General features: G+C 40.1%; 9 protein-coding genes, 1 non-coding gene and 1 pseudogene across 21 annotated transcripts; 5 read left to right on the forward strand and 6 right to left on the reverse strand.

Moving 5' to 3' along the window:
- Nucleotides 1-4,467: 4,467 nt before the first annotated feature.
- LOC116192823 (protein DNA-DAMAGE INDUCIBLE 1) lies at nucleotides 4,468-10,252 on the forward strand. The gene is made up of 16 exons (XM_031521488.1): nucleotides 4,468-4,651; nucleotides 4,752-4,784; nucleotides 4,883-5,016; nucleotides 5,848-5,956; nucleotides 6,316-6,432; nucleotides 6,640-6,705; nucleotides 6,809-6,871; nucleotides 6,954-6,998; nucleotides 7,100-7,161; nucleotides 7,833-7,926; nucleotides 8,079-8,171; nucleotides 8,387-8,456; nucleotides 8,578-8,648; nucleotides 8,889-8,946; nucleotides 9,488-9,513; nucleotides 9,821-10,252. Exons 1-16 carry the CDS (start codon nucleotides 4,586-4,588, stop codon nucleotides 9,947-9,949), a joined length of 1,236 nt encoding a protein of 411 aa, XP_031377348.1. The 5' UTR covers nucleotides 4,468-4,585; the 3' UTR covers nucleotides 9,950-10,252.
- An 805-nt stretch (nucleotides 10,253-11,057) lies between these two features.
- LOC116190447 (subtilisin-like protease SBT5.4) lies at nucleotides 11,058-16,715 on the reverse strand. Its single transcript, XM_031520157.1, has 11 exons — nucleotides 16,317-16,715; nucleotides 15,941-16,050; nucleotides 15,757-15,854; nucleotides 15,424-15,588; nucleotides 14,116-14,224; nucleotides 12,991-13,519; nucleotides 12,819-12,916; nucleotides 12,447-12,692; nucleotides 12,233-12,347; nucleotides 11,886-12,099; nucleotides 11,058-11,795 (listed from the first exon to the last, which is right to left on the reverse strand). The coding sequence occupies exons 1-11, from the start codon at nucleotides 16,404-16,406 to the stop codon at nucleotides 11,251-11,253; spliced, it is 2,319 nt and encodes a 772-aa protein (XP_031376017.1). The 5' UTR covers nucleotides 16,407-16,715; the 3' UTR covers nucleotides 11,058-11,250.
- A 3,101-nt stretch (nucleotides 16,716-19,816) lies between these two features.
- Nucleotides 19,817-19,977, reverse strand: LOC116193340. Its single transcript, XR_004154252.1, has one exon. It is a non-coding gene; the product is annotated as a U1 spliceosomal RNA (small nuclear RNA).
- A 622-nt stretch (nucleotides 19,978-20,599) lies between these two features.
- Nucleotides 20,600-20,752, reverse strand: LOC116193355 (annotated as a pseudogene).
- Nucleotides 20,753-21,741: 989 nt separating this feature from the next.
- Nucleotides 21,742-26,143, forward strand: LOC116211644 (translocase of chloroplast 90, chloroplastic). 8 transcript variants are annotated; one of them, XM_031546150.1, is made up of 5 exons: nucleotides 21,743-21,943; nucleotides 22,086-22,190; nucleotides 22,458-22,516; nucleotides 22,694-22,825; nucleotides 23,509-26,143. In XM_031546150.1, exons 4-5 carry the CDS (start codon nucleotides 22,699-22,701, stop codon nucleotides 25,779-25,781), a joined length of 2,400 nt encoding a protein of 799 aa, XP_031402010.1. In that variant the 5' UTR covers nucleotides 21,743-21,943; nucleotides 22,086-22,190; nucleotides 22,458-22,516; nucleotides 22,694-22,698; the 3' UTR covers nucleotides 25,782-26,143. The 8 variants fall into 8 exon arrangements, with proteins under 8 accessions (XP_031402025.1, XP_031402010.1, XP_031402018.1 ...); XM_031546158.1 differs by having other exon boundaries at nucleotides 22,139-22,190; XM_031546117.1 differs by having other exon boundaries at nucleotides 21,743-22,190.
- A 3,231-nt stretch (nucleotides 26,144-29,374) lies between these two features.
- LOC116198584 (NAC domain-containing protein 76-like) lies at nucleotides 29,375-31,921 on the forward strand. 2 transcript variants are annotated; one of them, XM_031528773.1, is made up of 4 exons: nucleotides 29,375-29,752; nucleotides 30,062-30,256; nucleotides 30,738-31,009; nucleotides 31,133-31,920. In XM_031528773.1, the coding sequence occupies exons 2-4, from the start codon at nucleotides 30,088-30,090 to the stop codon at nucleotides 31,769-31,771; spliced, it is 1,080 nt and encodes a 359-aa protein (XP_031384633.1). In that variant the 5' UTR covers nucleotides 29,375-29,752; nucleotides 30,062-30,087; the 3' UTR covers nucleotides 31,772-31,920. The 2 variants fall into 2 exon arrangements, with proteins under 2 accessions (XP_031384633.1, XP_031384639.1); XM_031528779.1 differs by lacking the exon at nucleotides 29,375-29,752 and adding an exon at nucleotides 29,803-29,968 and having other exon boundaries at nucleotides 31,133-31,921.
- Nucleotides 31,922-32,882: 961 nt separating this feature from the next.
- Nucleotides 32,883-39,546, reverse strand: LOC116187785 (zinc finger CCCH domain-containing protein 37). Of its 2 annotated transcripts, XM_031516716.1 has the most exons (12): nucleotides 39,224-39,546; nucleotides 37,789-38,036; nucleotides 36,360-36,419; nucleotides 36,194-36,271; nucleotides 36,020-36,082; nucleotides 35,708-35,929; nucleotides 35,243-35,280; nucleotides 35,112-35,158; nucleotides 34,859-34,983; nucleotides 34,249-34,302; nucleotides 33,673-33,813; nucleotides 32,883-33,350 (listed from the first exon to the last, which is right to left on the reverse strand). In XM_031516716.1, the coding sequence occupies exons 1-12, from the start codon at nucleotides 39,450-39,452 to the stop codon at nucleotides 33,222-33,224; spliced, it is 1,434 nt and encodes a 477-aa protein (XP_031372576.1). In that variant the 5' UTR covers nucleotides 39,453-39,546; the 3' UTR covers nucleotides 32,883-33,221. The 2 variants fall into 2 exon arrangements, with proteins under 2 accessions (XP_031372576.1, XP_031372587.1); XM_031516727.1 differs by lacking the exon at nucleotides 37,789-38,036 and having other exon boundaries at nucleotides 39,224-39,475.
- Nucleotides 39,547-42,516: 2,970 nt separating this feature from the next.
- LOC116195823 lies at nucleotides 42,517-43,080 on the reverse strand. Its single transcript, XM_031525200.1, has one exon. The coding sequence runs from the start codon at nucleotides 42,996-42,998 to the stop codon at nucleotides 42,759-42,761; it is 240 nt and encodes a 79-aa protein (XP_031381060.1). The 5' UTR covers nucleotides 42,999-43,080; the 3' UTR covers nucleotides 42,517-42,758.
- Nucleotides 43,081-45,484: 2,404 nt separating this feature from the next.
- Nucleotides 45,485-48,087, reverse strand: LOC116197569 (serine/threonine-protein kinase RHS3-like). Its single transcript, XM_031527748.1, has 3 exons — nucleotides 47,973-48,087; nucleotides 46,719-47,836; nucleotides 45,485-46,516 (listed from the first exon to the last, which is right to left on the reverse strand). The coding sequence occupies exons 2-3, from the start codon at nucleotides 47,480-47,482 to the stop codon at nucleotides 45,634-45,636; spliced, it is 1,647 nt and encodes a 548-aa protein (XP_031383608.1). The 5' UTR covers nucleotides 47,483-47,836; nucleotides 47,973-48,087; the 3' UTR covers nucleotides 45,485-45,633.
- A 1,016-nt stretch (nucleotides 48,088-49,103) lies between these two features.
- On the forward strand, nucleotides 49,104-51,469 carry LOC116192847 (UPF0678 fatty acid-binding protein-like protein At1g79260). 3 transcript variants are annotated; one of them, XM_031521524.1, is made up of 4 exons: nucleotides 49,107-49,540; nucleotides 49,735-49,803; nucleotides 49,907-50,051; nucleotides 50,935-51,469. In XM_031521524.1, the coding sequence occupies exons 1-3, from the start codon at nucleotides 49,217-49,219 to the stop codon at nucleotides 50,024-50,026; spliced, it is 513 nt and encodes a 170-aa protein (XP_031377384.1). In that variant the 5' UTR covers nucleotides 49,107-49,216; the 3' UTR covers nucleotides 50,027-50,051; nucleotides 50,935-51,469. The 3 variants fall into 3 exon arrangements, with proteins under 3 accessions (XP_031377385.1, XP_031377384.1, XP_031377383.1); XM_031521525.1 differs by lacking the exon at nucleotides 50,935-51,469 and having other exon boundaries at nucleotides 49,104-49,534; nucleotides 49,907-50,641; XM_031521523.1 differs by lacking the exon at nucleotides 50,935-51,469 and having other exon boundaries at nucleotides 49,907-50,641.
- A 1,665-nt stretch (nucleotides 51,470-53,134) lies between these two features.
- On the forward strand, nucleotides 53,135-55,375 carry LOC116211562 (aspartic proteinase NANA, chloroplast). The gene is made up of 2 exons (XM_031546045.1): nucleotides 53,135-54,054; nucleotides 54,394-55,375. The coding sequence occupies exons 1-2, from the start codon at nucleotides 53,441-53,443 to the stop codon at nucleotides 55,214-55,216; spliced, it is 1,437 nt and encodes a 478-aa protein (XP_031401905.1). The 5' UTR covers nucleotides 53,135-53,440; the 3' UTR covers nucleotides 55,217-55,375.
- Nucleotides 55,376-57,601: the final 2,226 nt, after the last annotated feature.

Genomic DNA, 57,601 nt, shown 5'->3' on the forward strand with positions numbered 1-57,601 from the left:
CCAATGGGAAAGGAAAGACAATTGAGAAAACATTTTTATCCCAAAAAGTCCATTACAAAATTCAAAAAAAGTGTAGCGCAATGATGATCATCCTCACATGATAACCAAAGAAGGCATTTGGTATATGTTATCCTAGGAGAATTGCCAGCAATCTTGTAATTACCTAGGCCCAATCATTACCTTGTTTGGTGACAATATCCAAGTGGCAATCTATCTTGCAAGGGTAATCTACATTGATACTAAGTGGTAATTCACATTAAGTAGGGGGTGTGTCCACGTGGATTGCCACCAAAATGGTAATCTCTTTCCTGAAAATGCCCCTAGCTTCTTCCTCCACATCAGACTTGCTCCCAACCACAATCACGCCACTACCGTCTCACCCATCACCGCAGCAGGCATATCTTAGCCACCACCGCATCCGTCCTAGTCATCGTCGTTGTCGTCCGCCTTATTCTTCTTCTTTCTTGCGTCCACAAAAACCTTATTGTCGAACATTAGAGGCATTGTGTTTGATAACTCAAATTGAGTACTGAAATTACTTAATTGAATTTAGCTTGTTTGATAACACAAAAAAAAATTGAATTAATTTAATGATTAAGTAAAACAAGTGTTTAATCATTAAGGAAATGGAAACCTACTTTTTTTTTAACTAGATCGCTCAACCATCCACGTAATTTTGAAAAATTGCAATGGTGCCCCTAAAGTTTTTGAAATTTTCAAAAGGGCCCATTTATGCTTAGACAAACATAAAGCTAGAGAGAGAGAGAGAGAGAGAGAGAGAGAGAGGGAGGAGGAGGAGGGGACTCGGGCAACCGGGGGAGAGGGGCAGTGGTGGCCCCCTATCTCGACCACAATCGCAAAGGCGAAATCATCGATGACATCAAAAGTAGCCGGCGACCTTGTTTAGAAGGTGGTGGCCGTGATTGAGGGCCACCACCGCTTGGGATCGAGCCAACTCTCTCTTCGATCTAAGAGAGAGAAAACTCGATCCTAAGAGAGATTGCCGGAGACTCCGCCTTGGGCGGTGGTGGTCGAGATTAGGGGCTACCATTGCTCCCTTCCTCTTCGATTAAAAATCCTCGATCCCTTTTTTATTGCAATTTATATATATATTTTTATTTTCTGAATTTTTTAAAAACTAAAATAAAATTTGGACAAAAGTTAAAAGAAGTTAAAGTATTAAGCATTTATCTAATTTCAGTCATTATAATTTACCTAATCAAACACTTTTCATTTAATCAATTAAACGCTTATTCTATTTAGATCTTAAATTTTCAGCACTTAAAATTAAATCCAAACAAACACAACCTATCTCTCCTTCTTCTTCTTCTTCTTTTTTTTCCCCCAAAATTCCTCATTCCAAATAATCCAGGTCAAGCATGGCGCGCATATTTTATCTAAAGCAGCAAATTCTAGATGATTTGACATCCACTATACGGCAATCTTAATTTGGCTATTCAAATCGATCCTCTAGCAGTAGTTGATCTTGTAAATTATATATATACATAAGATTTGATATGTGCTTGAAAGTTCATCTGTATTTCAAATCAAGGAAATGCCAACGCAAATATCCGACAAAATCGATATCTATGAACACTTAAATTTAAAAAATCAAGCCCATAAATTCGAGTTCGACCATCAAAATATAGCTCGGCTTTTATTAGCAACAACAACACATGATCCGAAACCAGTCTTAGTCGGACTGAAAAAGATAAGAACCTTTATTTGGTGCCCTTTTTGCGTCTCTCCTCCCAAAACCCTCACATCCACCCACTCCATTCTCTCTCTGCCCATTGCGCAGCAGAAAACTTCTGCGTCTCCATCGCCATCGCCATCCCCTCGTCTACGCACGCTTCCCTCTCAAGCAAACCCTTCAGCAAAGAGTCCACTTTTTCTCCCGATCTCAATTACGCGTCCGCCTGCAGCAACCCCCCTTACCTCCTGCTCCGTTCATTGATCGCCAACCAGATCGACTTCGAAGAAGAGAAGCAGAGCGCTCGTCATCTCATCATCCCAGGAGGAGGAGGAGGAGGAGGAAGAAGGAGAAGAAGATGTGCTGCGGGAGCAGGGTGTGCATGCTGTGCACGTGCCTGATACTGGTGGTGATACTCATCGGGCTGCTCTTCGGATTCGGCGTCTTCAAGAGCGGGTTCCACAAGCTGAAGGACACCGTCAATGTCTGCGACCCCGCCGCCGGCGGCATCTGCGGCCGGCCCTTCCTCGCCCCTCCTCCCCCTTTCTAGACAGTTCGTCCCGCTTTGAACTTGAAACTCGCTCATTCTTTTATTGATTAGTATAGTTTGATGATTAGCTCTTAATCTCGTCTTCCATTGTTAGCATTTTAGTACATACTCTGGTGTTTCAGCTATGGCGTGATTCTATCTATATACATATAACGTTGTGTTCATTAGTTTTGATTTTCAACTGTTTCATTGAGCTGAATCAATGAGATTTATGCACGATCTTGTTGAACTGATGACCGAATTCAAGTTCATATCCATGCTAGATTTCATGTACATTATCTCTCTCTTTATCATGGGGTGAAATTTGAGTAAATTCACTAACATTGGTTGGCTCAATCGGTTTGATGCCCGGACTTGAATTAGTCAAAGTCCATTAGCTTTCGGATATCGAGGATGACCGAACAAAGGAAGAAAAAAAATTAAAAAAGGGAAAGAGGAGATGGCAAAGTAGTAATTTTCGTATGTCTCGTAACTTCCATCATTCCATGCCCACGATTTCCTCCGTATATCCTCTGCCCAAATTTGTTGCGAAAAGCTAATTAATTAATTAATTAATTTTCCTATTAATTAATTATTATCAAATTTAGCTTAAAGATTAGATTAAGTTAGTCAAGTACAGAAGTCGGGTCTAAATGAATTATACCTAAGTACATTATCTTGCTTTGAACTAAATTAATTTTTTTTTCCGGTAGGTAAATTAACTTAATTTTTTAAACTTGAATATGTGTGTATGTATATATATATATATATATATAATACTGCACATCATGCGGACATGACCCACAGTTTAGGCCTATTTAGGCCCAAAACTCCGGCCCAGCCTAATAAGTCCGAATAACCAGTAAGTACATTTGGTAAATCACGTGGCCCGTATTTATTACCCAAAAAAAAAGAGAGAAAATTTTGCACCTTTTTTTTCCGATAATTTCCAATTAGCACTTAACCTGAGAATGGGATTTACTATTGCAGACAATTAAGGCTGCTTGAAAAACTCCGAAAACCAAAAAATGGGACCAAAATTGATTAGAAAATATGGTTCAATTACGGTGCGATTTTTTCTTGAAATTTCCGGATGTGATTTGACTTTTGGTATTTATAATTAAGAACCAAAAAAAAAAACTTAACCGAATCATAGATGCATATATGTTACGTTTTTCTTCCTATGAGTTTAGCAAAACCTATTCATTTTACTGAATAGTGTATATTTGAACCGTAGTTAATTTATATTCGATTCGGTTAACCATAGTTAATCAATTTGAAGATATCGAGTATAAATCAAATCGAATTTATTGGAAAAACCGAATTAGTATATGAATTCTTTTGAATTAAACTTCTTTTTTAAATTTTTCGCCGTGTACTTTGGTGTTCGAGAAGCCGTTCGCTTGGGAGTATGGTGGTGGTCGGATAAGTGCTTTTTGTGGGTTTTAAGTAAGTAGCATTTGATAAATTTTTACAAAATCATGGTTTGGTTAATTTTAGCAATCGGAGCCGTGATTTTTTCCAGCAGGTTAATAGCTGCTTATAAAAACTATTTTCGCTTATTCTCCATTTCAAGCATCAATTTTAGTTTTAGTAATTTTAAATTTGTCTCCCAAACATTTTAGCATGTTATAAAATCGGTAATTATTTTTCAACAAGAGTATTTCGGCAATTTTTTACATCAACAACACTACTCCCGAGCTAAGTCCGACTAATCTAGTCCGAGCCACCAGTTAGTCTATTAAGGAGTAAAATTCTTATATCGTAAATTTAATCGGTTTTATTGCGCCATTCTTATACAGGTCCGGTGCGGAACCGATTTTAGTTTTCTGTTGCGTTTGGTTTCAAAGTAGAATTTTAAAATCAGATTTTAATTTTGAAAAAGAGTGGTATAAATGGGACACACCGTTTGACTTTGTATAAGTTATTTTGTTTCGTTATTGAAAAAGAGTAGTATAAATGGGGCCTACTTGTTGACTTTGTATGAGTTATTTTATTTTATTGTGAGTAGAATTATGTTAAAGTTGTGATTTCAAAATAACATTGTGAAACCAAACAAGCCATTCTATACTCTGCCATGCGTGAGACACCGTTAACCTCAGCCGAACCGGGCCAAATTCCTCATTCTGAAAGCGGTCCGGTTCAACTTCCGGTTAATCAACGTCCGTAGATCCGACCCGAATAAATTGCCGGTTCTCTGACGGGTTTCTTGTCAGGTCGATGTCGTGTTCAGGGAGTCAAACCCAAAGCTCAATTTTCAGGTCACTTGCCAAATCCACACTATATTTATAGCCAGTAAACACTCAATCAATCAGCAAATCTAAGCTTGGGGAACAAGAAGAGACGGACAGAGGAGGAGGAAGATGAGGATCACTGTAATGACCGCCGACGAGCAGATCATCTCACTCGACGTCGACCCTCATGAATCCGTAACAACCCCCTTCTCCTCATGCAACTAACCCTAGATTTCCTGCATGACCCCGATTGTATCTGTTTGCTGATTGGATGAATCCATTCAATTCATTGCAGGTCGAGAACGTCAAGGCTCTGCTTGAGGTGGAGGTGGGGGTCTCGTCGATTTACTGCCCAATGCATGAATTTTTTTTGCTTCCGAGCAGCTTAATTGCCTGCATTTTTGTCTAAATCGTCGCATTTTGCAGACCCGCGTGCCGCTCCAGCAGCAGCAGTTGCTCTTCAATGGGCAGGAGATGAGGAATTCTGAGAAATTGAGTGCATTAGGTGTTAAAGATGAGGACTTGGTGATGATGGTCTCTGGTGCCCCTTCCGCTTCGAGGTAGATATGCCATTGCTTACTTGTAGACTAGTGTGGTGGGATGGGCTGCCTATCGCATTGCATTGAAAACGTAAGCTACTACAAATTAAGGAGAATGAGAATGAACCGTACCGCATTGCGGATTCTCTGCAATTCCCAGCAGGTTAATTGCGATGATATGATTATGCGAGCTAGCCCAGTTATTATTACTTGTATCTTATGATTAACTTTTTTTTGTATTGGTTATCATGCTATGCCTGCCTCCCTAGTTAACATACATGTCCTGTGCATTTGAGCGTTTGTTGAGGTTGGGCCTGTCCAACTTCAGTTAGTCGTGAGAATTTTTATGTTTGAAACTCGGGATTGAGGAACATTCTTCATGCTTAAATTTGGCTCAAAAGAAAATGTTAACATGCTATAGATTGCTTGGTTAATCTTATGGAGACTTAAAGTCAAGCATAATTAATCTTACTAAATGATATTAATAGTAGGTTCAAACTAAAATTAAAATATGCTTAGTTATTTGTTGCTGATGTACATCTCTCTTAAAAAGTTTCGACAAAATAGGGAATGGTGGCATATTCATTTGAAAATTAGTTGTTGCTGATGTTCAATTCTTCAATGTAAGTAGGCATAATCGAAGTCTGTTACACCCAGAAGTAATTTTCATTACTTTGATTGTAATGATGCTGCTAAATGAATATGAAAAGCATGTCGGTGTCTAATTTTTCACTCTGCCTATGCATACCGTTTGCACTGTCTTGGTCTTTGTCGATTAGTTTCCCTCCTTTACCTCCAAGAATATTATTAAGAGGTTTTCATTTGTTTCTGACAATAGTTGTTGAATTTCAGTGCAGCATCAAGGGACTTGGGCTTTAACCCTGATGGATCTGCTGTTAATCCAGCAGCTCTTCAGCAGCAGCTTCGACGGGATTCCAATATGATGGCACAACTCTTTCAGGTAAAATATTTGATATTTCCAATGAAACTGCTTTTCATTAGTATCTGCGAGTATGATAGGATGAAACAAATGATTTAACTAGTCACTTTGATTCCTTAAGATTTCATTCAAGTAATGACTGTTTATCGCTTTCCCTTGAAAGGATCTCACTGCTATTATGCTCTCCATTTCTTCTTCCCTTGAAATTAATATTACTGTTGCCAGGTTTGGGAGTGATATAAGTGTTATAAACATGCTTAACTCACCCATCAAGTTGTATTGATACTGCAAAATGTAGAGTTACTCAGGCACGGCTGATAAGTGCATAGTTATTCCTCATGAAGTTTCTGATTCGTTGAGCATTACCCTTTTCTCACCAGAGTGATCCTGAATTTGCCCAAGCAATTGTTGGCAATGATCTTGATAGATTACAAAATGTTCTAAGGGAGCGACACCGCCAAAGATCGGAAATGCGACGCCAACAAGATGAAGAGCTTGTTAGTAACCTGATGCACGCTCTCTCTGTGTTTATCAGTAATTTATGGAAGATCCTGAATATTTCATTTAGATCCCTGGTCTCACTACTATGATGTTGCATTGTTATTACCTGAACATCTTGGTAATCGATAGCACAGTTAGCCGCATCAACTTCAATTTGTCGATTTTGCGTTTGATCAACTATACCTTGCATGTCCTGTTTGTAGGCTTTGCTGAATGCAGATCCTTTTGATGTTGAGGCCCAGAAGAAAATTGAAGCTGCAATTCGTCAGGTCACTTATCACTGTTCACTGTCAGACATTTAAGTACAGACTATAGATTGACGCGTTTCAGATTTTTATTGATAGTTTTTTACACATTATACTCTTGCTACAGAAAGGGATTGATGAGAATTGGGCTGCTGCTTTAGAATATAATCCTGAAGCCTTTGCCAGAGTGGTAAGCGTGCTTGGCATTTTCTATAAGTTTTTGTGATCTTAGGACCAATGTTCGGCCTAAAGTTTGAGCTAAACTTCTCCAGATTATGCTCTACGTTGATATGGAGGTTAATGGTGTTCCTCTGAAGGTACCCTTGCTTTTGGGTTTTTTCTTTGCACCACAATGTTAAGAAAGGTTGCCTGCTGACAGAATGTATCTTTACGGTCATATGATTTCCATTCCTTTCAGGCATTTGTTGATAGCGGAGCACAATCAACAATTATATCAAAAAGCTGTGCTGAGCGTTGTGGGTATGTGCGATATCTTTTCCTTATTTTCCATCAATTTTCGTTGCTTTTGTGCCAATATTATGATTATTACTACTGGATACAATCAATGTATATGATGTATTGTAGATGTGCTACTCTCATTAGGAACTAAATAACCCAAAACTTGAATTTTTCTGTTGCAGTAATGTACTGTCCGTATAGGACCTTTTAATTTGCTTTCAAAACTTGCATGTCTTGGCCTGGTTAGAGATAAGTGGAGGTTCTGTTTCTGTAATCGCCAAAGTAGACATCTTATTTTTCATTATAGCCTTAGAATTTCTGCTACACCATTTTGCCTTACCTGGCAGATGTGTCAGTGTGATAAGAAAAAATTGTTAGATATATTACTCATAGGAATTAATTGTGTCTATCGGTTAGGTACAAGAACTACATGGATGCTCAATAGATATCAAGAAACTTTTCCTGAAAATGCACGTTTTCCAAATATCTGTATTTCAATCAGCATATTTGTGGTTAATGTGATTTGGATGAGGTATTACAGTTTGGTCAACCATCCCTTAGTTTCCCTTCGGGTATTGCTGGTTTCTGAATGTAATGAACTTTGGAGCAGAAGTTCTTCAATGCAAGGTTATCTTAAGAGTGATGTTCTTTGGTGGAAGTCTGATGTTCCTACGGTTTCTTGGCTCTTGCAGATTATTGAGGCTTTTAGATCAAAGATATAGGGGTATTGCTCATGGAGTTGGTCAATCTGAGATACTGGGCAGGATACATGTTGCTCCAATCAAGGTACCGACATCAAACCATATACATCAAAGATCTTTTGCATAAGTAATATCTATCCCTTCAATGAGTAATTCTTATAAGCAGAGCAATTAAGATCTAGTTTGCTGGATGCTGACTGCAAATTTTAATTAAATTTTTGTCCTTGTATTATGTAGATTGGGAGCATATTTTACCCATGCTCCTTTTTGGTGCTGGATTCCCCCAATATGGAATTTCTTTTTGGTCTCGATATGCTTCGGAAGCACCAGGTAGCATTCTCATCCATCATGCATCTCTTGAGCTTTCTCATCCAAGTTACCATACTTGAATCATTGATGATATTGCTCGTGACTATGCTATTTTGTGTTTGTTGGTTGAGTACATGATTTAGCTGCTGTATCAAGATATTGCCTTTGTGATTACTAATTAATGCAATTATATTAACATCATCTTTTTTTTTTTTTTCCTTTTTTCTTTTTCCCAGTGTATCATTGATTTAAAGGACAATGTATTGAGAGTTGGTGGGGGAGAAGTCTCAGTGCCATTTTTGCATGGTATTCCCTTTTTTTTTCCCTTGATGATGTTCTTAATTGCTCTGTATCTTCTTCTATTTCTTGGATTTCTTTTGGGCAACCTCCAGCAAGACCTAGATAATAATATAATTACTTTTCACAGAGAAAGACATCCCGTCCCGGTTCTTGGATGACGAAAGGCATGCAAAACAAGCATCCAGCTCTGGAGCCCCTGTGAGTATTCAATACAGGACTGAAAACATATATAATTCTCTCATATGGGAGCCTATGTGCTTTTACAAATTATGTTGATTCACTTACTTCTGTTTGTCTACTTAGAATATGCAGGGTTGAGTTTTATCTATTTCAGTATTGAGTGCTGTGTTCTTAGCATGCAGCCTCTTTCAGCTTTCAGAATATTAGAATATGGTAGATGTTCTCTGGCTTACATGGTGAACTAATCTGTATTTGCAGGCGGCTTCAGGAGCAATAGATAATAACACTAGTGGCACTCCAGGCGGTGGATCTTCTGGTTAGTCTCAATATCTTTAATTGTAAATCACTGAAAGTGGTAATGGCATTCCGAACCAATTTGGTCTTGTTAAATGGGAAATGCTGTCCATGGGAGTCCTCTTGTCAATTTTTTCACTGTAAAATTTCCGAGCTGTTTGTTCTGTTTCAAGTTCTGCTTTCGATGTGTATAAAAGTGTGTGTGTGTGTGTGTTTTCCGAGCTTGGCTACATGATGTTCGTAAACTGTCGGCAATTTTTTTGATTTGTTTATGTTACTCTATCTTCTTTCTCATTTTAGTTGAAAACCAAGTAAGTGAAGGGAGACCAGTGTTGTGTTTATGGGACTTGTAATATGATGACTGATTTATTTTTTCGGTTTTCCAATTTTTCAATGAAAGGATCTCAAGTCTTTTGCTGAATAAATTGGGGAAGGGACAAATCTGGGAAGCATCGAACTCCTACGATAGAAAGTCCTACACTTTCATGACTAGCAAAGTTATTAATATGGATGCTGACTGTCCTTTTGTGTTTTCTTTTCTTTTTCCGTGCGTAAATGTGCAGGGGGTCCACGTGGTGATAATTCGCAGGTAAATGGTCCTTGACATGCTGTTTCATTTTTAGGTGTTGGGAATTGGATGTTTTTGAACAAAATTGCATGGTCACTTACCAAACTACAGTTTAAAATGCTAAAATGATAAATGAAGTGCATTGAACGGTCCATTTGGCTCTGAAGATAGAACAGGTAAATTGCCTGAAAGTTAGTTGATAATTGGAGGAACCGAAACCAAAGGGAAGAGGGAGATATCTTAAAAGAGACGTGATCTAAGTTGGGTAGCAGTATATATTATAATATGGTCTCTCTTGGTAAAGCTGTTCTCGATATTCCTGTTGTAGGGAGCCGAATTCGAGGCGAAGGTGGCAAAGCTTGTGGAGCTAGGGTTTGGGAGGGAGGCCGTAGTACAGGCGCTCAAGCTATTCAACGGCAACGAAGAGCAAGCAGCTGGGTTCCTCTTTGGGGGCTGAAGGTAGTAGCCCCCTCACAGCAAAGCAGACGCATTTATTTTCAATTTGGATCTGAATTTCATGTTCTGGGGGGTTTTATCTTTCATATTACGAAGCAGAAAGGTGTAACTGGAAAGTATATTTGATTCTTGATTCTTCTGAAAACAGTTGCAATTGTTGTGCACGATTCGGGTGAAAGATCGAACAGAACATATGACGTTATCCTTTGTGAGCAAAATTTCCTAACAATTTTCGCGCTCTTGTTGTGTCAGAGCTGTTGACGATTTGTTAAAGAGTGTGAAGAGCAACGGATGAATCTGTTTACATGGAGGTTGTGCTATAAGAATTGCAGATATAAGTTTTCAGTAGATTAAGATTTTATGTATTATTCCTTTTAATTTTGCTATAAAACTTACCTCAACTACCAAACGATGGGAAAATCATCTGATAAGAATTTTCATAAATAAAACTCACATGGTATGTACAACGTGCCGACAAGCTTTCTAGGCTCATGTGGCATGTAAAATGTGCCTCGTAAATGGACAATTATGAATCACGGTCGAACAGTTAGGATTGTTTGGTATTTTCTCCATCAGTTCCGACTATTCCTACCCTTCCCTTAGTCTTCCCGTCTTCCGCCTTCATCTTCTTCTTCCTCCTCCACGTTCTCGCTCAGAGTAAAATTTCTGTTCTTTTGATCATCTTATTTATCGTGTTCGATTGCTCTCTTACCATCATGTTTGGTAGGCAGATATGAAAGAAATTAACTAACGATGTAAAACTTACATGATGGTTTCATTCCGAGGGGTGGATAACTGGGAAGATAGTGGAATCACAATACCAGATGTTACGTGGGATTTCTGCGATATCTATAATAAAAATGGAATCGCAATACAAAATGTGTTCCGGGAGTCCATTCCTTAGGTTTTCTACATTCTTGATGATCGGCATGCATTCGATCGAAGGATGGGGGCTCCCTATGCATTTGATCTAGGTCTAGTTCGATCCAATTCCATCATCGTTGCACCAGACGTGAAAACATTGTCTGCTTTGGTTTAGTAACAGATTGCCTTCAATTAATACTCACAATCAAATGAGAGCATGCAAAGTTCACAGGAAATGGGTCAAATTGAGAATTGTTCACCAACCCTTTTATTATTAACATCTAAAAATGTAAAAATTGACCAATAATTCACCCTTTTCCCCCCGCCAATGGAAATCAATATTTGACTATTAATCCTCTAAGGCAAAATATTTACCAAAACCCAACACGAACATCCAAAGCACAGTTATGGGACTAATCTATCTCTAACCCCCATCCATCATACGTGCTTCACAGTTATGGGACTCCTCACGACATGCCCTTTCCCGTCCGACCACACCAGCTCCCCGAACACGTAGTCCAGGGGCTTCTGGGGCTCTTTCGGTTTCAGCACCACCTTGAATGTCTTCTCCTCCCCAGCCCTCTCGAACGTCAGGACTGCCGGGCTGACCTTGACTGACACTCCCACTGGAGCCCTGACACGAGAAGTGTATGTGCCAGGAGGCCCCACGTTCTTCACCCACCGGTTGACGACGATCCCCTTGTCCCCGAGGTTGGGGACCGTGATCGAGGGGTAGTTGAGGTCTGCCACTCGGGCTTTCTCGGGGCATGCGTAGGTCTTGTTAGTGAACACCGCTATCTGGCTCCTGTTGTAGCCCTCGGCACAGAGCAAGTTGACATAGTCGTCGACTGACAGGTCGTAGATGAGGCCTGGGTCCATGGCCCGGTTTGGTCTTATGTGCCCGGAACCATAGTCGAATGGAGTAGCTCTCTTGAAGGACGCATCTAGCATTGTCTCGTTGTTGTTGTTATCTCGCGTTCTGGCTGCAGATGGAGCATGGAATACCGCTGAATTGTCATGAAATTGTACGCATAAGGGAAAGTTATCGAGTGAAGTGAATCCATGTGTTATACCGGTGGTCATGATTGCGGATTTAATCGCTGAAGGGCTCCAATGCGGGTACATGGTCTTCAGGAGACCGACGACACCAGCAACGTGAGGGCATGACATTGAGGTACCCGACATCGTGATGAAAGGCGTGCGGCGCTTGTCGTATGGTTGGTCAGTCGGGCTTGCTGCCTTCGTGAATGCAGCGATGATGTTTGCCCCTGGAGCAGTGATATCAGGCTGAAAATAGGCAATGAACGGAAGATGAGACTCAGCAACAAATGCTTTGGCACGTGAGAATGAAAAATGGAATGATTTTATAAGGTAGTTCCAACCCAACTAACGTCCCATTTCATCGGTTGGCAAAATTCACCTTGAGAATCCCTTCCTCGATCATGTTAGGTCCCCGAGATGAGAACGAAGCCATGAACGGTGCGGGCTTTATCCCTAGTTCTGTCTTTACTCGGGTTATGTAAGCCATCGCAGCCCTGGGAGATTCATGGAAAGATTTCCTTATGTTTCTAGTTTTTCGGAGGCCGGAAAAGAAAATCGTAAATAAAAGTGCTTTGATGCATTGTAGAATTTACTTGTTCGATTTGATGTATGCATAGAGTGCTTGCCCATCCTCGTAAGTGATGTGCGAAGTTGGAAGGACATGCGCATCTGCAGTGATATCGTTCCCGTTCGCCTCATCATTTGCCAAGACCATCCCGACAGCTCCAGCTGAAGCAGCATTCTGGCCCTTGTCGACCCTCGCGTTATCTCCCCGGAGGCAGAGCAGTATCTTCTCCTTTGCCTTCTGCGGATCGAGGGTGCCCTCCTTGCAAAGATCACTGCACAATTTACACAGATTTTTTTTTTCATGTTGGAACGGTACGCGAATCAATCTACCACATCCAACAGCCGATATAATTTCTTGCTGCACAAGTAAAAGAACCAGAGAAAGGTCGAAGGCTCACGCGTCTACATCAGGAGCACCCGGAAGTTTAGCATCCGCAGCACGGATGATTGGATAGAACTTCTCTTCTGGCAAGGCTTTATCTGAAAGGCTTGCACCCTACAAAGATATGTCGATATGTCCTTCAACTCGATCATGTCAAAGGCGATGTCATTACTGGAAGGGCAACATACCTTGAAGTGCATCTTTGGGCCAAGCGAAACGTAGCTCGTAAACTCTCGGTCGATCGTGCTGGCCCCCACGGTGATCAACCAGGGGCTGGCATTGGAAACGGTGGCAGGGGACGGCCCAGAGTTCCCTGCAGAGGCAACAACCGTGATCCCGCTCTGGACCGCGTGAAATGATCCGATGGCTATCCCGTCTTCAAAGAAGTCAGCGGGATCCCCTCCGAGCGACATCGATATCACATCCACCCCATCGCCTATGGCCGCATCATAGGCTGCAAGGATGTCCGCATCAAAGCACTCATGGCCATCTATCGGTGGCCCGCACACCTTGTAGGCTACAACACGAGCCCGGGGCGATCCTCCCTTGGCAGTCCCCTTGCCTTGACGGAACACATGGGCCCCCTTGACAAAACTGCCCCCTGCTGTGGAGAGAGTGTGGGTTCCATGACCTTCACTGTCCCGCACCGAGTTGAAGACCAAGCTGCCGGCATAAGCAGCGTACCCCTGGTTGAAGTACCTCGCGCCGATGAGCTTCCTGCAACCAACATTAATCCATCAACCGGAAAATACACCTAGATATCATATTAAACCATCGAGAAATGAAAGATCATTTTAGTTAGGCATTTCTTCTTCCTAATAAATCTGAATCATGGACATTTCACGGGCAATAGGAAAACATATAGAATAGGGAATATTAATGCATCATAGATTAAAAAATTCAAATAATTCCAAAAAAAAAAAAAGAAAATCAATTCCATAAAAAAATAACAAACATTGTCTATTCATATATGGCTAAAGTTTAGAAGAAATCCTTTGAGAATCTCATATTGGTCCCCTCGTGAAACTCTATGCAGCATAGCCATCAATTCAGTTGCAACTTTTTTCATGTACTATTGTACACACACATGTATATATATATATATATATATACATATATACGCGTACGTATGTATATGTGTGTATGTATAATGTTCCAGTAAATTATTAGGTCAGCCTCAATGAATTTAATTCAGCAATTGTCTTTTCTCAATTTGGAAGAAAAGGAGAACCATCGAATGAGCTCAGATCTTTGGGGCCAAGACATTGGATTAATGTGAATGGAAGAAGAGAATGATATAAAAAGGAACGGACCTGTTGCAACGGAACCCGTCTGTAGAGTTATGCTGACAGATTCCCCGCCACCTCGATGGGACCGGTCCTATCCCTTCGTCACTAAAGCTCTTAGATTCGGGCCAGACGCCTGCATAGAAAGATTTCAAAGTGTTATTAAGAGAATAAGTTCCGTTCAGATCAAGTGAACGTTTATTATATAAGACAATCACTTTGAGGGGCGAGATTAGAATCGAAAACGATGTTTTACGTAACCGGACGGACCCACGAGAGGATATGCTTCAATGGAATGATGATTGATGAGCATTCTATTGACAGATGTGAACAGTGATCCACAAATTCCACACGCACAAAAAAAGAGGAGCCAAAAGCACTTGTCGTAGGTCAAGATTTGTTTCCTTGGGGGTCCCTTCTCCTACTAATGATTTACCATGTAATAACATCATTGCTCTCATAAAGAATATTTAGTGGATTCATTCATGTAATGGATATACCTTGAGAAAGTGTCTAAAAAGCATAAATAACACAAAAAGAAAAAAAAAGATTTAAAACTAATTTTTTTTTCTTTAGGCTCAATTGGATTTCCAATAATACCATCAATGCCAATTATTCATAATGATAAATTATCATTTTTTTGAGTTTCCATCAACCTACTTTGTGTCCAGAGTCAATGAAAGAGCGAATATTATTTTCAATCAATAAGTTGAAAGATTTCTTGTGATCTCACCGTAGAGGTAAAGACTATAGCAAAAATTATCTGAAATACAGATAATATAGTTTCCAACCTTTAAGATATATCAAGGTTGTGAAATCGCATGTAAGAAGACATCATTTTGCAATAAGCAACTTATTATTTACCCATTCAGAAGAAAAGGCAACTTGATAAAATAAAAATAATAATTTAAAACTCTTGACTTTTTAAAGTAAATTAAAAATTGTGGAAAAATGCATTAACAAATTTTCTCCATATTTATTTATTTTTCGGTGGATTCCATGCTCTTTTTTTTTTTGGTTACTGGTTAATTTCAGAAGATGCCAATCTGATCATGTGGTCAACGCAAGGAATTAATAGTTGACCGAGCAGAGTCATGGTAGTCAACTACAGAGATTCAGACCAGACGGACATCAAATCACATTCCAAAAACACATGCAGATAATGCAAAGACAGCAACACATGAAAGTCCCGAATGATGAAGTTCGAGAAATTCGGGAAATCGGGAGCATTTGTTATCGCTAATGGTCCGTATTCGACAATGGTCGTCTAGTTTAGAATGACTCTGAACCACTATACCCCGTTAGATTCGAAGACAAAAAGGATTTATCAATCACCTGTGTCAAGGTTGGCAATGATCGTGTCTTCTCCATATCGTGCCTTGTTCCATATCGATTTTGAAGGAATCGCTCCATCCCTTTCTAATCTCATGAACTCCCATGACCTCGTCGTGTGCAGCTTCCTCCCCTTGCTCGGGAAAACTGATATCACGTCTGGATGCTCTGCTCTTACACAGCCATAAGTCCATCAGAAATCTCACCCGAACGAAAACTAGTCTCAATTGATAAGTTGATGACATATCGTGATCTCATTGAGGGGGGGAAAAGAAAATCTTGCAGTGGAGGGAAAAGGAAGCTCTAGGATCGCATAAGAAGTTCCAGGAGGCTTACTCGCGATCTCCCCAACTTGGTCTTCTTCGAGGAGCGCTGCGAAGCCGTTGATGCATCTGGTGTAGGAGTAGAAGATGGAGCGCTCCGCCTTCTCAGTGCTGCTCGAACGGGCATCGAAAACTGAGCCGCTTTGAACAAGGATGAATTGTAATGCAGGGACTGATTGACATTGAAATAAATATACCTCCCGAGGAGCGAACCAAGTAAGCTGTAATGTGAGTTGGTGGCGCTGCCGATGTCGGCCGATGTGGGGTTCGTGCCATGAGAGTGCGATCCTAAGTACACGATGTAAGGCTACAGCAGAGCAGAGTGATCAAAGACACAATGATATGAGAATTTGCAGAGATTAGATTGCATTGCAGGTGCCGAAAGCGGAAAAAGGAAACAACCCAGAGAATTAATTGAGGAACCGAACGAAAACAAATCCAATCCCGATAACATCATCATCACCATCATTTTATAAGCAAGCAATCAATAATAGAACATTAAAAAGCAGTGCCTCCCTCACCACCCCCAAGGGGTAAAAGAAGAAGAAGAAGTGAACATTAGCTTTGCTTTACCTTTTTCAGGGCAAAGGTGGGGGTCTGCAGAGCAGAGGAAAGCAGGACAAACAGCAGAAGCTGCAAATGGGATGAAACCGAAAACCCCATTACTGCCTTTGGCTCAGCTGCTCTCCGCAGACTGCCCTGCCCACTGTCTGTTTCCTCCAAGGATTGATGAAGGAGGAGGAGGAAGAAATGAATCCTCTGTGATTTTAGCAGCAGCAGCAGCTAATGGTGAGCCTTTTTAATGGAGGAAAAGGGGAGGAATGAATTTCATTCATGTCATCATCTCCGAACGGATGAATCTCTCTGTCGTCTATGGTGGAAGGAGAATGAATTTCATCTCATTATGGAATGAATTGATTCTGAGGGGAGGAAAAATAGGAAAAAGAAAAAGATTTAGCATTTTGCAGCATTTATTTGTCAGTTTTGGGAAGACTCAATTAGAGCCATTGCAGTTATGGTATGGTTGAGACTTTTTGATTCTTTTTGGTCATTGACCGTAATACTATTTTCCCTTTTATTCTTTATTTTATAATATATTTATTGTAATTTTATTACAGTATTGGAACCAAAATCAGTGGAGATCAAAAGGGTTTTTTTTTTATAGGAGAATAATTCGATCGGGACATCACCTGCAGATCTTTTCCTAAAAGAACACGGCCTTTCTTTCCATGTCTGATGATTTCTCGCCTGTCACTCTGTTCTTAATCTTCTTCTTTTTTTTTTTTTTTGCTACGGTCTGCAATATATAACACAAGAAGGAAACAGTATATATCCATGCAATATATCTACATATGATATGTCTGTGTCCTTTAATAGAGGGGAAAAGGAAAAAGGAAAAGAAAGATAATTACATGATATGATAGGCCCCCTGTGAAACTATTGGATGGAGGGCATGATTGAGAGCTCTCCGTGGATTAATTTCAACATATTCTAGCTCCCAAACTTCTGCCAGGCCATGTCTCGATGTTCTTTCATCGAGACATGATATCGGCAGAGTAAAAGGTTGTTAATTCACAAAATATAATGTTGTGTCAGCCAAATTAATCCGACGCCAAACTTTACCTAAATAAAGTTCATAAAAATCTCCATGAACCCGACAATTTATGGGGGCTATTAAGTGTGTAATAAAGAGTAGAGCATACGAAAAGCATTATCAATTCTTTTTTAGAAAAAAAAAATAAAAGAACAAAGTTCATGAATAACCTAAAGAGTTAGGAATGGACTGAGGGGGTTAAGGGGATCTTGAATTTGATATTATTATTCGATTTTTCATAAAATTTATTATATGTTCATCCCCTAGTTCAGAAAATTTACCATCCTATCCTCCCCTCAAGCGTCGACCCTGGTGAAAAATGAACTAAAGGGGGAGGAGAACAATGTAATAATGGATGCATGGGTCCAGTCCACGTAAGCCAAGGTGGTAACGTAATGATTCAACTGGTGACGACGTTACGATATATATATATATATATATGTATGTATATATGTATGTATGTATGTATACGAGATATTGGCATGGATTAAAATGTGGGTAGTGGGAGGCAGTACAGTGGTATGCACTGAATATGTTCTGTAACGATCATTGGCACTTTGAAGAGGTTTCGACTTTTTTTTTTTTTTTTTTTTTTCTCTTTGTTCGTTCATATTATGGATGCTTTGCTTTCGACAGACTTTTGATTGTCCATCTTTTTGTCTGTCAAAACTTCTATATATGCATGAAACGAACTGAAGTTACGTTGATGATCTAATACGAGTGACAACTTAACTACGCGGAGAGGACATCGATTCGTTCGGGTAATGCAGAAGGGAGGATTACGAGGAATCGATGAACCGACCAACGGACTATATAGTGTGGAATCTAATCGTTCCATGCAATTGTTATCGGTGAAGGAATCAATCAATCAATCAATCTCCATTCCTTTTTCATTAATCATATAATATAATTTCCTCTACCAAATATGAACTTCGGACTTACCTATTGGATCAAGGGAGATTCGATTTCTCTTTACACTTCCCACTTAACATAAATAAATTATCGATTAAATGTGGTCTTCCTTGACTTCTAGAAATTAGAAAATGTAGCATTAATTCACAATCACTGTAAAACAATTATGATTTGGTCAGAGGAAAAGTTGCCCATAAAAATGCGAAAAATATTAAAATATGTTGTCATGCGGATGAGATACCAGAATTAAAGTTCGATTTTTCACGTGCAGCTATCCTATAGTCGCGATATGCCACCTCTTTCAAACTAAAATTGGGCCAGCTTAATTATGTTATATTTCCTAAATTCATTCTTCCCTAGCTCATCACTGATTTCTTAGCATAATTAAGGTGTAATTGTCGGAAAATCATTCGTGAAAAAAAATATTCATCAATTATAGAGAATTCCTGCACACAATCGGTCCTAGCTCGTTATAAGCAAACCGGCCTTTCTAAGTTTCTTTCTTCTCGATTTTTCATTTTCGGTAGAGTACGAGACAACGAAGTCCAAATAATAATAAAAATGACAAAATGCAGATCAGATTTGGGATTTATATACGGTGCCCGGAATAAGCGGTCACACGCCATAGTTATAGGACCAAAAAAATGCACGCATGCTATAAAAAGATGCATAATCCATCGAGCCGATTAGCGCATAAGTTCTCCTCCCTGAATATATAGCAAACCTCGGATACCAATCTCCGAATAGGATTCTTTCCAACGTCGACGACTGCTAAGGTATCTCGAGGATTATTTTTTATTTTTTATTTTCCAAAATGTTTCCCCAACCATCTCTATAATTATAAACATATTTTCCCAATTGAGAGAAGTTGCCTAACATGGTCCGGTAGACTTTCCTTTTCTGTCTAATGTAGCGATTAATGCGTAATTTCTTTAGGACAAGTCAGACAAATATTTTAAGAAACTAACTATAGTGGATTGGCAGATAAATAAATAAATTGAAGTTAATGGTGAAGTTAATGGTGACGGAGGTAGGAACAATGTGCGGGATTCTTGTAGAAGATGGCGACAGGGGGCACTGTTCAGATCATTAGGAGTACAAATAGTGTTATGTCCTGCCAGCAGACGCCACAGTATTGGTCTTTTGTTTCTGAGTATTTTTGGAACATTTGTTTTTGGCAATTAGTGTATTTGATTTTATTGCTTCCAATTTCATGCACACAATAAGAATGTATGGCATTATATATGGAAGAAAGTTAATTAATACAATTAAATTAGGAGCTGGCTATAATAAAGTCTCTTAATATTCTGCTGGTCCCAAGTTGAATCAAGTCAACTTTCAATCCTGAATTAGGGGCGTCCAATCGGTTTCCGAATTTTTATCCATTTCATCACGTAAGACAATTTAATCGACTTTTTTCGTTCCAAAGTGCACCGATCTCCCGAGTAATAAGCACAAGCACAGGTTTATTCGTGTAGGGGCCGCGAAGAACCAGAGCCCAAAGTGCGACAACCAAATAATGATGATAAAAATGATCAAAAATAAATTCATTCAAACTGAGATTTGAGTAGGGGCCGCGCGAACGCAGGCCCCCTCTTCCACAAATTATGACGTAGGCTCGACCGCTTGGGCCGACCTTAGGCTGTCGCCCCTTCAAAGTGCAATGAAGGTCTCCAGCCTAGGCCATGGGCCTTCTCGATCGCCCATCGACCCCGTCCAGGTAAGTATGTTGCCCATAACGCTGAGGCCTGCTTTTATAGCCTCCTCCTCCCAACTCCCTTGACAAGCTCTCCGGTGTGGGACTGACTGTTCCCTGCCTTCCTTCTTTCATCCTTCGTACTTTCTATTTCACAAACTCCAACTATAATGTCCAATTTTCATCTTTTCCACATTTCTCTTCTTTCAATTCTTCGGTAGTTAAGCTTATCTTTTACACTAAATTTGAATAATCACTTGTAATGTTGTACGTCTCAGCCTCCCTTACATAGCATAAGAGGTAGTGAGGTCGATCTCACCTACTGCGAAAATTCTAAGGAGGCCACCTCTCACTTGCACCATCGTGCACGATATGATATGCATCCAATCATATGAGAGATTGAGGGAGTCCATGGAGTCAGAATTAAACCTGGGTCGTAAAAGAAAATGCGGAAAATTTTCAATCACGTGATTGGATCTCCAGTCCTATTTTGTCTTTTTTGAGCGTGTCGTACTTAATAATGGCAGCATCCATGATAATATTTCCTTTATATTATTTCAATACCCTTAAATCAATCATTCCATCTAAACTGAGATGAAGAATTTGAAGCACAAAATGAAGAGAGAATAAAGAGTCATTTAACTTGAGGATTGGGTAGGGGCCACGCGCACGCAAGCCCTGCTACCACAAATTATGACGTAGGCTCGACCATCTGGGCCGACCTTAGATTGGCGCCCTTTCGAAGTGCAATGAAGCCCCAGGCCATGGACCTTCTTGATCGCCCATTGACCCCGTCCAGGTAAGTATATTGCTCGTTCAGCCGAGTTCGAGTTTTATACTCCCCTTGGATCAGCTTCCATGGTCGCCCGATGTGGGAAACTACAGGATTAGGAGCAATTGAACCAGCTTTTGTCCAACCTGCTTGTTATTAATATCAGTGGCAATTGAGAAGGCCCATTACTCTCATCAAAGGGCTTAGTTCAGCCCTTGTCGAGTTTAGCCCATTTAAAAGCCCATTGGGTCGCTTGGCCTAACAGATGCAATAGTACCGAGTAGAGGGGGAGCGAGAAAATTCTATTTTGCACCATAAAGTTTGATGCTGGGATCATTACGCTCCCTGAAACCTACTCATATGCCAAAAGGGGAATAATAATAATAATAATAATAATAATAATAATAATAATAATAATAATCATCTCACTTATCTCATCAACTTAACTTTTGATTGAAAGGTTTTAAAGTCGAACAACCTCGATTAATTTTTCATTAGCTCTTCGTGTCATTAAGAAGCAGAATAATTTGATTTTAAATGATTTCTTACAATCCGTTTGATTTCAGAGTTAAAGTTTTGAATTTGTAACTGTGATTTTAATTGTAGAAAATGACAAATAAAATTAACCGTTGTGGACTCCATCTGCTTTGATTGTGTAAATAATTGATTATAATGAGATTGTATGTTTTATAATTTGTGGGGTCTATCTGTTTGACTTGGAAAAAGTGTATTTTGTTGCGTAGTGTGTTGAGTTAAAGTTAAAATTAAAATTTTGAAATTTAACTTTGAAATCAAACAAGTTTATTAATATCTTAATTATCATATTATAGGAAGACAAAACAAAAAGTCTAATGATTCTCAAAAACTACTGATGGCTCGACCAACTTATAAGAGTGAAATATTTCTTATCGACAACTCGATCACGTTACTATCGTAATGTTTGCGAGTATATTACGGTTTCTTAGTAAAGTGTGGGTAGCGAATGGTACAAACGTTGAAGTTGAGGGTGGAAATCGAGAATTTCCACGAGCGAAATCTTCCACCGTAGGCCAAGGAGGAATAGGATTGCACTTGCAGGCAGGCATCGACCTCTCCACCACGGGAATGACCACGGGAACTTCGCTTGCTGCTCGGCTGCTGTAGACCGACACTGGACGGGACTCTCCACCATCTCTCCTCTCAGCTCCGTACCTCTCGTTCCCCTTCGACGATCTCAGAAGCTCCCTGTACGCTTTCGGCTCCTCAATTTCTCCGTCCTGGCATCCGATTTCGTCCCGCGTTCTGGGAACTGTTGTCAGTTAAATTTCTCAATTCTCGTCCAGAGGTTCTTCTTGTCGTCTCCTCGGCATATTGTTGTTCTGTTCTTAGGAAAAATTCGGCCTGTTGACAATCGAGGCTGCTGGTTTTTGGTTTTGGTGAAGCTGTTGATGCCGTACTGCTAGGGCTTGAAACCTGAAAGCTTGTCCAGTCCAGGTAAATGACTTATTCGACAGTTTCATTCTCAAAATTGTATCAGTTAATGTGTTGAATGTTATGGTTTTATCGTGTTATGCTGCTTGAGCTGATTCCTATAACTGTTCTTGTCGGTAGGAATGCCGGCGACTGCTGTGTTCAAATCTAATTCCCTAGTTGGTCGAAATTTTACGTAATTAAGCTTTGATTATTGGCAAGTCCTTATTTCAGTGACTAGTTGGTGATGGTCTATGTGAGTGGCTTAATAAGTCTTTGCTTTGGTTGCAGTCTTACAGATGAGAGATGTTATGTATTATACTTCATCGACACAATTTTTGTCTTCCTTGGTATGCTTTATGTGATCGGACTCTGCCCATTGGCTCCTTAGGATCATGTCTTGATCTGACCGTATTTTACTTCTATAATGAGTGATAAAAAAACCAAATCTTCTTCTGATTATTTTTAGCCTTCTTGCAAGTATCTGAACTTAGTTATGATATGGTATTCATCCTTATTCTTTGCAGAGATTATGAAAAGTATCCGAGACTGGGCGTTCTCGCAGATTTTGACCAATTCGTTGGCATCATCTATACCGTTATCTTGTAGTAACAGGTTTTTTAATCAGGAAAAACCCAACGAGGAGCTTGGTGACCAAGGTAGCAACTTTTCCTTTTGTAATTTTGAAAGTGGAAATGTTACTTTTTTTTTTCTTTTCCATTTTTTATCTTGGGCCAGTTGCTCCTAAATCAGAAGAAGTAGTGCCATGAAAGCGGTCTTTCATTTGCTGTGGTATCTGTTTAGAAAGGATTTATATCATGAACTCAACTCTGTTTCTTTGAGCCGGCTTCTTCATTTAGATCTGCTACTTGCAATTTATGCATGGTTAACTGGAGAAACAAGACTTAACTAACAAAAAAGATATAAAAAGACACTTACCCCCTAAAAAAGAAGATATAGAGAAGATAACACGAAGCCTGACACCTGAGAATCACGTAATCATCAAAACCTACTGTCTAGAACACAATCATGTATAGTATAATTTTCACTGGATGAAATTCTTTTCTGTTGATCAACCTCTTGCTTCAGTTGTAGAATTTTACTGCAATAAGGTTATTAACTCGAAAAGGTTTCATTTTCCTCTTATTCAAAGATAGTCTACAGAAATTTCATCAAGTTGTTGTCTTCTTTATTCGTTTTGTTTGTTCTAGCTCTTAAACACCTTTGAAGGCCTCTGGTTTCTGTGCTCAAGACCTTGAGATATTTTTTAGCTTTTTTCACTATTTACTTGAAATCTTCATTTAGTGGTTATGACACGGATCGCACATTCTCTTTCTGCCAGCAGATTCAACTGATGCAGATATTGCTGATCGACCATCTTCCCGTAGCCACACTCAGGAGGTTCATCATCACTCCTCACAGCAACATGAAGTTCTACTCAGAGGCAATGAAAACCCTCAGTCTAGTCCCATTGAGCGTAATATGACTCCATTGTCAAAGATTGATGATCTCCAAGTCAAGCTTCTGCGACTTCTTCTACGTCTGGGCCACTCACGTGACAATCTTCTGGTGGGAAAGGTTTTGTACCGAATGAACCTGGCAGCCCTATTACAAGAAGGAGAAGCAGATTCCAAAACACTGAAACTCAGACATGATCGAGTTAGGTCTCTAGCAGCTGCAGAGGAGGCTGCTGGCTCCCCTGATTTGGACTTCTCGATCAGAATACTTCTCCTGGGGAAAACAGGGGTTGGCAAGAGTGCAACAGCAAATTCCATCCTTGGTCAAATGAAGACAGCCACCAGCGCTTTTCGACCAGCCACAGACTGCATTCGAGAGGTGTCAGGAACTGTGAATGGGATCAAAGTATCTTTCATTGATACCCCTGGCTTCTTACCTTCTTCTGCAAGTACCATGGGAAGAAATCGAAAGATTATGCTCAAAGTGAAGAAGTATCTCAGGAGGTCGCCCCCTGACATTGTTTTGTTCTTCGAACGCTTAGACCACATAAATGCCAATTACAACGAGAACACCCTCCTGAAGCTTATGACCGAAGTATTCGGTAATGCCATTTGGTTCAACACAATCCTTGTCATGACTCATGCTTCCTGTTCACTTCCAGAAGGCCCTAATGGGTATCAAGTCATGTACGAATCTTATGTAAGTCAGTGCAGTGAGTTGATTCAACAGTCTATTCATCAGGCTGTGGCAGACTCAAGACTTGAAAATCCTGTACTGTTAGTTGAGAATCATCCTCTATGCAAGAGGAACTCAATGGGACAGAAGATTCTTCCTAATGGGCAGGCTTGGATATCTCAATTCCTATTGTTATGTGTCTGCACGAAAGTCCTGAATGATGCTAATAGGTTACTGGAATTTCGTGAGAGCATTCTGTTGGGTCCACCAAGTGCTTCCAGACAGCCTTCTTTGCCTCATCTCCTTTCATCTATTCTGCGTCATCGTTCGATGCTTAGTAGTGGGGAACCAGACGAAGAAGTCAGTGAAATTTTGATTTCAGAAAGTGAGGAAGAAGAAGAAGAATATGATCAGTTGCCTTCAATCAGAATCCTGACGAAATCACAGTTTGAGAAAATGACTGAGTCACAGAAGCAAGACTATCTAGATGAGTTGGATTATCGGGAAACTCTCTATCTGAAGAAGCAGTTGAAAGAAGAGCTTCGCAAGCAGAGAGAGCAGATGCTTTCGAAAGTGGATGATACGATTTCAACCCTGGAAGATAATTATGAGTCCTCCGGGCAAGCATCTATGGAGCCAGTTGCTCTACCTGATATGGCAGTCCCTCCAAGTTTTGACTCTGATTGCCCTGTTCATCGATACCGTGGGCTAGTCAGAAGTGACCAAATTCTCTTGAGACCAGTTCATGATCCTCATGGTTGGGATCAGGATGTGGGTTTTGACGGGATCAATGTGGAGACATCCACTGAGATAAAGAGGAATCTCATTGGCTCAGTCATGGGACAGCTGAGCAAAGATAAGAACGATTTCAGCGTCCACTCCGAGTGTGGAGTAGCCTACAGAGCTCTCAGTGGGCCCTCTTACTCAGTGGGTCTCGATGTCCAATCAGCCGGTGGTAAAGATTTGATCTGCACGGTTCGAAGTGGCGCAAAGCTGAGAAACTTCCTGAAGAAGCACAATGTTGCTAATTGTGGAGTTTCACTGACGTCTTTCAAGAACAAGTACTATTTAGGTGCCAAGATAGAGGATCAGGTTTATGTCGGTAAGAGGCTTAAATTTGTAGCAAATGCGGGTCGATTGGGGGGGCCTGCGGGAAAAGTGGCATATGGTGGAGGTTTGGAAGCTACTCTCAGAGGGAGAGATTACCCAGTGAGGACGGATCACATGAGCTTAGGGATGACAGTCTTGTCCTTTGACCGAGACACAGTGATCAGTGGTAATTTAGAGTCTGAGTTTTGTTTGACCCGAGATACCAGATTGTCCATTAGCGGAAATCTGAACAACCGGAACCTAGGACAGATATGCATAAGGACGAGTAGCTCGGAGCATATGGAAATTGCTCTGATAGCTCTGGTTTCCATCTTGAGGGGCCTCTTTTGTAGAAAGGCCCATATGTCTGATATCGTGAACAGCGACCAATGATTTGGATGAAGATCTAATGAACTGCATCAGGAGATAACAGCTTCAGCTTGAAAAGGTAAAATTCCGGCTATAGAAAGGGTAAAAGGTCTGCTTCCAATTTCGATTCACTTGGAGGCAGTGCTGCGGTTCTTAGCTCTGGGTGCGGAGAGGTTTTATCGATTTGACTTTCAACAGTTTTCATAATTGCACAGTAGAAGGAAACCTTGGGAAGTGAATTTTGGGTTGGGTAGTATCCTGTACAATAATAATTCGACGAGAGATTCTTAAACCGCGGTTTTTTTGTTGCTGTAGCATCGTGGTCCTTTTTTTTCTGGGGACTATTGAGACATTTGAAAAGGAATATATATTGTAAGCTTGGTGAAGGTGCAGTGGATCGAGATTCTTTCTCAAGGAAAACAACTCCCGTTTCCCGTAATACCCGGTTCGGGCAAATGGGTCAAAAAATCCACTCAGCTCACATGCCAGGAAATGACGTGATCTTGAAGAGAAGCCAGCAAGTATGATCTTATTATGATGTTGAAGACAAGCCAGCAAATATGATCTTATTATGAATTGTACGATTTCCGTTGCGTTCCTTGCCGACATATCCTTGCTTATGGATGCAGCAATGACCGTCCATTGAATACGATGTAGCGGAGCGGCTATTACTCCATTTGGGTTCTATTTGAGAACTTGGGATCAGTGCTGCAGTATAAGTTGCTTGATGTGCAAGCTCACTGCAAGTTCATGGAATGTGACTGGAAGTGGGAGTGATATATTATCAAATTGACAGAAAGGAAAACACAGCAGATACGGTTCGAGACGTAATCTTAACGGAATGAAACATAAACAAAGACGGGGATGGTAATAATCCGCCTCGTGATCTTTGTTACGAGACAGTATTAACTATGAAGACTTCGTAAATGGTAGAATGAGCAAACTGTCTTTGTCGGAGGAGGTGGACTACTCGAACCATGGTTTCCGAGTCCACCCGGATTACAACTTCAGATCGGGTCTGCAGTCACTGAGATCTAGCTGTTACGTTTCACGATGCCAAACCAAATTGGCCCCAATCGACACGCGAGGAGCTATATAATAATCCTTACACGTATGATTTGAGACTGTAAACTTGTTCATCGGATTTTCCGGGTCAGGAAGTAAAATCGATACGGCTCCTACGGTTCAATGTTGCAAAAGAGTCTTTGTGATGGTAGCAGCCATCATCCCATAGGATTCCATAGGAGGAGATGAGAAGGGAGGGGGCAATAGGCCACAATTAATGGATTGTAGTGTTCGTAAAGGCAACGGCACACTTAAAAGACTTGGTTTCGGTCGGTCCTCTGCCAGAATGGCGTTTTCCCTTCCCCTGTGCGTCTGTAAAGGGACGTAATCAGTAATCACCATTAATAATAGTAAGAAAAAGAAAAAAAAAAAAAGAATGTTAACAGTTAATTAATTAATTGATAGTAATAAAGGAGATATTAAAAAAACAATTGTTTTGATTATTAATTGTTATTATAATTTGGGCTGCGTAATTGACCAGGAATTGCATTACAGCCCATAATGGGAGGGGATAGGATAGCGTGGGAATCCCTTCGATTTGGTCTTTTCTAACTCAGCCCATAATTGCTCGGGTTCTTTTTTTTTTGGGCAATTATCAAATAAATGAGTAATAATATATATATAATAATTATATATACTTTTTTCGAATAAATAAGGAAGGAAAAATATAATATAATATAAATAAATTTGATTCAACCAAGGCAAGGACGCGGACCTTTGGGCTTAGTAAGCCGTGTTGGGATCCGCACGTGTAAGCTCCACGGACTTTCAGGACTCTGCTTTCTCTCATCCTTCCCTTCCCACGTGCGCAGCCCAAACCCTGCATGACTACATATACACACACACACACACACACATGCTTGTCCTTTCCCATCTTAGCTTTATCTCCTTGTTTGCTTGTTCAATGATGTGTTCTCATTTCTCATAGATCTGAGAAATGATTTAATCATGTTGTACTCTTACAATTTTACAATATTAGGAGTGCTTATAATGGGCATGTAGTAGATTATATTATTTGTTATATACATCTGTGTATTTTGATTGGTTTAAAGCATTATTCTTAAAATATATAATAATTTTTCGAATTGATTCTATACACATGCCCTGACTAGTAAGTGATTCTTCCTTCGTCTATGTGATAAAAAATGTTCATTTCATCTTTTCCCCTTTCTGATGTTAATATTTATTTCTTATATTTGGGCATTGTTATTTACTTATCTTACTGAAATATTGATTGATTGATTATCTGCATGTGAACTACTCTAAGAGAAGAATTAGAAAAGGCCATGTACCCTTTTAATAGATGCAACTATGCATGTTTCTGCATTTTCAAATCGAGAAAGGAAACATGGAAAATCTTAATTAACAATTGATTAAAATAATTAATTAAAGGATTATTTTAAAATAGAAGAAGAAGAAGAAAGAAGTGATCATGTATCACCTCGGATCCCTCATGAGGAAGTCTCTATTCCCTTATGACACACGAATATCCGTGCCTTCAAGCAATTCAGTGAACAGATTAATTCTCCTATCCCCATGCACATTCAATCACACACAAATTAATACACACATACATGTATATACGCACAAAATTATATAGTTCACTCTTTCTCATACAGTCAATACATATATATATATATATATATTTCCAATTGGCACTGAATTTGATGCGACGAAGACGCAGACTGTATGCATTATAAAAGTATTTCACACATGGTGGATTCATTCAATTGATTAATTAAGGATCGACCATCTGATCTCTAGCTTTATCGTTCGCTACAGCTGTGTATGTGTGTGTTGATGTTAATTATCCAGTAACTAACCAAACTTGACCTTTTATTCTTCAATTTATAAAGAGTCTAATTCATTATTATAATTGTTAATTATAATTATATGATAATAACGTGTTAATATCCTCTAAAGGGGTTTTCTTTATAATCTAGTGTAAATATGGACGTCTATGTATATAAGCAAGCAATTGATATAGAATTGAAAGAGAGAATTAGTCGTTCTTTTTAATAATAAAAACGGAAAAAGAATTTCTGACAAATATGGAATTAACCCCATCTATAATTTTATATTCCTCAGGCGATCTGATATTTTTGACCACATTTTGTTTGCTTTCTTCCTGATAATTGTAAATAAATAATACATAACCAAATCAAATTAATGTAAAGGTTGGATGTCGACAGAAAATTGAGAAGGAGACGAAGAAGAAGAAGAAGACGACGAGAATTTTGAAATTTATTTTAATTAATTAATAAGAAGGAATGAATAATAATGGGAAAATGACATGAATGAATGAAAATTAAATTGACAGTTAGGCAGGTTTTCTTCATTGTAATGAGGCGAGTTTAGGGTCAAAGGTTTCCCGTTCAACCGACATTTACCCGAAAGAATTTCCCCATTCCCTCTCCCCCTTCACCCCCCCGTGACTATATGATATTATCCCCTTCTCCTTCTCTTGTCGTAATTATTCTCATCCAAATCAATTAGTAATTATAAAAACAAGCTCTCTTTTTGGTGAGATGACAAAACATTTCCCATCTATCTATTAGTTGAGATTGATTCTGACTCGAGTGTCGACTTATTTGATTACGAAATGTTTCAAGTGGATTTTGGATCCCTACAACTGTAAGCAAAGTCCGTTCCATCAACTAGGTTCACGAGTCTCCCCTGTGACGAAAAAAAAAAAAGAAAAAGAAGAAGAAAACTAATAAACTAAACTATACTAATTAAAAGTTGATTATCCTTCCAATTAATAATATCGATCCTCCCTCCCAGTACTCTATGTAGCTCCTTATTAACCTTCTCCATTCATCCTCTCCTACCTCTCTCTCTCTCTCTCTTTCTCTCTCTTGAAGGTCTGATTCGGGAGCTGTGGTTGCCCTAGCTAGCTCTACTTCAAGAGCTTCCTTCCTCAGAATAAGGTTTGTCTGTCAACTTCATTTCGCCATCTTCGTATATGCATCTGTACGTAAGGAAATATATACATCTAACGTAAACTTATGCGTATGTATTTCTTCATGGTTTGGAACTTTCTGGGTTTTTGGTTTCTTACATATCAAACCCTACAACCAAGTTTTGACTATATATCGAAGCAGATCAACTTCATCATGTACAGTACATGACTGTCCATTAGCTAGGTTAATCCCGTGTTTTTTTTCTTCATTTCGTGTTTTCTCGTGTTTGCCTTCTCTTCTTTTTACTTAATGCATGCGCGGTATATATCATTTCAGAAAGTGATTGAGCATCTGTCCGAAAAATGATGCCTAGCACTGGACAAGCTTCCGTTCCACCGGGATTCCGATTCCATCCCACAGATGAGGAGCTTCTCTACTATTACCTGAGAAAGAAGGTCTCCTACGAGGCGATCGATCTTGATGTTATCAGAGAGGTGGATCTCAACAAGCTTGAGCCCTGGGACCTAAAAGGTCAGAGACGGACTTTGTTTTCATCACCGTTTTCGATCTTTTCATCTATGAATATGTACTGTTGTGATAGACTGACTCAAAAATATACGCCTATCCTAACATATATAGATCGACGGATTAACTGTACAAGCATATGTATACTGAAGACCAGTGTTTATTGATAAGCTTACTCTAGGGTTTTGTAAAGTTGGACCCTCAGATGTGTAGGGTGGTGGATCCAAAGCCAGTCATCATTTTTTTTTTCTCTAAGTGAAATTCCAAGGTGTTCTCAAGCCTACTGGCCGAGATCCCGTTTGAGCTTTGGCTTTGCCCTAACCAGTCTTCATTTTTTTAACCTGCATGCAATGAACTGAACATATATAAATATACGTATGTATGTATATATATGCTGCTGTATATGTTTTATCAATTATATGTATATAGCTCTCCTCGAATTATATGTTTTAAGTATGATTTTCAAATGAATATGATGTATATGCAGATAAATGCAAAATCGGGTCGGGGCCTCAGAACGATTGGTACTTCTTTAGCCATAAGGACAAGAAGTATCCGACCGGAACTCGAACGAATCGGGCAACCACAGCTGGGTTCTGGAAGGCGACTGGGAGGGACAAGGCCATCCACCTCAGCAACTCCAAACGGATTGGTATGAGAAAGACGCTTGTCTTCTACACTGGCCGCGCTCCTCATGGCCAGAAGACCGACTGGATCATGCATGAGTACCGCCTCGAAGACGACACAACAGAAATCCAGGTATATATATTAATCATATGAAATCAATACCATCGAGATTATATTGCGAAGTTATATTAATTCCTCGAATTTAAGCGTGCAACATATGCATTCTGGAACCTGAGAACATTTCATGTATTGCAGGAAGATGGATGGGTGGTGTGTCGGGTCTTCAAGAAGAAGCATATCCGAGGTTTTCAGCCGACTGAAGCGGCAGCTGCTGGTGATCAGCAAGAAGAAGAGGACGATCGGGTGCTGCATGCGGATCATCCCCACCCGATGATGATGATGATGAGGGGCCCATCCCTCGGAGGTATAAAACAAGGGCTACACCAGAACATACTGCACTACTCGCATTACAGTGGCCCCGCATACGATGGCCATCTCCCGCAGCTGTTCAGTCCGGAGGCAGTCATCCCAAACATGAACTCCACTGAAGGCGATAATGTCAGCGGCAACAACGAAATACTCGAGTGTTCGCAGAACTTGCTGAGGCTCACGGCATCTTCTGGCAACATTCTGCAGCAGCAGGAGAGGGGGCCGGGGTTGAGTATGAATAGCTTATACGGGACATCTTCGTCGGATTGGTCGTTCCTCGACAAGCTCCTTGTGTCTCATCATCACCATCACGGCCAGAGCGACCACAGCAAGCCGCCCAGTTCAGCTCTCTTCCCTGGAGTGCTCGAAGGGGCCTCCGACTCTGCTCCTCCTCCTCCAAGATTGTTTCCATTTCCATACCTTGGCTGCGATTATTCTGTTGACCTCTTCAAGTTCTCGAAATAGGGGAAACCAATAATTAATCGCGTTTCCCTTACTCACTTTCTATGTGTACGTACGTTGTCACGGCTTTTTTATTTTTATTTTTTTTAATGTCATGACCTATTAATTTGATGGATGATCCTTGGCGTACGTTCCTTGCTAACTACGCGAGTATGAGTCTCCCGTTCTATAAATTTGGTTATAGGCTGCATAAACATACGTATATAGTTGCTAAACCTCGGAAACATATCGAATTCCCACTAAATTCTGTATTCTTAGGACGACCCCCAAGGTTTCGAATACTCGCAGGAAACTAAAGGCGATGCAGGATATAAATACACAATCAACCGGTTGGCAAGTAATTTCTAGACGCTGGCCGATTTCTCCGAGCAAGGCTGTCGAATTCAAAGTGTCTTAGACTCGAAACGCAAATTCCTCGCCAGTCTCTCTCCAAGCAAGGCTGTTGAATTCAATGTGTTTGGTTTTAGAGGTGAGTTGAGTTGAGTTCTGATTTTAATTGGGTCGTAATGATTGTATTGTTGAATTATAAGAAAATTTGTGAAAAAGTAATGAATAGTTGAGAGAATTTAGTATTAAAAATTGAATTGAGTATAATGAAGTTGTATGTAAATTTATGTATGGGGCCCACATTTTTTACTTTGAAGAGTTAATTTTTGTTGTGTAATGAGTAGAGTTAAAATTAGATTTAAAATTTTAAAATCTAATTGCGAAACCAAACGGTAGAGTCTTACACTCAATACGCAAATTCAGTTACCGAGCTAGAACAAATTAAGCAATCTCAAAATCAGTTACCGAGCTAGAACGAATTAAGCAACCTCATGTTAGCTCACATGGCCGGAGGTGGGCTGGTTCGACTCTCTTAAACATATGTAGCAGGACCCCACTATTTGGACTCCGCCCACGAATCGCAATTTATAGCAGAGCCATCCAATTGAATAGCGATTATAGCTGACTCGATGCCAATGTCCCACATTGATCCGATTCTATATGCAAATTCACTGGTGCAGACAAATGAACTTGGTAATGTCCATGAGCGCCTTGCGTATTTGACAACTACTCACACGAGATATCGACGTATCTGTTAGGACTCGGATGAGGACAATAGTGTTGCTCGTGAAGATTAAAGTCTCCCTGGATCTAAATCAAATTATTAGTTGTCTAGCTGGTATAAGTACATCGGCTATGCGTTCAACCAGGAAATTCCAGTTAGCAACAAGATCACACAAGCAAACTACGCAACCTACACGCATATGTATATGTATTTCCAACACCGGTAGCAAACTCTTGATAAGACTACAAGCTTATGATCAACTCAACAAAAGAGAAGGATGTGATGCTTGACTATATATGCAGCTGGGCGTCACCAGTAAAGAAGAGAGTTAAAAAAGTTGGCACGGATTTATGCTCATCGAATGGCTGGCAAGCTCTTCTGAAGTGTCTGGTACTAACTCGCTTATGACGTCCCTTGTTGGGATGATGCTGCCGTAGCAATGACCTCTCCAGGAGGTGGGTGGTCAAATTTGCACGTTGCCCCGTACTTGCATGTGCCAGTCTTCATGTAGTATGGGCAATGAGCCGCTCCCTGCGCATCCAAATTTTCAGTAAATCATGTTATAGCAGTATGCGCTACCAGATTAGTCAGCTGATGCATATTACCAACAGGTAGATTAATGCATGTTGACAACGGCATCACTCTCATGCAGAAGGGCAATCCAAGATTGGAGATGACAGTCCGATGTCCGACTTAACATGAGTGGATTATTGTGTAGCAAAAAATGAAAAAAAATTCCAAGTCGCTCGTGGAAAAGGTGAAGCCCAAGTGGCACGCCTTCCAGAGATCCAAAAGGGCAATGTGAAAGGTAAGTAATGAATTAAGAAAAGAGATCGAGGGTCTAAGAGATTACCTCTCTTCTAGGTAGACCGGCAAGGGTAAGCTTGACTTCTTCACTTTGATTTGTTACTTTCTGTGACTGAGCTGAACGATCGATAGGGTGATGGAACTTGCATCTTTCACTGAACTTACATTCCCCGGTCTTCATGTAGTACTGCAACACCGAAACACACACTAAGATTGAAGTTTTAACATAACAATTCTCAAGGTTGATAATCATTGCACTGATGGTTCTTGAAAGAGTAGAGCAACTCATAGTAGGCACATCTGCAAATCACCACATTGTAAGAAAAACTATAATATAAATAAACCCCTCTACTCTCTATTGTGGTACAATTACGAAGCATAAGCTCTGGAACAACAATATGCAAAGTTCAATATCCACTTGTCAATTATATGCCCGAAGATCATCTCCGACTAAAGCACTGAAACATGTCTCGTGATAAATTAGATAGAAGAAAACATTGACTACAAAAAACAGCAGGGACATATATCTAGGGGTTAATAATCTAATGAATATATAATAAAAGCTGAATTAAGTACAGTCACAAAAGCCATCAAATTATGAAGAAAATAAATCTACACTTACATCACATTCCATCTGCCCAGGTCGTTGAGGGTATACAGAAGGAACGACTCCTAACTGCATTGGTAACAAAACCATTTGAAGTTAATCGTGTACACACGTATAAGGGAAAGAAAAGGGAATAATATATGAAAGCCCAAAGTTAAGACTGCCAATTAGTTGGAATGAACAAAAGATCCCAAGAATTTGATACAAATAACAGCATGTACTTAATGGATTACGTTGGCAAGAAAAGAAAGCCAAGCTTCTCGTTATCTACTCAGGCTTTGACTAGATACCTACTCGGACACAGTTTATTTTTTTCAAGTCCAATATGAGTTCATCAGCTAGAGTAGCTTATGAGCCTCAGTTATTCCAATATTATTAATTTCTAGAGAAGTTAAGCCCGAAAGTACAAATACCACCCCTAACAAGTTCACAGTCCTGAGGATGAGCTTGAGTCGAGCCACTTCAATCTTGTGTGCGACTCAGACATGGACTCAAACCTCATTTTGACAGAGCATGACTAAGCCTAGTCAGACTAGGTCAAATTTCCGGCTCAAGTTTCAAGAGCCAAGTAAGCACAAGGCTCTGTTCAGCTGATAATACCCAGAAGAAGTCCTATTGGTCTTACCATTGTCTGCGGTAACGTAGGGTCAACGACTGGATAGATGGAGGCAACTGGAGTGACTATATTTGGAATACCGGCAGAAGGTGCTAGAATGGTATAATCTATGGCAGCAGCTGGTGGGTTGATTGCTGCAGAAAAGCCTCATTAGTCACAGAAAAAATGTCACTTGCGTATACTTTTACTTATTAGAATTGCTTAAATATATACAAAAGTGTGTTTTATCAACTTTCATAGTATATTGACTAAATAAACATACCATTCCGGTCAGGGTGATTGTAGCGGCAGGTGGCACCATACTTGCAACTAATATCCAGAAGGAAAATCAGTATGAATAATCAATAATCTCTTTCAATTAACTGCCACTGTACTAGAAAGTCATTTATTTACCTGCCAGTTTTTAGGTAAAATGGACAATCTACTTCACCCTGCAAATGGAAAAAAACTTCATCATGACAAAATTTCCTGTGAATTTATTGACTAGTTTAACAGAAAAAAGTGATTAATGACAAGAAACAATATGCCCAATGATGGCACCCTTCGGGCGTTTTTCAAAATGTGAATCAGTCTAGTAAAACACTCGTATAGAGCAATTGTCAGCAGAGATGATAAGAAAATGTCAGTTGAAGATATAATCAAAAAGATGCATCAAAACAGTTCTTCTCAGAGAAATTAATAAAACTGGGACAATGCAGAAATTCACACGTGGTATGACTTTTCAGGTATAACTGAATATCAGCAGTATCTTAAATGAAGTATATTCACATCTTTATCTAAGAAACTTGCAAAAAAATGATTATAGTAATAAATAAGAGCTGTTATGTTCACTTTCTCCAGTAAATCTATATTACTGACCAGTCTAACAGGAAGCCCTTTGGAATTATGCAACAAAGCTGGCGAGAAGTTAACAAGAGGTTGGGCAATATTCACATCTCCAATCATTCCTCCAGTGTTACTCAATGAGTCTTTAAGCTCTCCATCACCATTCTCTTGCGCAGTATGAAGCACCATAATATCCTTGGGGTGATTAAATTTACACGTAGCCCCAAACTTACAAGTCCCCGTTTTCATGTAGAACTGTCACAGTTTTATGATTCATCATGTCAATTAGTATGTGCAAAATTGTTGGGAACATTAAGAGTGTGCAGAGAATGGAGGAGATCTTACGGCACATGGAGGCTCCTGTGGCCTCTCAGGTAAAGCAGAAGCATTACCACTTCCTGGAGCACCCTGAAATCAAGGTAACATTTTCTAAAATAAGATATTGACTAGACAGTATTAAACTTGTACAGATTTTAGTTGCAGTACACATAATTAGATTTTTATAGAGGTAGCACCTACCAAGGTAGAATTTTTATCTTTTGGATGATTAAACTTGCACCTCGAGCCAAAACTACATCTCTGGGTCTTAATGAAATACTGCAAAAAAATTTAAAAGAGAAGTAAGTCAAGACAATTAAGTGGCAAACCAAATACAATCTTGTGACAATGATTGGAAATGGCTTACTGGACAATCTGGCTCTCCTGGTCTCTCTGGAAAGCATTCAGGGGTATTGGGAAGAGAAACCTGAAATGTTGTTGATAGGGAGCGTAGAAAGTTCTGTTACTCTACTAAATGAGTGATGTCAGAACCAAAAAGTTGCAAATCTATGAGGAATAAGATGATCCACTAGAATTTTGGATTGTTATGGATATTTACTTCATAATACACAGTTCCAATGTAATTTTCTCCAAAATGTTAGTTTCAGTAGTGTACACATTCTATGTTTTCCAACAAACTTGTTCATTAGTACTTGCTCCAGGTTTTATTGTACATTTAGCGCGTTTAGCAAGGTCAAGGTCTTAGCTGTCAGCGTCGCTATGGTTCATCAGATAGACCATCTTTGGCATTTTATTTTATTTTTGTGGGAAAAGGAGGCTGAAGCCTAGGATCTTCGGCATGTTGTCAGAACTTTTATTTTAATGAAGAGTGCAATGCATGCTACGGAAAGCTTAACTCTCGCAATGGTGAAAGCAGAAGAGGATTTGAATCATCCTCATTGCTTTCTTTTATATATTTAGAATCTCTTTACCCTTTTAGATTGTCTTATGTCTATGTATCCTTCTAATACAAAAGCAAAGTTGAGCTAAAGTTAACTATCTCTACAGCATCTAGAGAAGCATATAATCATAAGCAGTAGGTATGACTTCTTCTAAACCAATTATTTCCTATCACATTACCAATGTAAAGCACGAGATCATTGACAAGATTGATACTAACTATGGATGCCACATTTTGGTGAATGAGGAATTTGAAGATAAGAATCACCAATGGACATGAAAATTGATCATTCCTCAAGCCCAAGCATTTCAGAGAAAAAGTTTCACAACCAAGTATTAAAGTGAAACAACAGTCACGGTCACCCTGTTCACTGACAGTGGAATGGAGCTGAACAATATGCACTCTCCAGAAGAAAGTAAATGAAAATGTTAAAGAGAAAGAAACCAAATATCAAACTCCATTACTTTCTTTTAGACTGGACCTGGGATGGATAATAAAAAGCAATGAAGCATTACATATGCAGAAAGTATAAAAAGATATAAATAAGCTTCGCAGCTTCAATGAAGGGAGGAAAAAGAAAAAGGAGTATTAGCTACATTACAAGAAAACATACACTAGAAAATCTTTAGAAAACAGAGAATAGAAAATCTTTTGGAGGAAATCAAATTGAGGGCTGAGGAAAATTAATAATCTGTGTACAAACATATATACCACATTTGAGCTGTGCTACAAGATAGGTCTTATTCAATTTCTATTTTAGCGTCTACACGCGAGCGCGCACGCACATATATATATATATATATAAAAGTTACTTATCAAGAAGATAAACAATGTGAAATAGTATTCATATTTGATAGGAATCTTATCATAGAAGTAAATGATGGCAATAAATCACCTCTTTCCAATCTGGGATTCCACCTTCAGGAACCCAAATAGGATGGTCAAACTTGCAGCTATGTCCAAATTTACAGGTTCTGGTAAGCATATAATGAGCACAATCCTTCTCTCCTGGCCTCTGTGGATATATAGGCAAATTGCTTGCATTCTTGACTCTAGGGCGCTTGGACAACGAGTTGCTTGTGTACCAAGCTTCAGTTTGCCCAATTGTGCTTTGGGCACCATAGATAGACTGATAGTAGAGTGCTATATACATATTACGCGAGTATATGCAAGAAAACCACAGAAAATATACTTTGTTACTCAATAAGTACAATTCACAAAATAGTATAGAGTATATAACATACTTGTAACTGTAAAAGTACGGGTCAATAGCATAACTTAAAATAACACCGCATATATGCTGTCATTACTTATAGAAAATAGCCATGCTGATTATATTAAAATACTTATAAGTAAACTATAGCAAGAAACTGGAATAAGAAAAGCCAATAAATTCATGTTTTTGGTAGCTCAACCTCTACTGACATATTAAGGCACCTCAGAATAGTAATAAACCAGAATTTTTAATTATGAACAAGTCATGGCCAAAAAAATAAAAAAATAAAATCAATAAGTTAGCATCTAACTCTTAACCATGGATCGATTAACTCTTAACCATGGATCGATTGAGCACTCCACAGCTAGGGCGACAGTCGAAAATACAATAAAAATTGAGTTATCTCCAAAAAAAACCTACTTGTTAAGGGCATCAACCAAGAGAGAACTCCCCCAAACTGTGGAGGATGTTCCCCATGAGAATGATTAGACAAAATTAGATTAATATTCAGTTACTTCAGCCAGAAGATTTTATATTATTTATGACTATCATAAAGCATGCTAATGACAACCAGCAAACTGGCTGATATGCTTGTTCAGAATTTTAAATTTACGCGAGCTTTGGTGATGAAAGACCGGAAAAGATGCTCAATGACTGAACATTTATGGGACCGGAAGGGTGCAAAAGAAAAACTTAACATTCAGTTGGCAACTAGGGACTGGAGATGTGTTATGCTTCAGGATGGAATTCGAAGAAACTACAGATTCCCCTACAGGGAATCCTTTGGACAGGCCATATCTACATTGTTTAAAGAGGTAGAAATGCAAGAGCTTTGACCCAATAAGTTATGGAGATAGCAAGAGCCAAAGCTGCCTCCCCGCCTACGTTTTGTTATAAAGCTGTTCGATGCCCTTTGGTTATAAAAAAGGAAGACCTAAACAGCGTTGGCTCCGCACAGATAATTACAAGACAAAGGGTCGTGGTGGTGCCTCCGCGCCGGGCCGGAGAGGCCACGGCGACGGAACAATCACGAAATTAGACATCATTGATCACGAACAAGAGCAAAATCTTCACATACAAGGGAACGGAAAGGGAGAAATTGAGATTTACTGACCTTGGGAGGACCGCTTGATGCCAGCGGCATCCCAGGTATAAGCAGCATCGGCAGTTCCACCTGCATCGGCGGAGGAGGAGCCGAGAACATCACTCGAGGGGAGCTGGTAGACGGAAGACGCCAGGGCGGCCGTGGAATGCTTGAACGCGGCTTCGGGGGAGGCCGACGAGCCGGGGACCGTCGACGCTATGCCGTAGCTACGGTTGTATGCGTAGAGATAGTTGGCCATTGATGGCTGCAGCTGCTCCCGGGGGCTACTCCAGCTCCGGCAGCTTCTTCCCAATACGGGGATCGTAGAGAGAGAGAGAGAGAGAGAGGGGGGGGGGGGGGGGGGGGGGGGGGGGGGGGGGGGTAGGCTGGATGGGTCACCGAGCTAACGAGAGAGAGTCGCGACTATCGTTTCTGTCGTACAGTACTAGATAGAATTACGATTTGACCCCTGTACTTTTGTTTTTCCGTATTTACTCCCTAAATTTTTTGTATTAACAATTCATACCCCTCAACAATCAAAGTTTACGTTTTGCGCACTCGGAGTTCATACATCTCCAACTTACACCCTCAAATTTAGACTCGAAACCAATGGAAAATTCTATGATTTATTTTTTTTGCCAATGGAAAATTGTATGATAGAATCATGTTTTTATGATACGTTTGGTTTGTAAATAACATTTTAAAATCAGATTTTGAAAAAGAGTCGCATAAATAGTTATGTATGTGGCTCACTTTTTGACTTTGTATGAGTTATTTAATTTTGATTTTGAAAAAAAATGGTATAAATGGAGCTCACCCTTTGACTTTGTATGAGTTATTTTGTTTTGTTGTGGGTAGAATTAAGTTAAATTAAGATTTTAAAATCTTACTTTGAAACCAAACAAGCCTTTAATGTTTGAAATTTGATATTAAAATTTCAACAATAGAGATTTTAAAAAGTTACAGTAGCTGAAGTTTATTCTTAATAACAACCCTAAGAAATTTGAAGGTATTATACAATCTTTAAATAATTATATTATAGATTTCAAACCCGACGATTGAATGGAAATAGTGGAAGAATTTCATTAAGTAACTGAACGTGACAGAAAAAGGTTATGTGTAGTCACGTCGTTCACTCTCGACTTATAATAAAAGGCTCCCAAGTTGATTCTTACCATACAAGTCTTTTTTTTTTATGAATAATTCTTACCATACAAGTCACTACCTCCAACACGAAAATTTCATTAAGCTCAAAGGTGTCCATGCAGTTATTATAAAACTTTAAGGTGGCATAAAAGATGGTCGCAATCTTTAATTTATTTATTTATTGTGTATTTTGATATTAGATAGGCCTAATCACTCAGATCGGTCATTGATCTATTAAGGGATAAAACTATCATATAGTGAAATATTCACCATACATAAATTTCTATTTTTTTTAAATAATTTTTGCATGGTGATGAGAGAAACAAGAGACTGAAATCCTAAAGTCATATTCGGTGACGACATGATAGGGATTGGATGAGGGATTAAGGACTTGATGTCGATTATTACAGTGGCAAAGGGCGGATTAAGAATGCAAAACGACAATAATGCCCATGCTTTGAAGTTGAATTTATGAAATATCGTAATGCTATCCGGGCGAGATCTCCGGCAACCCCCGCCCCACATATCAGTTTCACTGGATTATCCTTCCAATTTGGAAGAAGAAACGTACTCATTTTATTGAATTTTAATCAGGCTTTAATTGGGTAACAGAGGGTTATGGTGCGTTTGATTTTAAAGTTAAGTTGAGTTGAGTTGAATTTTGATTTTAATTGTGTTATAATGATTGTTTTGTGGGTAAATTGTACTGGTGTTTAAAATGTTTTACAAATGTTTCATTATGGTCCAAAAAGTTTTTTTCGCTACATGATGGTACAAAATGTTTCAAAATTTTTTCATGATGGCACAAACTGTCAATTGGCCCTAACGCCGTTAACATTTTGTTGACGTGGTGCGTCCTATGTGTCAATTTTGTTACGTGGAACCAATCATAGTGCGCCACGTCATTTAAGAGAAAATAAAAATTTAAAAAGTAAAAAAAATACAAAAAATAATTTAAAAAAACAAAAAAGAGTAAAAATTTAGAAATAAAAATAAAAATAAAATATTTTGAAATTTTGAAATTTTGAAATTTTTATAAATTTATAAATTTTAAATAATTTTTTTTATTTTAACATAATTTATAAAAATTTATAAATAATTTTAATTTTTAATTTTAAATTCAAAGTTAATTTTTTAAAAAAAGTTTTTAAAATTTAAAATTATTTTTAAAAGTTTTTAAATTTTAAAATTTTTAGAATTATTTAAAAAATTTCGGCCACGTCAGCAAGGAGGTGACACGTAGTAGCCATGTCAGTATCAGCTTGACGGCGTCAAGCTTGAGTTGACGGTTTGTACTATCATGAAACAACTTTGAAACATTTTGTACCATCATGTAGCGAAAAAAAAATTTTGGACAATAATGAAATATTTGTAAAATATTTTAGACCACCAGTGTAATTTACCCATATTTTGTTGAATTATGAGAAAACGTGTGAAAAATAATGAATAATAGAGGGAATTTAGTATTAAAAATTGAATTGAATATAATGGAGGTGTATATAAATTTATGTATAAGCCACATCTTTTTTATTTTAAAGAATTGATTTTTATTATATAATAAATATAATTAAAATTAATATTAAAATTTTAAAATTCGATTGCGAAATTAAATAGATAAAATTCTTAGCAATATAACCGAGAAAGAGTGAAGCTAAGCAGCAGCACATGGCAGCTACTGATCAGAGACGGGAGCAACAGCAAACAGATTGGTACAGCGACAGCCAGAGGCAGAAACAGAGTCGTAAATTCATCTGTCAGGGGCTGCGACCAGTAAGATCAAATCTCGATCGGAATGTCACATCAACTCCGATTAACACGAAATTCTGACAGCGGCTTCAACACTCATTGAGGTTAAATTCTGAATGGTCAGAAGAACTTCTACTCGAGCTTCACAAATGTTATTTTGGCTTAATTTGAAATAGCCTTGGATTTTGAATTTTAGTTTGGTGATAAGATTTTTATTTCAGTCTACTAGATCACATGCTTCCCATAACCCAAAAAAAAAAGACAGGTGCTAAATAACTAATTGCAATATTAAAAATTTAATAGTCAACATACGTTAAATCTTATTATTCTTATCCCATTCCGACCCTGAATCTCTGTCGAATCTCATCTCCACCAAACCCAGGCAGAGAGTATTCTACCATGGCGGATGGATACGCAAACATATCTATACATATTATACATCGCAAATATATATCATTTCATATTAAAAAACAAAAAGATATAGCTGAACATACATATACATACGTTGTCGAATGCCATCGAACAGAAAAGAAAGTGACAAAATATGAGAATTACAACGCCCTTATTGTTCAACTTGCATTATCCTGCACTATGCATAGATCAACAGGTTGACACTGATGACTTATATATATTATATACTACCGGAATATGGAAATATACCCATCTATATATATCAACCGGTTCCGGTGACCCCGAGGTCTTGCTTCTTGTCCTCATCCTTGCCAGGACCGAAGACGGGGCCACCGGATCCAGCAGCGTCCTTGGCTCTGTCCTGGAGATTATTCACCTGAACACCTCGCTCATCCTCCCGGGACCGTAGCTCCGTCCTCGGGCGGTTATGTTCATCCACCGCTGACGCGTAGGTGGTCGCGGTCCTCGATTCCTTGGGCTGCGCTCCCTGCGCCCCCGACATCCTTCTTCTTTAATTTGTTCTCCCTCAGACGTCGTTAATGAAAGCTTTATATATATTCTCTATTCTGATCAATGAGCTATATATAATGGGGCGATAATATATTTATAACTTGAGACGATGAGATATAGGCGGTGCATATATATCGATCCATATCCGGTTACGTGGGTAGCATGCAACTGCAGTACGTGCTATGATGATCTTTTACTATTTATTGGTGGATAAGATCTTTTACTATTTGATTGATTGATGATAATTGAAAAAGTTGAATTGAATACGGATGCCATCTGAGGTTTTGCCACATGTTATGAGCCCGACCCTCCATTTTTTTTTTCCTCTTTTATTATTGCATTATCACATGTAAGGATTATATATATATATATATATATATAATTCTATACAATATTCAAATTTCGATAAGATGTGGATGCTCTGGAGCTGGATTTATAATACAATAATAGATCGGTCGAGTACGATATGAAAGATAGGTCAACATTGCCAACGCGAATTGTTTTAAGTGATTGAAATTTTTTTTTTTAAGTAAAATCTCAAATTCAAATCTTGTGAATAAATTAAATTGTATTGTAAGAGTTCTACCTTCTAATGATCTAACCTAATTAGAATTGAATTAGTTAGAATTTATTAGAATTCTGGCAGAAAATATAAATCTCGAAAAGATTAAAAAAAAAGGTATATCTTCATGGCTCCGATTGTTGGACGCTTCGTAAAAGTTTTTCGTTACCTTCTTCTCAAGGCAAATATAATTAGGAGTACGTACTTTTTTATTTTTATTTTTCAAGGATATATGCATTATAGAAAGGGTATTTTGCAAATTAACTCCTTCCAATAAATTGATAGGTGTTTGTGAAAACATGTTCTGTTTTCGATTATATTTGAAGTATATCAAGTCTACGGTGTCTAGCTGATAGTTTGATGCAGTATCTTCCTTTTTCGATTTCCGGTGAGTGAATCCTTCACCTTATCCTGAGATATCATGAAGACTAAATCCCATGGACATTCAATATGCTAATAATGCGTTTGGTCCATTCCATGTTTTGGGATTGGGATAAGAAAAGAAAATAATTCATTCATTCAATAGTTTAATATTTTTAAAAATAAATATAAATTCAAAAAAAAATACTCAAACTAGTCAAAGAACAAAATTAAAGGAAAATGAGCAGTGCTTGTGTTTGCCAACAACCATAACCCAAGCGAGGTCACTGATTTCAGAGCAACCACTGCCTCAAAATCATGAGCCTCTCTCTCCCGTTAGAGAGAGAGAGATAGCCCCAGCAACCTTGATTGTGGCGGTGGTGGTTGGCATTGGACTATCACTTTGGTATGGGTGGTGATGATTGGCATCGGATTACTGTCGTGCCCTCGCCATTCCTCAATAGTCAATGGCATTTTGGAATAATTGAAACAAAATCAAGGATGTTAATAACATAATTCGTTTAAAAAATAATCCAAAACCATTCATTGAAAAAACGAAAAAAGAAAAAAGAAAAAAACTATTATAAACGCACCTCTAACCACAATTAAGTCCTTAGTAATTATATTCAACTCAATCTCAATCTTGAAGTATCCAAAGAAAAGATCATCAAGGGTGTGTTTGTTTCAATTTTGAATTAAGTAAGTGCTTAAAAGTCAGTTACAAATTAATTATAAGAGAAAGTAAATGAAAGAAATAAAGAAAGATGAGAGATGATGATCTAAACTACTTAACCATTAAGTAAAAAATAAATTAATAAAATAGTAGAAAATTTTGATTTAATAGAATAAGTCATTTTTTTATTTATTAATGCGCTTTAGTCCTCACAAAACTTTTTTCATCCTTATTATTTCTCCCCACCTCCTATGTATTTCATTCCTCGACTTATTAAGTACTTAACTATTAAACACTTAATTTATCAAATATTACCTAAATCACATAGATAAAAAGTATTAGTTGATTGTCAATAATCACATGATCGTACATGATTGCAATTGTCGGAGTGTTACATCATCATGCTGCTTGAGAGCAGAAATTCTGCTATAATTATAGACATATATACGATCGTTCAATAATTTAATTTGTTTTATTCATATTCATCCAAAAAGCCTTGTTTTATTCGTTGGGAAATTGGACACCGAAGAGGCTTAATTAATGCAAATTTTGCTCAGACAGCCAAAGCCAAATATACCATTTTTCGAGGATGTTGTACCTCAGATTTTCCATATAATCAAAGCAAATGACTTCAATGCATCTTTCTTTTTTTTATTCCAGCCAAAAGAAATGAGGAGGGATCGATGCCACGTTCTATCATCCATCGTGGACCAGTCCCGTCTGCTCTAAACTGCAAAGTTTAGATTAACATTTCATTTTATGGGTCCTGCAAAAAGAAGGTCAATTTGATGGTTGAAAGAGGTTGGTCGTTTTGTGAAATCAAACAAGCTATCCGATAATTAGATTAGGAGAAAGACTGAGCGGCACATATCATTTGAGGCAATGTATTTAAATTCAAAACCGGAAAAATCTTACAGTCAGGAAAAGGAATATCTACAAATCGTGTGTTTCTATATATGTATCAAACTTTCAGAAGTTATTAAAACAAAAAAAAAAAAGAGCAAGAAATTCATCCTGTGCACTACTATTAATTTAGAAGTACTCGAAATCTACGTAGGATGGATCATTGTCCTTGTCGACTTGATGATGATCGGGCACCTTCTTGTCTGCCCCGCCCGAGCCGCGTGCCGTGTCCTTGGATGCAAATTGGGAAAAATCGATGGGCTCGGGCACGTGAGGAGGGACGGCGCTCCTGACGAGGGCCCAGTTCACACCCTCGAAGAATGGGTGCTGTTTGATCTCTGTGGCACCCCGCTTGTACGCGATGCGCTTGTTGGGCTCCTTCACTAGGAGCCCCCGGATCAGGTCCCTGGCCACCGAGCTCACCTGGGGGCTGTCTGGGAACCTCAGGGGCTGCCCGACCACGTTGTACAGCGTCGCCCTGTTCCCGTTCCCCTTGAATGGCGTGGTCCCATGCAGCAGCTCGTATAGGAATATCCCGAACGTCCACCAGTCCACGGCGCTCCCGTGCCCCTCCCCCCTTATAATTTCCGGCGCCAGGTATTCGTGTGTTCCCACGAATGACATTGACCTCACGTTTGTTGGCTCCGCCATCAGCTCTGGTAAGGATCCCCCTCCCACCAGCAGTCCAAAGTCGGATTTCGACTTCCGGTTCTTCTTCCCTGGCAGGATCCGGGGCAAGAAGTGTGACGGCTGCATACAACCCTGCACTGCATACTCTTCGTCCAAGATGCCCCCACCTGCCCCACTTCCCCCGGTCCCGGCATTGCTTACGTGCACGGACGAGGACTTCACCAGGGTTGGGTTAACAGAGCACCGGAGAGACAGGTCAAAATCCGAAAGCATGATATGCCCCTCGTCTCTCACCAGCACGTTCTCGGGCTTCAAGTCCCGGTACACTATGCCCAGCATGTGCAGATACTCCAGTGCCAACAGCACCTCTGACGCATAAAACCTGCACTGATCGCGCACATTAACTCCAACTAAAACTCGCCTACTGCTCCTCTCAAAGTTCAGGCTGTTAGATGAATATACGGTAATTCATCATCTAATTGTCGTCATAGTTCGATGGAAAATTTTGTATTTCGTGAGATGCCATAATTGAACTTTTCCTAGATCGAGAAGGTAATTAAGCATTGCAACTTATCCGTACTAACCGTGCAGCTTCCTCAGTAAAATGCTTGCTAGGTTGCTTCTGTCGTAGCGAATGAAGGTTGCCTCCGCTGCAGAACTCCATGACCAAGCAATAGAACTTGTCAGTCTCGAAATAAGAGTACAGGGTTGGCAAGAATGGGTGGTCGAGGAGCCCAAGAATCTCCCGCTCGGTCTGCGCCCTTTGCAGCTTGTTCCTGCTCATGAGCGATGCCTTGTCCATGACTTTCATCGCAAAGTAAGCGTTGCTCCCTCGGAGCTCAACCAGGTAGACGCTCCCAATGTCTCCATAACCGATCCGCTTGAGGAGCCGGAAATGGCTCAGGCCAATCGTGGAAGTCTTGGACACAGTATTGATGGCATCCCACCGTATATCTCCTCCTGTGTGGGGCTTGAGGTTCGTGCTAGAGCTCTCTAGGCTGTTGCTTCGGGTGCGGGCGCTGACTATTACAGGGCTTTGGAACCCCGTCTTGTGCTCGTGATTCATCATCCTCATATTCAGAGCCGGTGGCGCTTTACTTGACAAAGGCACTGGACGACCATCACTATTGCCAGGAATCCTGGGGCTCGGAACCTGACTGTACCCATGGATTTTGCTCTTGATGTCAGCCAGCTGACCACTCGTAGACCCTGCGTTATTCCTGGGAACTGGATCACACTCTTTGGGATCACCGATTTCTAATTTGGGCAACTGATCAGCTTTCTTGGGCTCACATTTCAGAGGACTACTGGATGGGTTGGAAATGTTACTCTTCGTAATGGAATCCATGATTTTCCAGGTACGATGCGGCTGTTTTATCCACCAGAGGCAGGCAAGGTTCACCTTCCTTGATCCCTTCAGTTCAAGACAGACAACTCCGGACGAAGACGTTCTCCGAGTCTGACAGCTAGCGATAGGAAGAACTCATCGAAGTTTCTTCAGGATGAAGTGCGATTTCCGTCAACTCAGATAGTCCCCTAATTATCATACGTCAAAGGCGACGAATGTTCCCTTGCAGAGATTCCCGGAACTCGTTAGGAATTGCTTCCATTAATTCCTAGAGGACTCTGGCACTGGCTTGGAGACTCTGCGATGTTGCATGCACGTCAGGGGACAGGATCAAGCAGGCCAAGGAATCTTCCCCTGGTATAAAAAATGCCAACCGGGACCAGCCCGTGTCACGGAATTTGCAGGCCACGTTCAATGGATAGAAGCAAGGAAAAATCATATAACTAATGCAACAGAAAAGAAAACGAGGAATCGTTTAGGTAGAACCAACCAGTGGATCAAACATCCGTCCGGCAGGGCAAGTTACAATTATTGTGCTCGACATAGGGAAAAAGAAGGAAGAGAATGATGAGTTTCGGTTAATGAAACGTCAAGGGAATGAGCTGGAGGGATCAGAATGCTTGCATATCAGAGTCGGCTTTGTTGTTCCGGACATTCAACGATTTTCAGGTAGAGAGAGACAGAGAGACAGGGAGAGGAACGGCTTGACAGGTTCCATACCCGAAAGAACAACCGAAAAGTCGAAACAGGGGGAGAGCTTCCAATTCCATAAGGGAATCGGTAGAGATGGAAAAAAAGAAGAGGTTAAAATGGAAGGTAAGGAAATGGTCAATGGAGTCCTCTCTCCTCCCTCTGTAAAAGCGGGCGCTCTGCCATTTCATCCTCCCAAGCTTGTGGCCTAAAACTCATCATCTCTAGGATTTTCCTAGTTTTATCTTCCTAGTAATAACAGAAATACTTTAATTACGGAACGATTTGGCGATGCTTCTTATCTAAATCGCAATCCCTCGATCGGCACACTCCATAGCGAGAGCTCGGTAATGAATGGGAGAGGTGATCAACTGACTTGGTGGGTTGGCATTTTGGAGTCTCACTAGGCCTTGCTTACATAGACGAGCGCCATGGTCTTGACGTTGATAAGCCAAAATAAAATGTAATCACTCCTCGAATTGAGTGAAATAAGTTGATCTTGGTATGATTAGATTTTTCATGACGACATGTTTAGCTGATAACAAGTATCATATGCATATAAGAATCTGACTAATTCGTTCTTCATGTATGTAACTTGAGAGAAAAATGATCCTCGAAGAACGAATCATAGGATTTTACAACTGCTACTGTTTAAGACTTCAAAAAAATATATCTAGAAATTCACACTTATATACTCCTAATATTATTTTCATATCATATGGATTTAAAAAAATAAATTGAAACAAATGTGTGTGTATACTTGAGTTATGGATGTGGTTCATTCACAAACGGAGCTCTCCAAAAGCCGACTCTATATACCGAGTTCGAAACTCTTTAAAAACATCTCTGGTTCATGGTCCGCCCATCGGACTCATCCGCAAAAAAAAAAAAAAAAAAAAATATATATATATATATATATATTTATTTATTTATTTTTCATTGGACGAAGAAAGCAATGCACCAAATCAGATAATAATCAGTCGGCTGCGGGTGGCCGAGGCCGCACAGCGCGGCAGAGCCACCGACGCAAGTGACAGACCACAGATGGAAACTACAGCGGCGGAGGCGGGTCAGCCGGGGCCGGCGGTGCACCCGGCATTGGCGCCGGTGTCGTACCTGCTGGGGACATGGAGGGGCCAGGGCCAAGGCTGCTATCCTACCATCAGCTCCTTCTCCTACACGGAGGAGCTCAACTTCTCCCACTCCAATCCCCGCAAGCCCGTCATCGCTTACACCCAGAGGACCTGGCGGTCTCCGGGCGGCCCCGCGGCCGAGCCAATGCACGCGGAGAGCGGGTTCTGGCGCCTCAAACCCGACGGCTCCGTCGAGGTCGTCATCGCCCAGAGCACTGGCGTCGTCGAAGTTCTGGTCCCCTTCAATCCCCACTTCTCTGCCGATCTATAAGCTTCGATTTATGCAACTCGTTGACTCCTTAGCTATATTGCATCGGATTTTTAGCTCAATTTCTTGTTCAAGTCAACTCATTCACCTTCCAATCGTATGCCAATGGCCATCAAGATGATAACTTTGTCGTTGAAGCTTTTACATTGATTTCATGGCAGAAAGGTACGCATGACGCAGAAGGGAAAGTCATAAACCTCCACAGTGAACTAGTCGGCAATGCCTCTAAGGTAATCTCTCCTCACCGAGATGATCGGTTCAATGCAGAAGGAAAATCGGAGAGATGAAGCAAGGAGTTGTTTAAATCATTTCTTGCTTTTTTTTTTTTGGCAGGTGAAGGAGATCAGTATTGAATTCAGGTTGGTTGATGGAGAGCTGTCGTATGAGCTTCAAATGGCTACTACTTCGACGAACCTTCAACCGCACCTGAAGGCCGTACTCGAGAGAGTATGACCAATGTGCTCAAACCGAAAGATTGGTGAGACTTTAGGATCTTTACCAAAAGGATAATGGAGGGTCAGCTGTTGTGCAACGAGCATTAGTTGTGTTCTTACTTTTGAAAATTTTGGGACTGTTTGAAGCATTGTTTATGTGTCCTTCTGCTAAAAATGAGCAGTGTCTACAAAGTATTTGACACTAGAGTGAGTTGTCGGTGAAATCATGGGTTTGCTCAGTATCTCAAAAGATCATTCGTGGTTGAACTATCATGGTCTGATGGAAATTCTGATTACCATTTGTATTGCTCATCCAGGGGTTCAATCTGTCGAAGTTCTGTTCGTTCACAGATTTTGCTGGTGTCTGCTCGATTTTATCCTGTGTTAATTGCTTAGATGAGAGGGTCTGCTCGATTAGCTTTTCAATACGTGAAGATAACTGTTGGATAGTTGGGCTCTTAGTAGGTGTCCACCCACAAATTATTTAGCTAAATATTTCCTTGATCTGAGTTTGAAGATGACTGTCGCTGTTCTTACTTTGTGCACGCCATGGATAAGTGTCTAGGCAGTGATCTTCGTTATTAAATGCTCCTGCCTTTCTGTTATTAATAAAAGACTCCCAGAGATGAAATTAGTTTCTTTGTTTTAGTTCATTTATGATTGACGCAAGCCCGATAGTTAGATCGGGTAATTACGTTCATCCATCCAATTGTCATCGCCGAAAATGCAGATGCCATTCCCACCTTTATTAGGAGGTTGAATTATAGGACACATTCATGTGCTATTAGGTGTGATGGCTTCTCCGGCTTGCCCTGGTCACGGGCTTTTACCGTCGATTCCATATCCCCTGTGGTTCACCTATGGTCTGCATCTCTTGTGTGCACTGGTTAACGAATTTTCCTTCATCCATTGAGAATGACCCCACAGGAGAGGCGGTGCAGAATGCAGCATCTTGAAACTTGCCAGTACAACTCACTCCGTGGACTCATTCAAAAGGCAAAGTGAGTGCGAAGTTTCAGACACGAACACGATTCACAGGAGGTATGTCCAGGAAATGAAAGAGGCAGCTCAGCTGCAAGACAGATCAGATAGAGCAGCGGGATACTCGCCTGGGGAATGTTCCCGAGGCGATATCGAGATTCATCAGGGGGTTGTTGGCTTGGAATTGAAGAGGAAGATCAGATGCCATAGCGGGAGTGAGAATTAGAGGTGGGGAAGAGGTCAAAGGTTGAAGCTCCAAATTAAAAAAGCTGAGCTGTAAGCTTACTTGCTGTCTGGTGGGGTCTCATTCACTCTCACTCAAAGTCCATATTGAACCTAAACCTACTCCTGCGGTGATTATACTAATGCTCGTTTACTTTTGACTCTTCAACAAAAATATCCTTTTTCCTATCTATTTGTTTTTTTTTTAATTTGATTTAATTTATTTTGCCAGTGAATGATCATTGATCATCTGTCTCTCTGGGGATCTCCAAAGTATATTTCACTCTTTTTAATTGGAAGAATGTTCTTCTACACGAGAAAGATAGGAGTGCAGTGCAATATAGTACACGTCTTTCCCTAATAGTTTAGATATTTGAGGTTCGATTTTCATGATGAGACTGTTCATAACACTTCATTAAATTTTCTATTTCCTTATACTAAATTCACAAGTCGTCTTTGTAATTGAAAGAAGAAGAAGAATGTTCTCTGCCTCAAAAAGTATCTTTAACGAGTATGAGAGAATCCTTAGCATACTTGGCCTCGCAAGTGGAAGACGCCTTGCGTTTCATTGTTCGACGTCTAGGGTTCAAATCCTAGTGGAGTGATACCTCCATCGGGATTGTTGCCATAGATCTCGATTTTATCAGAGCTTACGACAGCCTTCCATTGGTATAGCTTCGATTAGGTCGTGAGATTACGAACTCGAACCAACATGTCTCGATTCCATAGGCGAAACTTTTTAAAAAAATGAAGAAATAAAAAAGTCGAAACATGGTATATCGTGGGATTATAGTATTGGCTTTGGTTGTGGAATTTGGTAAGGGGTGACAGTTGATCATAATCTGGCTCCAATCCCCAATTACGTGCATATGACATCTCATATGGAAAACGAACCTCCATATGCATTTTCTTGGAAAAAAATTCTTTGCTTGCCAGCCTTACCAGAAAATAAAAATAGTATATATCCATTTGAATTCGTCTTAGGCTTTTGGCCTGTTTTCCAAAAATAGTTTATTTTCTCATGTTTAATCATTCGGAAATAATATTTCATTTAATATACACATGTACAATATGCACCAGCACTCAGTGGTGGCCACGACAGGCGAATGTTTATGGTGATAGGATTCGGGTGTTCGCCGGTACCAATCCGGCGTCGCTTTGAATAACTATTTACGGATATGTTAATCGATATGTTAAGTCAATTTTCTAAGTAATTGATCTTCAGTCGTGGATGTATAGTTCGAAAATACAGCTGGAAAAATATGCGGTGAAGGTCAAACCGGCCGAAAGTCTTCTGCTCACCGCTGGCTCCATAGAAAAGTTCAAAAGTCTTTCCGATTTATATTTTCTCAGAAATGGGAAAATGTAAACACGTTTCCAACCCCTCAAACTCACGTTTAAAAAACATATTTTTCAGTCGTTGATTAAACACATTATTATGGGTAGACAAATATTTGGTTTTCATTGATTTAACATCCCAAACCCAATCATAGAGGCATTCTTATGTTTTTCTAAATAATCCTGTATTTTCAGCGAGACCACGAGATATCCCAGTTGAAATTAATACTGTCCTAATAGTACAATTTGTCCCGTCACAAACTACTTCCGATCCGCATACTATAGGTAAAGTCATTTATGACATAATCTGTTAACTACATCACATCTCGTGATTTACACAATCTCGTTTACAATAATAATAATAAAGAAAGCAATCAGTGCGACAAGGAGTACATGCAATGTATAGATGCCTGCGGCACGCAATGGTTTGCAGACACCCATTAAGGAAATTAAAATAATTAACCATAATAACTCTTGAATCTTGCCACCTGCTTGGATTTTGTGCATAGAAATAACAGATTTATATATATATATATATATGTATATGTCATATGTGTGTATATAAAAACAGACAGAAACAAAGTCCCGCGTGGATCAGTGGACATAACAAACAGAAGAAGGGAAGGGAAGGGAAAGGGGCCGTTTTGATAAGGTGATCTTTCCAGCTCCCTCTTTCACTGTTTGAACACACAAATCCTCAACTTCCCTTAATCCCCGCCTGCTTCTGTTCTTGCAGCCTAGTTATATAACCCCATCCCATTCATTAATTCCAAAGGTTTTCACGTTTCCTTCATTCGGTCATTACCCTTTTCCGGTTTCGCCGCCTCCCCACGGTCGAGTTCTTCCCGGTTGAGGGTGCTGAAACACTGTGGAGATTGTACCGGAGGTTATCATGACGAATAGGCTAATGCCTGCAATGTCGTTCCTCCTCCTGCTCGTTTTCCTAGTTGTCGTCGATGACAGGGTGCTTCCTGTCCGTGCCGTAGTGCCCGATGGCTCGATGAGGTTCGAGTTGGTCCGCGAACATGGGCCCGACAATGGAGGTGCTGAGCTGCAGCATACGAGGGAGCTGCTCCAGAGGGACGTTGCGCGGTACCGTATGATCTCCCAAAGGCGCCGGGTCGGGCAGAGCGCGAGGAGGAAGACGCTGGAACAGGAAGTGCCCAGTAGAGGCATCGACTGCGTGAACGAAACAGTCTCAATGGATTCGCCGATGATATCGGGCCGGGACTACGGTATCGGGCAGTACGTGGTGCAAGTGAAGGTCGGGACTCCGCCGAAGAAGTTCAGATTGATAGCTGATTTAGGCAGCGAGCTGACGTGGGTGAGATGTCATTACGACCAACGGCGGCCCCGCCACCGCCGCCATGGGGTGTTCCTGCCGGCCAACTCCTCCACTTTCACCACCATCCCCTGCTCTTCCCGCACCTGCAAAGTCGACCTCATGAATCTCTTCTCTCTCACTCGGTGCCCCATCCCGTCCGCACCCTGCGCTTACGACTTTAGGTATATGTTTACTCTACACCCCTCGGGTCTAATCTGAGCTGGGCCAAGTGCATTTTGTTGTGCGACCCGTGCCTAATTGCCACTTGAGCCCATCCACATATTGCCCGTAGGCGGTTACTTACAAGTGACCGCCCGGTCAGACCATGGCCTCCTTCTGAGGATGTCTGCTGCGATACGCACGAGGGCGGGTGTTAATAAAGTCGCGCTGTAAAGGGAGCGCTGGCAATCTCTCTTGTTTGTCAATGCACCTCCTGGACATGCTCGAATCACTGATGAGCTTTCCGTAAAGTGATTATCTCGTCCAGTTTTTCTAATTTTTCCTGTTTTTCTGCGATTTAGATACTTGGACGGTTCTGCTGCAGTAGGCATATTCGCTGAGGAGACCATAACAGCACGCCTCACGAATGGGCACGAGATGAAAATGGAAAAGGTGCTAATCGGGTGCAGCGAGTCCATCCGGGGGCCGACGTTGCAGGCTGTTGATGGGGTGCTTGGCCTGGCCTACACTCGGCCCTCCTTCACAGCAACAGCCGCCCGTAGATTTGACGGAAAATTCTCGTACTGCCTGGTGGACCATTTAAGCCACAAGAATGTCAGAAGTCATCTCACTTTTGGAAACAGCCGTGGCCACAGCCGGTTGCTAGCAAAGATGCGGTACACCAATCTCGTACTTGGCGGGGCAATCAGCCCGTTGTACGGAGTAGATATATCAGGGATATCCATTGGAGGAAAGTTGCTAGATATACCACGCCAAGTGTGGGCCCCAAATAGCGGAGGCGGCGTCATCATGGACTCCGGCACGAGCCTGACCTTCTTGGCTGCACCTGCATACCAGCAGGTCATCGGGCCGCTCAAGGCATCCTTGTCGAGGTATATGAGGGTGAATGAAAGCGTCGGGCCCATGGAGTACTGCTTCGACTCCACAGGCTTCGAGGGGTCTCATGTTTCGCGTTTAGTGATCCATTTCGAGGACGGAGCGAGATTCGAGCCGCCCGTGAAGAGCTACGTGATAGACGTCGCTCCCGGCATCAAATGCATAGGCTTGCTGTCGGCGAAGTGGCCCAGTATGTCCATCATAGGCAACATTATGCAGCAGAACCATTTCTGGGAATTCGACTTAGCAGAGAAGAAGTTAGGATTCGCGCCGTCTTCCTGCACCTAACAAGCAGCAGCAGTCCCTTTCATTGATTCTTTCAATGTAGTAGTGTCTGTATATTGCTGCAAATCCATTGCAGTCAGTGTAAGTTTCTTCGATTGTGATATCAAATTTGAAAGCTCATCATAAACAAAAAAGAAGCATCTCGCCGGGACAGAGCGAGTCGAGAGTACACCCCTTATAACATCCGCAGAAATTCTATCGAGGCTCGTAAGGAATGGGCGTTAGGACTCATGTACATGCTGTTAGGAAACCAAGCACGTGTTCAGCAGAAACTTTAAAATCGATAAAAATCAAATTTTTATCGCATGCTCATTTTCAATCAAAACTTCGAGATCATATCTCAACTAGAAAATCACATTCTAACGAATAGATAACGAGATATAACGAATCCACAAATAAAGTTACTACCTTTGTACTTACTCTTGTCGGATTCGGTTTGTTTTGATCGATCAATGGAACCGTCCAATTGTCCGGTCTCTAGCTCGTCTACACGAACGTGTCACTACCAAGGATAGCTTCCTCTCGATCCGTCCACTCCGATCTAGGCCACCAAACTCGAACGGAATCGCCCTGGAAGGAGAAGACCACTTCAAGGATGTCTTGGACAACACCGATTTACCGAACCAAGGCCTAGATGGCCTCTGATCAATGCGAGCTGAGGTACAGCAAAGTTGAGGTCTCTTGGCCCAGCCTCTCTTCTTCTATGTCTCACTTTTCGGGTGTTGAGAATAAACGACACGCTTTGGATTAACGTTAATGTTGGATTCGACTTCGGATGTGCTAGAAAATACGAGAGTTTATTATTTGGAGAGTTTCATTATTTGACACAAGTTTCCACTTATAGACAATTTATTTATAGAAACTCTCCAAATAATGAAACTCTCGTATTTTCTTAATTATATTTAACATTGATGTTGGATTCGGCTTCGGGATGTGCTAGCACCCTTGCAAACCACATTGTAAGCCTCATCCAATAATTAATTCCTAATTAACTTCCTTAATTAGAATTAATTCTTTTCTTAGCTTAAACACGCTCAATGTGTGATTAACTAGGTTCATCACCAAGTGACAATGAGATTATAATATCAACTCATTTGACATTATCAGAAACTCTTTCCGTAATCAAAAGCATAATTTTCAAAATGCCCTTCGCTTACAAAGTTCATGAGTGACGCCTAACAGTATATCATGACAAACCAAATCGTGACGAATGTACAATTAAAACATTCTAATGAACTTATGATCGTATATACCAGATTCCGATCTAACTAGGGCCTTTCTACAAGATTCCGATCTAACTAGGGCCATTATAAATGTTAAACCCTTTGGCCAACCATATGGATCCTCTAGTTTTATTCTTGGATCTCTAGTACTTGAACAAAAACTCTTTTCTATTCAAGTCTATCTACCACGGCCGAGAATTTCTCGATCCAGAGTAAAACTTATAACCATAGGACATATTCCCTGTTTACTCAAGTTAGTGAATCACATCTTGATCGAATACCTACCTCCAAGTATAACCAACTAGGAGCATCACTTGCCGAATACTTATGCTAAGCACAAATATATTAGCAGCATCAAATCTTAATTACCCATATAAGAGATAACATTCTATCTTAGGTCTAAGGACTAATATGATTTAGATAATATTCATTGACATTAGTAAATTATCATAAGAATATTATCTAAGCGTCATGTTCCACTTATCATGATAACGGTTATCATATAATATGAGACTCACTACTCCATCTTCATTAGTATCTATATACTAATCATGGATACAAACATAGATGAAGATCTATCCGGACATATAATGCCCAGTTAACTCTCATACGATCACGAATAGTTTAAAGATACTCTTACTAAACTACTCCGCCACTCATATCCTTAACTCTTTAAAGAAGCATTAAGAATATCTTAAAACCTTTATTTTAATAAACATAGACAGTATAAGAATAATAAAATAAACTACATTGCCATAAAAGGAATTATCCGAATACATAAACTCGCACTATGGCATATCACTAACGCACACTACTGTGTCCCTAGCTTCCCAATGTCCTGATTAGCACATGACGAGCAGCACTCTTGCCTTCATCGAGATAATAAGCCAACAAATCAAATACTAATGGATAAATTGTCGAAAGACATGAGCAGTCCTGGTGGTTTGTTGGAATTATTGGAGAGGTCAGGTGAGGGAGTGGTTAACGGAAATTGGCATTAATCAAGGCACATTCTCCGCTCTTATTTTTTTTCTTTTTTCTTTTAATAAATCTAATCGTGACTTGTGAGCGTGTGGACATGACTGAAAGAACAATTATCAGAGATGTCTGAAAGTCGTTATCCCGTGTGGATTATGTCCCGGGAGATACCGTTTTCGGATGGTCC

Source organism: Punica granatum, chromosome 1 (assembly GCF_007655135.1).
Source record: "Punica granatum isolate Tunisia-2019 chromosome 1, ASM765513v2, whole genome shotgun sequence".
Taxonomy (NCBI): Eukaryota; Viridiplantae; Streptophyta; class Magnoliopsida; order Myrtales; family Lythraceae; genus Punica; species Punica granatum.

Coding starts and splice junctions, on each gene's coding strand:
- LOC116198584 (XM_031528773.1), top strand. CDS start 30,088: ATGATGCCTAGCACTGGACAAGCTTCCGTTCCACCGGGATTCCGATTC. Junction 30,257..30,737: donor TGAGCCCTGGGACCTAAAAG/GTCAGAGACGGA, acceptor ATGTATATGCAG/ATAAATGCAAAATCGGGTCG. Junction 31,010..31,132: donor ACGACACAACAGAAATCCAG/GTATATATATTA, acceptor CATGTATTGCAG/GAAGATGGATGGGTGGTGTG.
- LOC116197569 (XM_031527748.1), bottom strand. CDS start 47,482: ATGGATTCCATTACGAAGAGTAACATTTCCAACCCATCCAGTAGTCCT. Junction 46,517..46,718: donor TTTACTGAGGAAGCTGCACG/GTTAGTACGGAT, acceptor CGATCAGTGCAG/GTTTTATGCGTCAGAGGTGC.
- LOC116195823 (XM_031525200.1), bottom strand. CDS start 42,998: ATGTCGGGGGCGCAGGGAGCGCAGCCCAAGGAATCGAGGACCGCGACC.
- LOC116190447 (XM_031520157.1), bottom strand. CDS start 16,406: ATGGGGTTTTCGGTTTCATCCCATTTGCAGCTTCTGCTGTTTGTCCTG. Junction 15,855..15,940: donor CTTGGTTCGCTCCTCGGGAG/GTATATTTATTT, acceptor CCGTTCGAGCAG/CACTGAGAAGGCGGAGCGCT. Junction 14,225..15,423: donor CATTGCCAACCTTGACACAG/GTGATTGATAAA, acceptor CTTTCTATGCAG/GCGTCTGGCCCGAATCTAAG.
- LOC116192823 (XM_031521488.1), top strand. CDS start 4,586: ATGAGGATCACTGTAATGACCGCCGACGAGCAGATCATCTCACTCGAC. Junction 7,162..7,832: donor AGCTGTGCTGAGCGTTGTGG/GTATGTGCGATA, acceptor TGGCTCTTGCAG/ATTATTGAGGCTTTTAGATC. Junction 8,457..8,577: donor CTCAGTGCCATTTTTGCATG/GTATTCCCTTTT, acceptor TACTTTTCACAG/AGAAAGACATCCCGTCCCGG.
- LOC116211562 (XM_031546045.1), top strand. CDS start 53,441: ATGACGAATAGGCTAATGCCTGCAATGTCGTTCCTCCTCCTGCTCGTT. Junction 54,055..54,393: donor CCCTGCGCTTACGACTTTAG/GTATATGTTTAC, acceptor TCTGCGATTTAG/ATACTTGGACGGTTCTGCTG.
- LOC116192847 (XM_031521524.1), top strand. CDS start 49,217: ATGGAAACTACAGCGGCGGAGGCGGGTCAGCCGGGGCCGGCGGTGCAC. Junction 49,541..49,734: donor CTGGCGTCGTCGAAGTTCTG/GTCCCCTTCAAT, acceptor ATTTCATGGCAG/AAAGGTACGCATGACGCAGA. Junction 49,804..49,906: donor TAGTCGGCAATGCCTCTAAG/GTAATCTCTCCT, acceptor TTTTTTTGGCAG/GTGAAGGAGATCAGTATTGA.
- LOC116211644 (XM_031546117.1), top strand. CDS start 22,699: ATGAAAAGTATCCGAGACTGGGCGTTCTCGCAGATTTTGACCAATTCG. Junction 22,826..23,508: donor CGAGGAGCTTGGTGACCAAG/GTAGCAACTTTT, acceptor TCTTTCTGCCAG/CAGATTCAACTGATGCAGAT.
- LOC116187785 (XM_031516716.1), bottom strand. CDS start 39,452: ATGGCCAACTATCTCTACGCATACAACCGTAGCTACGGCATAGCGTCG. Junction 35,281..35,707: donor AAGGGCTTCCTGTTAGACTG/GTCAGTAATATA, acceptor TTCCATTTGCAG/GGTGAAGTAGATTGTCCATT. Junction 33,351..33,672: donor CCGGTCTACCTAGAAGAGAG/GTAATCTCTTAG, acceptor TTGGATGCGCAG/GGAGCGGCTCATTGCCCATA.